At 45.4% G+C, this 71,134-nt stretch overlaps 2 protein-coding genes across 4 annotated transcripts; both read left to right on the forward strand.

Annotated features, from left to right (window-relative positions):
* Nucleotides 1–8,323: 8,323 nt before the first annotated feature.
* TMEM273 (transmembrane protein 273) lies at nt 8,324–45,458 on the forward strand. Of its 3 annotated transcripts, none has more exons than XM_039233642.1 (7): nt 8,324–8,392; nt 29,659–29,712; nt 30,527–30,667; nt 31,879–31,909; nt 35,910–35,933; nt 40,720–42,292; nt 45,447–45,458. In XM_039233642.1, the coding sequence occupies exons 1-6, from the start codon at nt 8,347–8,349 to the stop codon at nt 40,742–40,744; spliced, it is 321 nt and encodes a 106-aa protein (XP_039089573.1). In that variant the 5' UTR covers nt 8,324–8,346; the 3' UTR covers nt 40,745–42,292; nt 45,447–45,458. The 3 variants fall into 3 exon arrangements, with proteins under 3 accessions (XP_039089573.1, XP_039089571.1, XP_039089574.1); XM_039233640.1 differs by lacking the exon at nt 8,324–8,392 and adding an exon at nt 15,416–15,481; XM_039233643.1 differs by lacking the exons at nt 8,324–8,392; nt 35,910–35,933 and adding an exon at nt 15,416–15,481.
* A 16,576-nt stretch (nt 45,459–62,034) lies between these two features.
* On the forward strand, nt 62,035–65,206 carry FAM170B (family with sequence similarity 170 member B). Its single transcript, XM_039233751.1, has 2 exons — nt 62,035–62,265; nt 63,991–65,206. Exons 1-2 carry the CDS (start codon nt 62,154–62,156, stop codon nt 64,746–64,748), a joined length of 870 nt encoding a protein of 289 aa, XP_039089682.1. The 5' UTR covers nt 62,035–62,153; the 3' UTR covers nt 64,749–65,206.
* The last annotated feature ends 5,928 nt before the right edge of the window (nt 65,207–71,134 follow it).

Below are 71,134 nucleotides of genomic sequence, written 5' to 3' on the forward strand. Positions count from 1 at the left end.
ACCTCAGTCTGTGTTCTTGGTCATGGCATTTATAGTTGACTCTAATTTCTTATTAAAAAGCCTGACTCAGTGCCAAATGGTTTCTCCAAAATTTTGTCTCCTCCATCCCAAATCTTAGTGCTTTAGTTAGTAATATCCTGGTGGGAATATTACCCAAGGAGTTAGATCTTTGGGTGTGTGTTGATAACAAGAGATTTTTCACATAGGTCCCATTTTTGGAATCTTTTAAAAAAATTTTTTAAATGTTTTATTTATTTCTGAGAAAGAGAGAGAGACAGCATGAGCAGGGGAGGGTCAGAGAGAGAGGAAGACACAGAATCTGAAATAGTCTCCAGGCTCTGAGCTGGCTGTCAGCACAGAGCCTGATGCGGGGCTCGAACCCACAAACTGCGAGATCATGACATGAACTGAAGTGGGACGCTTAACCAACTGAGCCACCCAGGCGCCCCTGGAATCTTTATTTATATGGTGACATTGTTAATACAAAGAAAATGGTGTTTATGTTAAATTCTTGTGATTCCAAGACAGAATCCCATCTGTAAATTGGGTCTTTATAGATGATTCAAGACTCATATCTCAGGCAGAGAAGCCAGGAAAAAACTTAACTCCTTCTGAGAAAATGAGGCAGAGTGAGATGTTTGCTAGTGTTCTTCAGGAAGCTTCATGCATTGTCACCTGAGGTGCCCAGAAGCTAGACAATCCTTTACGAAAGGTTGAAGTCAAGAAACAGGGCATCTGGATAGTCTGCATTTTTGCCGATTTTCAGTTTGATAAATTGAAGCTTTTGCAATTTTGTAAGACATGTGGGCTGAGAATTAAGTTCTTTTCAATAGTGTGGGAAATACTGCATACACCATCGTGTCCTAATTCTCACATGGCCAAGTGTGAGAATGAGGTTGGATGCCCAGCCTGAGGAAGATGCTCCATTCCCTGAGCTCCCTTTGAGCTGGGATCTTATTAGGCCATTCCTGGGATTTTTTGGCCATGAGACCCTGAGCCAAAAAGGCTTCATGTTGTTGAACAGGGCTTTATTCCCCAAAGTCTCTTCAGTGAATGTCCAGCTCCTTAGCTCCCATGGGGCACTGGAGAGAAATCCAGAATGTAAGTTGCTTTTAGTTTTTAATTTTTGCTTCATTATTTCAAGATCAATTACTTTAATAATGAAATTTGCATTAGTATCTTAATGGACTTTATACTTTTATCATGACCTGGCCGTATTTGAGGAAATTTAGAATTACAATATTATTCTTGGGTCAGCAACGGAGCTATGTACAGCCATGCAAAAATAGGGAAAGAAATTAAGCCATATATATGTAAAGGCATAAATATAATTTTTATAACCAGGAAATATTAAAACAACAACACATATATATGTATTTATGGTAAGATGGGATCACATTTATGTATATGACTCCCTGTAGCCAACCTCCGAATGCACACATATCTTACTTTACCTTATTACTTCTGCTAACCACAGTCCAAAGTCGTGCTGTTCTTTATTTGCACAAAGTTTTGGATGCGCGGGCTGTACCACTGGTAATGTTTGCCTACAATCTTTACTGTTCTTTGGAAACAGATATATATGCAAATTTGCTTAGAAACTCAAGCCTGTTGATGAAGGTAAAGGTATACATTCACCAGTACACGCTATTCTGTCTGCTATTTCGTTATATACATGGGCCAGTTTAGGTTGGTTCTTGTCTTTATTTGTAGTTTGATTTTTAATTTTCAAAAATTGTGTGATAAGCATCCTTAATAATACATCCTTCTACATTTGCTCAATTATTTCCTTCCATATTTTTTTAAAAGTGGGATTAATGTGTCAAAACTTGTGTAAATTTTTAAAGCTATTGACACTTATGACCAGAATGACTGAGATAATTTAAATTTCTATCAAAACAATTCTGCTAGCATTAATATTTGTTTTAATTACACTTAAATTATGGAATCTTTAATAAGGAGTTATGAAGAAAGAGACCATATAACTTATGATTTAAACTTTTTGGCCTTTGTCAACCCTTTGGGAATGAAAAGAAATGCTATTATAGCTGGACCAAGATAATGCACATAAACCAGGACTTATCCAGGAAAAACTCAGCATATAATCTTTTACTAATGAATCACAATGATAACAAAAATACCCATGCACCCACTCACAGTTAAAAAGCTAGAACATGACTTCTGTATCCTACTGTGTATTCTTTCCGTACCTTCCCACTCTTCTGAATTTTGTGTTTATCATTCTAATGATTTTAAAAATATTATTTAATGAAAATATATGTATTTCCTAAACTCTTTACTGTGTAGTTTTGCTTATTTCTGTGCTTCATGAAAACGGCATCATTCCAATTGTTTCCTTTTGCAATTTGATTTTTCACACAATATTATATTTCTAAGGTTTCTCTAAGTTGTCTGTGTTGCTGTAGTTTATTCATTTTTATAGCTATATAATAGTACATATTTGCCCATTCTTTTGTTGATGTTCCTTCAAGGTCTTTTTTGCTATTACAAACCATGCCCTATAAATGTTTTGTTCTGTATATCTCTGAAGGTACAGATCTCAGAGTATCCCTGGTTATATTTCCAGGAGTAGAATTGTTCAATTCTATGATAAATAAATCTTCAACTTCCCAGAGAATAAAACATTGTGTACAAAGATATTATATCCTATTTTTTCCACAACCTCACTTTAATTTTAGCATTACCCAAGATTGCTTCCCTTGTCTTTACTAAGGTATAAGTGACAAATAAAATTTTACACATTTTGATATACATTGTGAATTCATTGTCACAATCAAGCTAATTGACACACTCATCACCTCACACAGTTACCATGTTCTTTTTTTGTGTGATGAGAGCTCTTAAGATTTACCCTCTTAGCAAGTTTTAAGCATGTAATACAGTATGGTTAATACTGCTGATCTTCAGAATTTATTCATCTTGCATATCTGAAATTTTATGCCCCTTGACCATCATCTCCCTGGGCTACCATCAATCTACTCTCTGCTTCTATGAGTTTGGCTATTTTATTTTATTTTTTATAGTTTATTGTCAAGTTGGTTTCCATATAACACCCAGTGCTCATCCCCAACAAGTGACCTCCTCCATGCCCATCATCTCCTTCCCCTCTCCTGCACCCCCATCAGCCCTCAGTTTGTTCTCAGTATTTAAGAGTCTCTTATGGTTTGCCTTCCTCCTTCTCCTTAACTATTTTTCCCTTCCCCTCCCCCATGGTCCTCTGTTAAGTTTCTCTTGTTCCACATATGAGTGCAAACATATGGTATCTGTCCTTCTCTGCCTGACTTAATTCACTCAGCATAACACCGAGTTCCATCCACGTTGCTACACATGGCCAGATTTCATTCTTTCTCATTGCCATGTAGTATTCCATTGTATAGGTAAACCACATCTTCTTGACCCATTCGTCCGTTGATGGACACTTAGGCTCTTTCCATGTTTTGGCTATTGTTGAGAGTCTGCTATGAACATTGGGGTCCATGTGCCCCTATGCATCAGCACTCCTGTATCCCTTGGGTAAATTCCTAGCAGTGCTACTCCTGGGTCATGGGGAGTTCTATTGTTAGTTTTTTGAGGAACCTCCACACTGTTTTCCAGAGGGGCTGCACCAGTTTACATTCCCACCAACAGTGTAGGAGGGTGCCCTTTTCTCCACATCCTCACCAGCATCTATATAGTGTCCTGATTTGTTCAAATTAGCCTGAGTTTGGCTATCTGAGAGTCTTCTCTTCCCTTCCTTCCTTTCTTCCTTTCTCTTCCTTCCTTTCCTCCTTTCTTCCTTTTTTTCCCCCTTCCTTCCTCCCTCCCTCCCTCCCTCTCTCTCTCTCTCTCTCTCTCTCTCTCTCTCTCTCTTTCTTTCGAGATCACCAGTGAGCACAAGCAGGCGAGGAGAGAGGGAAGGGAGAAAAAGAACCTTAAGCAGACTCCATGGAGCCCAACTTGGGGCTCAATTTCACCACCATGAGATCATGACTTGAGTCAAAGTCAAAAGTTGGATGCTTAACTGACTGAGCCACCCAGGTGCCCCACTATTTTAGATTCTACATATAGGTGAAATCATGCAGTATTTGTCTTTTCATATCTGGCTTATTTCACTTAGGATAGTGTCTTCCAGGTTCATTTATGTTGTTTCAAATGTATTACTCAGATTCTTATTTCTACCAATCTCAAAAGTGTAGAATGCTATCACACTGTGGTCTTGAGTTGCATTTTTCTGATTAATAATGAGCATGAGTATAGGACTGAACTGATACTAGAGATTAGTTTAAGAAGAATTGATATCTTTAAGATTTTTAGTTTTTCTATATGTGATGACACACTTTTTGTTTGCTTAGGTCTTCTTTAATGTGGTTAACTTTTCTCCTTGCAAGTCTTGAGTAACTTTGTTTAGATTTATAATATATATGTTATATGATATTTTTTACATGTTTATATTATATAAAAATATATTTCTATAGCATATAAGATATAAGTATTTCTATAATTATATTTATTATTCACATATAATATATAAATATAATATATAACATATAAATAATATATAACTTTATATTTAAATGTATTAATTATTTTTCATGTATAATTTATTATTTTCCATATATATTTGTGTATAGGCAAACATATTATTGGTGGTGGTGTAATTTTTTAAAAATATGTTTTCTGCTTATTCTATTTTCTTTTTTTCTACTCTGTGAGAGTTTGTCATATTATTAGCTTTTTAAAGGCAAACTTTAGGGGCGCCTGAATGGCTCAGTCGGTTAAGTGTCCGACTTCACTCAGGTCATGATCTCACGTTGGTGGGTACGGGCCCTGCGTTGGGCACTGTGCTGACAGTCAGCTCAGAGCCTGGAGCCTGTCCTCAGATTCTGTGACCCTTCTTCTCTCTCTGATCCTCCCCTGCTCATGCTCTCTCTCTCTCTGTCAAAAATAAATGAAACATTAAAAAAAAATAAAGGCAAACTTTAGGACTCACTGATCCTCCCTATTGAATATTTGCTTTCTGGTTTATTCAGATCTGCTTTCATATTTATTATTACCTTTCTCTTGCCTTTTCTTAGGCTTATTCTTTCCAAACTTCTCCACGTGCTTGCTTAGCTCATCCCTTTCTCAGCCCTCTTTTCTAAGCATTTACATCCTTTCTTTCTAATTATTACTTTAGTACAAAATCGGATATGAAACATTTTCATTATTGTTAGGCTCTAGCTATTTTTAACTTTCACTGTAATTTTTTATATGACTTCTGAGTTACCTAGAAATATGTTTTTAAGTTTCCAAACATATGGACACTGCAGGTATTTTTTGTTACAGTCATCTGATTCAATTGCACTGTGTAAAAAATGTGATCTGTATGTCAGCCATTCTTTGAATTTTTTGAGAATTACCTCATGGCCCAGATGTAGTTGTTTTCTGTTTTGTTTTGTTGGTAAATATTGCATGCATGCTTGAGAACTTGAGAAGAATAACTTTTCCAATTGTCAGGTGAAGAGTTTCGAGTCTTCCCTGTCTTTAATTTTTAAAAATCTCTTGTAATGATGGTGGATCTGATGGTTTTTCCCGTGTTGGATTCCAGGCACCTGGGCTGTGAATTGTGTGCTCTGTGGTTGAGGTGCCAGGGGAGGATAGGGGTTCCCGAGGTCTGATGGTGACCATGCTGGAGGAAGGGCAGCACCCTGAGGAATATCAGAGCTGAGGGCTCCTTCTCTAGGGATTGGCAGAGCAGATTACTTCCCCTCCCCCCATCACAGGCAAGGTCCACAACCTTTCTAGGCTGGGCTGGCTCAGCCTGGGTGGGAGCTAAGCAAGTAAACTAATCCTTTATTCAGTGAACATCATTGAGATCTTGTGCTGTGTCAGTCACTGAACTAGGTGTTCTGGCCCCTGCCTTCACAGGTTCCTGGTCCGGTGGGGGTCATCCCAACCTCTGTGACAGGAGCAGACTCAGGTTAAGAACCAGGCATTTGTTAAGAACTAGCATGGGGTGGGGCACCCACTGTGGGAGGGACCTCACACCACACTGAGACACCCCCCCATCACACCCAGGTGCACTGGCTAGGTCATCTTTACAGAGTCTAGCTTATGGGACAGTGGAGCATCTGTATTTCCCTCTTCTCCATGCAAGTATGTAGCAGATGCTGACTTTTCTGGCTCAGGAGTTTGTGGCATGGTAAAAAGCAGAAGTTACCACAGGAACTTCCTGTCTTGGGTTTATATATGAAAGACTGAGTCCTAGAAGCATTCTCAAGAAGTATTTTGGAGGTGAAGTTACATACCGATGTCTGGTTTGACCTACCCCCATGAAAAAAAATTTTGTTTAAACTGGTACCAGCACTTACAAATATGATTTCACAAAACAGAGGACCTCTTTGTGTGCCGGCAAGCCCTGGGCCTGCTTGCAGCTCCCTGATGCATTTCCTGCAAGCTCCCCAGCCCCTGCCTATGACTTACAGTGTCTGCTCTGGCATGTTCTTATTGTTTGCTTAGGAAGTGAAATATTTCTTCTTCCAACATCTCCACTAAACAGGATGAAAGCTTTAAAAGTTCACATGTTTCATGGGCTGCCTGGGTGGCTCAGTCAGTTAAGCGTGGGACTCTTGATCTCAGCTCAGGTCTTGATCTAGGGATCATGAGTTCAAGCCCCACGTTGGGCTCTGCGCTGGGCGTAAAGCCTACTTAAAAAATAATAATAAAAAGAAGTTCACATGTTTCAAGAGAAGACAGGGAGAGTATGTTTCCTGGTGTAGGTGAAGACTGCCCTGAACTCTTTGGTGTGAAATAAAGTGTGTTTGGATAGACGGATGGAACCTTAAGGCACCAAAGCGAAGCAAACTGCTTTTTCTGGTGAACAGACTACTCTGCTCATGTCCATCACTGACCTGAGACTCAGAAGGACAAAAGTGAGTTAGCTGTTTCAGGGATTTTGGCAGAGGGAGCTTGAGAATGGCCAAGAAGTTAACTGCTGTCCACTCAGTTGGATGGGACACAACAACTGTCATTAAGTGGCTTTGCATTTTGAAAAGTGAGATTTCTTGCCATTTGAACTGAAGACTTGACAGTCAAGCAGGTGTCAAGGAGAAGTATGGAAACACGTGGCCCCAAAATCTGTTGGTTGAGCTTGCGTTGGCAACCAAGGGTCCTTCCAGTGTAAGGTGCTTACCATGGGCTCTGTGAATGTGGCTGGGAAAAACATCACTTCTCAGGCCTCTAGCCTCTGATGGAAACTTAACAGTTCTTTTCAACATAAGGGTAGCCAAGAAACAGCAGTGCTATTACCACCTGCGTGAGCTTCATTGCTAGTAGGAACTGCAGATATTTTCATCCACATTTTATCTGGTGCAGATATCTCTAAATATCGTTTACCTTTGTCATGAGGTCAGGATGGTGGTAGTTACTGCACCAGCGTTAGATCTTGCTCATGGCTGTGCAGGTAATGAAGCACATACATTTCTACGTCATAAGCCTGCTTTCTAAATATTTGGATAAATGGGGTGCCTGGGTGGCTTAGTCGGTTAAGCATCCGACTTTCGCTTGGGTCATGATCTCGCAGTTCGTGGGTTCGAGCCCCACGTCGGGCTCTGTGCTGACAGCCAGCTCAGAGCCTGGAGCCTGTTTCAGATTCTGTATCTCCCTCTCTCTCTGACCCTCCCCTGCTCATGCTGTCTCTCTCTCTCTCCTAGAAATAAATAAAACATTAAAAAAATAAAAAAAAAATAAATATTTAGATAACTGTATTTCAGTATAGCTGGTTTCTTTTATGATCCTAGCTACTTTATTTTGGATATCAAAAATGTGATTTGGAGAAGAAAGTCATAGAACTCCCCAGACTCAGAGGTGTCTACGTCAACAAAACAGTGACTGGAGTGCACTGTGGGCTGGTGGGGGGCTTCCTGGCCCTGACCCAAAGCCGTGGGGGGTGCTGCAGGACCTGGATGTCCACACTGACCAACTTTGCCCACATCCCCCTCTGAGACTTATCATCCTGGGTCTTTGGCAAGAAGATGCACGCAGGTGCACTTCTGTTCCCATGCTGTGTGTGTGTGGTGGGGAGTGGGTCATGGGAGACTGTGCTGGGTGATAGCTAGCATCCCAGCATGCCTCAGTGAGCCCTCACCATGGGCTTGCCCCCTTCCACCGACCGACAGGGCAAGCTCAACAGGCATTTCCCTCAGCCCTGCCCTTCAACAGAGCTGAGAGGAACTGAGTAGCCTCCCCACCACCGTGGCAGCAGCTTCCTCCTTGTCTGTCACGTGGAACTTGGCTCCTGTCCCTCAGAGCTTTGGGTCACAGAGCCACAGTGCTTGCTCGGAGAGAAGCCAGGAGCAGAGAGCCAGGATGGGCAATGGGGCCAACATGCTGAGAGCCCTCCTCCTTCTCCTAGGTGAGTGAGGAATGCAGAAACGGGGTGGATGTGACTCTTCCATGGCTGGGGTGCCTCAGTGAGTGGGACACTGGGGGAGCATCAGCCCACTGGGGCTCAGTCCCGAGAGCACAGAGGAGTCCCTTTAAATAGACAGCTTTTCTCAGTTTGAGACATGAGACATCAAGAATGATTTTGTCTCTTTCATTCCAGCTGCAACTTATAAATGCTTCTGGGCCAGAGGACAGGAAAGGGTCACATGGTGGAAAGAGCTTTGGGTTTGGGAGCTAGACCAATCTGGCTTTAAATCATGGCTCCGTTGCTGACAAACTACAGTGAACTTAGACCCTCTCTCAGTTTCTGAACCAATAAAATGGGGGATAATACAGCATATCTTCTAAGATTGTATGAAAATGAAGCTCGATTTAATTAAGTCAAACCGAAAGAATTACATAAAATGAGAAAATGTAGGTATGTAGATGTTTCTCTAGTTAGTGGTGAATCTGTTTTGTTATGGAGTGGAGTAGGCTCTTAGTCACCCAGAGGTGTCCCAGTGTTTTAAAGTCATCTTTAACTCTGTGCATCAAAAGAAGGAAGAAGGGAGAAAGTCAGGGACTAATAGAAAAGTAGGACCAGATATAGAGGGAGAAATAGAAGACCAGAGAAGCAGACAGGGAGAAAAAAAAAAAAAACCAAGAGAGATAGAGATAGAGGCATAGAATGATGTTTAGAATGATATGTGTAGACAGAGACAGAGTTGAAACAGCCACGAAACAGCCACGTGAGTTTGCAAAATCCCCTTTGGAATTAACTATTATTTCTTAAAAAGGCAACAAAACATCCTCCCTCTACATCAAGATGCTGTTTTTCAGAACTTGCACTGGGTCAAAACTCAAAGGCAAGCAGTGTATCTTTAGATCGAATCTTCTGCCTGGGGAAGCAATAGCCCGTATCCTGGACGTGGGCAGTGTTATTCCCATGGGCAGGTGTCTGTCTGAAGCTTGCACCCAGCCCGGGAGCGAGTGAAAACGTTGGCTTTCTGGGAACTAGCCTGTCAATCAGAGGGCCTCGGCATCTATCAGTTTACACATGGAAATGGACACGTGTAACAAGCAGCAATGGCAGTGAGGGGTGGCTAAAACCAATAATCAAGAACTAAGTGTGTGTAGGGCAGAAAATGCAAAGTGTTCTCTGTAAAGTGGCAGAAGGTGGCAGATATTCTGACCTGTTTCTGCTTTTGACCTTATATAGATATACAAACCAGTGTGTCCTGGGGTAGGGTGTGGGAAGGAAGTTAAATTTAAGAAATCCAATGGAAAAAAATGTGCATATTACACAAACAGACAGCTTGGTAAAGAATTCCAAACAAACAATAAATCTTGAAAATGCTCAAGGTGGCAAATAATAAAACAAATATTTAAAATTTAACATTTTGAGTACACTCGGCATGCTGCATACTCCCTTAAACATTTTACATAAGCTCGTTTCATCCTTATGCAGTTTTATGAAATAGGTCTCACCATTTTCTGCACTTTAAGGATGAGGTTTTAATTCACTGGCCAAGGCATCACAACCCATTAGTAGTGTTTTCAGATACTATTAGTAGAGAAAGTAGCCGTTTGGAGTGTTTATCTAGTTCTACACCCACTGAATGTTAATCCTCTTCTGCTATTTACCCGCCCCAGGAGTGTGGGCAGGTTGCCGATCCTCTCTGCTCAGTTTTCTCATCTGTAAATTGGGGATAATGATTGTACCGACCTCATAGGGCTATTGAGAGAACTCAGTCTATTACTGCACTTAAAGCATGTATCTGCCATGGGGGGAACACTTGCTGTTGGATATTTGAAACACTGATTGAATTAATTGTCTCAGAAGGCAATTTGACAACATGTAGCAGAGTGTAAGCTGTTCCCAACCTTTTATCTGGAAATTCTACCTTCAGGAACGTATCCTGATGAAATAACAGGATAAAAGAAAAGCTCCCCCAAATATTTACTGGGGGTTCTCTTCAGCACCGCTGACCCCAGTGGAAACCAGAAAGAAATGATTTTCAGTCGGAATCTGGCTAAAGCAATTATGCTTGAATGTTTCCAATGATATCCAAGCTGTTTACATGAAAGACATAACTTTCTCAGACTGACATGGTCAAAGAAGTGACAAAGTGACAGTTATAGAGTTATAGTTAGGTTGTTATATTTTGCAATATGTTTGCTTGCCTCTCCAAAAATTGACTGGAAGTAAATACAGCAAATCATTAATTGTTTCCTTTTACTCATTCTAGGAAATAGGATAATGAGGCATCTTTTAGTTTTTTGGATTGAAATTTTTCATAATGATCATATATATTCTTAATACCAAATAAATACATTTCTATGCACCAAAAAAAAAAAAAAAATAGCATGATAGCCTGTTGAATGGTCCAAGAAATAGTTTCCTTTACAAGCTGGTGAAACAGATCTGGAGGATTATGGAGTGATATCTAGTAACCGAGGGCAGATGACCAGGGTGGCACCCCAGGGTGTATGGGAGAGCTGTGTGTGAGGACTTTTAGGGACATGGTAGGCGTCTCTGTCTGTTGATTCCAGTGAGGTCAAGGCTTGCATGATCCACTATTTTCCACACAGAGTAGCTGGAGAGTTTTGGGAAAAGTAACTTTAGAAGATTCTACAACTATTTTTAAAACTGAGATCCATGTAATGAACATATGGACCCAACACCTTGAATTAACACATTTAAAAACTTAGCTTGTTGTTTTAGATACATGCATTTGAAAGGAGATAGAGAAATCAACACATCCATCAAAGAAACAGAATGTCACAAATGGAGTTAATGCCCTTTAGGCTCCCCTCCTCTGCCCTGTTTTTTTCTCTTCTCCGGGAAGAAACAGCACCTCTGTGCTTCCTTCCTGTGTTGCTTTCTAGGTGTTCAACAGTGACCTGAATGTCACCACAACATACTCAACGGGTTACATGAGCTCCCCATTCTGATCACATACATTTGTTTCAGCTGCCCACTCCATTCTGATGAAACATTGTATCATAATGTAGTTATACATTCTGGTACTGACAGATTTAGGTTGTTTGTAACTTTTTGCATGGTAGCCAATGCTGCAACGGGCCTTTCCATCTTCTAGAACCCCGTTCTTTTGGGAGACAATCTGGAATAGGGGTCACTGTTAATGAGGATGCACGATTCTCCTTTTATTGGATATTGTCAGATTGTTCCCAATTAGTGAGGTCTGGATATATCTGTCCCTCTAGAGATTTAGTGATATTCAATATCGTCAGACTTCTCATTATTATTATTATTATTATTATTATTATTTTTGCCTATCAGAGTTGTAAAATATTATCTCCAAGTTTTTAGGCTACATGTTCCCGATTATTAGTGAAAATATGGAATATATGTTTACCAGACAGCCAGGTTTCTTTTTCTGGAAGTTTCTTGTTGTTTTTCTTTGGTTATTGGTCTTTTACATATTTTTTTTTATTAATTATAGGGCTCTGCCATGTGTTGCAAATATGCTGTCTCAGTATATTGCTTATCTTTTATCTTTGTGTCATCCTTTGCTCTGCAGAAGTCTCTAAATGTGATATAATCACATTTACCATTCTTTGACTTTTGGAGTGTTTGGTTTTTCTGTCTTGTCTAAGAATTTGGCTTTTTAAAAAAATTTTAAAGTGGTTGTATTTTTCACAACCCGACTTTTAATTCGTTTGGAATTTATTTTGCACATGGCCTAAAGAAAGCTTCTAATTTTACTTTTTTCTGTATAAAACATCCATTGTCTTAATATATTCATTTAACAATTTTTCCTTTCTCCCCTGCTTTTCAATGCTGCTTCTATTTTACACCCATTTGATGAATGTTTGAACTATTAATGGGATTCCTATTCTGTGCTACTTTTTGTATCGATCTCTGTATTGAGTCATGTCACACTGTTTTATTTACTGTAGCTTATGAATCTCGACAGCTTGTAGGTAAGATCCCTTCTCCTTCATCTCTTTAAAAAAATTTTTTTTAGTGTTTATTTTTTTGAGAGAGCGAGAGGGAGACAGAGCTCAAGCAGGGGAAGGGCAGAGAGTGAGGGAGACATAGAATCCGAAGCAGGTTTTAGGCTCTGAGCTGTCAGCACAGAGCCTGATGCAGGACTCGAACCCATGAACCTTGAGATCACGTCCTGAGCCAAAGCCGGTCGCTTAACCGACCGACCACCTGGCACCCCATCCTTCATCTCTTTCTTCTCCTTCTCCCTTTCCCTCTCCCTGGCTCTCTTCTGTCCCTATCCCTGTCCTTCTCCTTTGGCATTAAACTCAGCTCTTACTATGTCTTCTCTCTTACATGTAGAATGCTTTCCTGGAAAACATCATAAAAGCCCACTTCCTGAGAGCTGATTCTGAGCATGGTGCCTCACCCAGCACTTCTATGTAGATCTCATTTGTTTCTCACAAATAGCCCACAAAGCAGATGCTCTTATCAGCATGCCCATTTCACAGATGAGGAAACTGAGGCATAGAGTGATAAAGTAGCTTACCAGACATCACATAGCAGGTGAGTGGGAATGCTGAGATTCAAATATAAATATTTTGATACCACAAAGCTGTATTTTTAGCTCTAATACCAAACTGCCTCCCAGTTGAGAATAGGAAGTAGTAGTGTCATCATGGAAAACTGACGTGACTTTTAAAACTGTTCTCTCAGCCTTCTATTTCAGATTTGTAAGTTTCAAACTTAAAAGTTGTAAGAATAAATCATACAAAGAACACCTATATGATTTGCTGACTTCTTAACCAAATTACATTATTTGCTTTATCTTCTGTGCTCTCTATAGAGAGATATGTTTATATAAAACAAATTAATACATATTATATATATATATATATGTATACACACACACATAGAGAGAGAGAGGGAGGGAGATCTTTTTTTCAGAGCCATTTGAGAGTAAGTTGTATATATCATTTTTTAAACCTCTAAATACATCAGTGTATATATTTTTTTGTGTTTTATTTATTTTTGAGAGAGAGAGACAGTGTGAGCAGGGGAAGGACAGAGAGGGAGACACAGAATCCAAAGACAAGCTCCAGGCTCTGAGATAGCTGTTAGCACAGAGCCCCACTGAACCATGACCCAAACCGAAGTCAGACACCCAACTGAGTGAGCCACCCATGAGCCGGGTCAGTGTGTATTTCGTAAGAATAGAGACAATCTTTTGCATAACCACAGCATAATTATCAACATCAGTAAAGTTATCATTGACAAAATCCTTTCACATGATCTATTTCAGTTCAATATTTCAGTGCACCCACCAATGCCCTTTGCTGCTTGCACTGAGCTCAGCAAAGGAGCCAGTGGAAGGGGAAGGTGTTATATTTGGTAAGCTTATTTCTTTAGCTTTCTTTATCTGGAACTCTGTACAACCTTTGTCATTGATGACACTGATATTTTAGAAGCTTCCATCTCTTTTTTTTTTCTCCCTATAGAACATTCCTCATTTTTGAGTTTGCCTGATAGTCTAATGATTTCAGTTATTCATTCCATGCTAGAAAATGCAAAAATGCTCTTAGGTAATTCTCAGAGTTTCACATTTGGAAGCATAAGATATCTGTCCGAGAAAGCCTGGTGTAACTTTTGATATGATGATAAAAGACTTACAACTAGATTTTGGATTATGTTTGTCACAATTCTAAATAAATTATTTGCCACTTAACTACCAACCAATCAATATTGTTAAATTTTGCTAAAATATTGTTCTAAGGATAGCTATTGGAAAGATATGGTGAAATTTCTAAGACATTTTCTTAGAGGTTTGCATTTTCTTCCTTTTGAAAATGCTGCCATATAAAATATTCCTATGAACTCCAATTCCAACCCAAACGGTAGCCATCTGTCTCCGTTTTAATTCTGTTGGAAAGCACCCGCTGAAATCTATGTATTATTATAATCATGATAATAAAAGAAATACAATATCACTTTAATTATGTTCCCGTTCCTAAAACATTCTTCACTGAAAGAGCCAGAGTTATTGAAGAGAGCAGAGGCTCCCCCCCACCCCGCCCCCGCCTTAATTTATAATGAAAAGATGGCAGAGGCCTGGGTAAAGAGAATTAAATTCGTTTTTATCTTACAAGTCAAAGTCATCACTTTATTCCTTGGCTCTTAGTCCCTGAGATCTTTGTAAAAATCTTTCCTGACAGCTTTTCCCCTGTTTCAGATTCCTGCCAACACAATGGTTCAGAATCATCAGACTGGATTTCAGGAAGAAAGGATTCTTGACTGTTGGGTCTCTTTTGCTGTGTAACAATTTATAACAAATGTAACAAAAGAAAACAATACACTAGGGTCACTCAGAAGGGCAGCAGAAGGTGAAGAAAGGAGGGGTCGTGACCCCAGGAAGGCGAGGCAAAATGTCCTGATCAAACAAGAATTCTCTTCATGACTTTTGCCCAATTTCTAACCGGTTTGCTTGCTTTTTTCCTCTTCTACTGAATTTTAAGAGTTCTCCATGTGTCTGGACATGAGTCCTTAGTCAAGCATGTGACCTGCAGATATTTTCTTCCAGTCCCTACCTGGTCTCTTCATCCTCTTCCCAGTGTTCTTTACAAAGCAAAAGTACTTAATTTTAAGGAAGTCTAACTTACTGATATTTTTTCTCTTATGGATCATGCTTTTGATATCACATTTGAGAAGTTTTCACCATGCATACCCTAAGTCTCCAAGATTTTATCTTATGTTTTCTCTTAAAAGATGTCAGCCAAAAAAAAAAAAAAAAAAAAAAAAAAAGAAAAGAAAAAAGAGCCTGAGCTAAAATAAAAACAAAAGCATTGATTTGGGGCCTCAGAATTGCAATGCAGGGAACACAGGGGTTTGGGCAGCGACCCACATAGCGCTCCTTCAGGGACAGAGGTCAAGGGTGTCCAAAGACAAAGGGAATGCTTGTATATTGTTTACAAAGAAGTTCTTCCGTGTCGTCGGCAGAAGAGTAATCTTGACTGACTATACTTGGTTGCTAAAGCTATCCATGAGCAATCTCTTCCTGTATATAGCAAGTGTAGATGTTCAGCCCGAGTCCTCGCAATATTTGTAGCTTGGCCCAGTTCAAAAGTTCAGGTGAGGATGTGCATACGGTCCGTCTCCTTCATGGCCTCCTGGTTCCCTTTAAAAATACCTTGATAGGGACACCTGGGTGGCTCAGTCGGTTGGGCGTCCAACTTCAGCTCAGGTCATGATCTCACAGTTCGTGGGTTCAAGCCCCACATCGGGCTCTGTGCTGACGGCTTGGAGCATGGAGCGTGCTTTGGATTCTGTCTGTCTGTCTCTCTCTCTGCTCACCCTCTGTCTCTCAGAAATGAATAAATGTTAAAAAAAAGAAATTAGGGGTGCCTGGGTGACTCAGTCGGTTAAGCATCCAACTTTGGCTCAGGTCATGATCTCACCGTTCGTGGGTTCGAGCCCTGCATGGGGCTCTGTGCTGGCAGCTAGCTCAGAGCCTGGAGCCTGTTTTGGATTCTGTGTCTCCCTCTCTCTCTGACCCTCTTCCCCTGCTCATGCTGTCTCTCTCTCACAAAAATAAATAAAACATTAAAAAATTTTTAAAAAGAAATTAAAAAAAACCCCTTGACATGAGTCACAACATTTCTACTTCACCTTTCATAAAGTTATATAGTTTTATATTTTATATTTAAATCTATGGACCATTTGGAGCTATTTGTGAGTTTGGCTCAGGATGTTTAATTGGTGTTGTTATTGCTACCTGTAGATAACCAGTTGCTCCAGAAACATCGGTAGGAAAAACAATTCTTTCTCTATTGAACTGATTTTGCTCCCTTGTCAGAAATCAGTTGATCATACTTCTATGGACTGTTTCTGGGTCGTAGTTTCTTTTCCACTGATGTGTGTGTCTGTTCTGCTGCCAATATCACACAGCTTTGATTTCTGTAGGTATATGCGTTTCAGGATGGTAGAGTGATCCCTCCTACTTTACTCTTACTTTAAAAAAAAAAAAACATTTTTAGCAATTCTATTTCTTTTACCTTTCCATGTAAATTTTAGAATAATCTTATCTATTTCGAGAAAAGAATCTTGCCAGGAGTTTGATAGGACTTATATTAAATGTATAGATCCATTTGGGGAGATTGGACATTTTCATTATGTTGTGTTTTCTATGAACTCGGTTTGTATTTCCATTTATTAAGATTCTTTATTTCTCTCATTACTGTTGTGGAATTTTTTAAGTGTTTATTTGTTCATTTTGAGACAGAGAGAGATAGAGAGAGAAAGAGAGAGCTGGGGAGGGGCACAGAGAGAGAGAGAGAAAGAGAGAATCCCAAGCAGGGTCCATGCTGACACTGAGAAGCCTGACGGGCTCGAGCTCACTAACCATGAGATCTGAAATGGGAGCGTTGTGTTTCTCACTATTAAGTATGATGCTAGCAGTCAAGTTTTTTGGTAGATTCTTAATTAAGTTGAAGCAGTGTCCTTCTTTTCCTAGTTTTCCAAATATTTTTTCATCAGTGGCTGTAGAACTCTGTCAAATACATTTCCCACATTGCTTGATATGATCATGTGATTTTATTCTTGAGTTTGTTAATACGGTGGATTACATCAGAGGATTTTTGAATATCCAACTAGCCTTGCATCCCTGAATAGACCCCATTCAGTCATGATGTATATAATTCTTTCATTTTGCTGAATTCTACTTGATAACATTTTGGAAAGTGTTTTTGAATCTATATTCATGAGGGATACTGGTCTGCGGGTTTTTTTTTTTTTTTGGCACCATTTTTTCTCTGGTTTTAATGTCTAGGTAATGTTGTTTCATAAAATGAATGAGGAAGTGTACCCTCCTCTTCTATTTCCTGGATGAGATTTGTGTATAAATGATAAAAATTTTTCTTTAAACACTTGTTAGCATTCTCCCCGAAATGTATGGGCCTGCAGATTTCTCTTTTGGGGTTTGTCGATTATCATCAATTTCCTTAATAGTTATAGGGCTACTCGAAGTATCCGTTTCATATTGGGGGAGTTATGACAGTTTGTACTTTTTGGGGAATTAATTAGTCCATTTTATCTAGGTCACCCAGTGTTTATGTGTAGATTTGTTCATAGTATTTCCTTATTATCCCCCTGACATCTACAAGGTTTGTAGTGATATCCTTGTTTCACTTCTGATGTTGGTAATTAGTGTCATCTCTCCTTTTTTCTTTGTCAGTCTTGCTAGAGGTTTGTCAGTTTGATCTATCTTTTCAAAGAACTGGGTGAGTTGTTTTTTTGTTTCATTGATTTTATCTATTACTTTTCTGTTTTCAGTCTCATTGACTTCTGCTCTTGTCTTTATCATTTACTTCCTTCTGCTTCTTCTAGTTTTACTTGATATTCTTCTAGTTTCTTCAAGTGGGATATTAGATTATTGTTTGAAGACTTTTCCTTTATTCTTATGAAAGCATTTGTGGTATAAATTGCCCTCCCAGCCCTGCATTAGCTGTGCCGCACAAACTCTGATGTGTGTGTCTTCATTTTCATTTGGTTAATAAACATTTTGATTTCCCTTGAGACTTCCTCTTTGACCCAGGAATTACTTAGAAGTATTGTTAGTGTCCAAGCATTTGAAAAATTTCCTGTTATCTTTCTACTGTCAGTTTCTAGTTGAGTCCATTCTGATCACACTTTGTCTGATTTAAATTATTCTAATTTTGTTGAGGTTTGATGCAGAATATAGTCTAGATATCTTGGTATATCTTACATCAGGGCTTGAAGAGAAAACATATTCTGCTGATGTAGGGTCCTGTTGCTTGATAGTGTCGTTGAATTCTTTTCATATCATCATTGATTTTTGTCTACTTGTTCTATTACTTGTTGAGAGAGGGTCGCCAAAGCCTGCCTTTCTTTCTTTCTTTCTTTCTTTCTTTCTTTCTTTCTTTCTTTCTTTCTTTCTTTCTTTCTTTCTAATGTTTATTTTTGAGAGAGAGACAGACAGACAGAGACAGAGACAGAGACAGAGTGTGAACTGGGGAGGGGCAGAGAGAGAGGGAGACACAGATTCTGAAGCAGGATCCAGGTTCTGGACTGTTAGCATAGAGCCGGATGCAGGGCTGGAACTCACAAACTGCGAGATCATGACCTGAGCCGAAGTTGGACACCCAACCGACTAAGCCACCAGGCACTCCGATCAAAGCCTTTAACTCTAATTGTGCATCTGTCTATTTTTCCTTTCAGTGTTATAAGTTTTTGCTTCACATATTCTGTAGCTCTGTTGTTTGATTATAGATATTTAGGATTACTATGTCTACTGGTGGATCAACTCTTTTCTCATTATGTAGTGTAATAAAATGTCATGTAATATCTCTGGCCCTAATACTTTCCTTGGTTCTGAAATGTATCTGATATTAATAGAACTGACACCTCTTTTCTTTTTGTTAATGCCTGCATGGCGTTTCTTCTTCCATCCTTTTACTTTCAGCCTGTCTACATCATTTTTGGGGTGAGTTTCTTGTAGACAGCATATGGCTCAATCATTTTTTATTTAGACTTTATAAATATGTTTTTAATTGGTATACATTTGCAATTTACATTATGTTATGTCAGAGCTTTCAGGCTGTCACTTTATATTTTGATTTCTCCTTGTTCTCTGTGTTTCATTTCTCTTCTCCCTACCTTCCTGTGTGTTACTGGGACATCTTTTAGAATTCTATTTGATTTGACTATAGTGGTTTTGAACATATTGCTTTTCATAGCCTTTTGAGTGGTTGCTGTAGGTATTACATTATGTATACAAGACATTTCACCATCTACTGTTGTCAACATTTTCACAGTTCAAGTGAAAAGAGGAAATTGTGTCTCTGTCCCTTTCCTCTCTTCAATGTTTCCTCTACAGAGACGGAGAACTACAATAGACGTGTTATTCTGTAGCCTGAACTGTCACGCATAATCTAGAAATCTTAGAGGAGAGTGAAAGTCTATTTTATTGACTCATATTTTTATGAGCTGTGACAGCCACACTGTGACCTCAGGCCACATGCGGTGTCCAGTAGGGCTCCCGAAGTCCTCAGCCAGTTTGCCTTATTCTCTACACCTTTTAGGATCTTCTTCTGTTTGTTTGTTTTCATATAACCTCTATGCTTTAAGCTATACTTAGTGAGAGGAAATGGGAAAAGTAAGCCTTTTCTAGCTTTCCGGAGATGGCGGCCTGAAATGAGTTTTTAAGAGCCTGGCAGATGGGTGATTTGGAGAAGCTCTTTGGGGAAGGGTCTGGGCTACTTGACATCTCCCAAACACGCGGCACTGACCTGAGGGATCCTGAGGGGAGAATGTGCCCCACAGGGTAAGGGCGGTTGGGGTGACCTCAGCAAAGTGCCTTCCGGGAACTCCCCATGGTCCTTGCACCCTGTAGGGGGTTGGCCTGGCTGGCACACAGATCAGCAGACTTTTTCACGCACTTCCAAATTAAACCACTTGTGCTTCCTCTTTAAAGTCACCGTAAGCATCTCTGTCACATCCAGACCCTCATTTATCCTCCAGAATTGCTTGAATTGCTCCTTTTATTAAATTTGATTCCATTAAATAAGGGGCTAATGGTTCTCAGTAAGATGAACTGGCTTGCTCTCTCCTGCTCGTCTGAACAAAACGGATGAGTGGCTGGGGAATTTCTGCCTGGAATCTGGCTGGACACCCTCAGAAACCGAGGCAAACCTTTGGGCCATGTTGTCAAGGAGCTGCTGTCTAGGGGAAGAGGTGCAAGGTGTGGAGCTGGGCTCCTGGGCCACCCTGCCGTCCTGGGACACATGGACACAGGGGCTTTCTCTTTCATTAAGCAAATATTGATTTGTACCAGGCTCTGCTGCTATACAACGTCAGGCCCCTATCTGAAGGAACTGACAGTCTGTAGTAAGGACTGTTCTAATGTGGTGTATTGAGTGCTGAGATGAAGGAAACATGGAGGAAAACAGAGGAGCCTCTGATCCATACTAGGGTGTTGGGAGGGCTTCCTGGAGGAGGAGTCTTACTGAGTGAGAGTTAATCATGTATGTGCCTTTCTGGCTTAAAATCCTTTAACAGCCTCCAGCTGCCACCAGGACAGACCCAAGCGTTTAGTATGTCCCTCCTCAGCCCCATAGCGCACCCCACCTGGTGGGATGTCTGTCAATGTCATGACCCATCTTGAAGCCTCGTCACGAGTCATCTGCTCTGGGTGGGATTCTTGCCGCTGCTCCCCAGAGTCCTGGAGATGCTCTCTCACAGAGCTCCTCACAATCTTAGTGGCATATCTGTCTTCATATGTGCCTGTTGGGGATCTCATTCCTCCCTGTACTGTCACTTCTTTCGGGGCAAGGATCCCGTGTCTCTCCTGGCCACCTCCCAGCGCATGCCCAGTAGCTGCACTTGTTGGTGAGTTTATTCGTGCATGAAGCGGACCTCCAGCTTCCAGGAGCCAGTCTGCAGGACCTGGCAGCAGGAATGGGGTGCAGGAACACATCTGGTTGGGACAGGAAGGATGGAGCGCTAAGAAGAGAGGGCAGCCCCTGCTGGGGCAGGAGCGGGAGGGTGGCCTGGCCTTGGGGGGGAATTCGGGGTGAGGCTGAGCAGTGAGCAAAGGCTAGTGGGGGAGGGCTTGGTGAGCCAGGGGGAGGAAGGCGAGCCTTATCCCACAGGGCCTGTGCTGCAGCCTTGGAGGAAGAGCCCGCCGGCTGCAGTGTGGCGAGTGGACCAGCTGTGGGCAGCCCTCCTGGGAGACAGAAGACAGGCTGGATTGTCTGGGGCCACACCCACAGGGTCGGCTTGGAGGCCACATTACACACCTCATACCCACTTCCCCACCGGAGGCGGCATGTGGCCTGAGGTTTGGTGTCTGTTGTAGCCTGTGGCTGGCCCTTGAGGAGCCCCACAGAACACAGTGGGTGGGGGCTGACCCGGGGAAGGCCTCAGGGGACACTCAGAGAATAGAGAACCTCCCATGCTGCACATGAGTCCCACTCATTGGGCCACACATGACACCTTGAGAAACTGTCCAGTCTGTGTGCTGGTGTGAGTCCCTGTCCTGGAACCAGGCTGACCCAGACTCACACCCGAGAACTCTCCTATTCAGGCATGTGACCCTGAGATGGGCCTTCATCTGCTGGGGCTTTCTGGAGAAATGAGGGCCATGGACCCCAGAAGAGAGGCCCCCGTCCCTACTCTGGCTGTAAAGGGCCCCCGTATCACACACATATCCAGATACAAAGACTTTTTTTTTTTCCTTTTCGGTCTTATAAAGTGTTTTCAAAGTTTGAGAACTGGGTCAGCACGCACTCATATGGGAAGGGGACGTGTGTGTGCACCAGGCAGCCCAAAGTGAGGGTGGTGTGTCCAGAGAGGAAACCTAGCCTTGTGGGGGACTGGAAACTAGAAGGCAAGGGAGGGGCTGCTTCCATTTCAGAGACCAACAGGCATTGCTTGGCAGATACCCAGAAAATCTCACTTCCTTCCTCTGCTTGGCAAGCTGGTTTGGGAGGCACGCCTCAGCGCTGGCCAGAAGTGCAGGGAGGAAATCAAGGTGTTGGGGAGGAGGCCGCTGGGAAGGCTGACTGGGCCAGGCCCTGTCCTGAGTCCCGCAGGGTCCTGGCATTCCAGGAAGCCCAGGCCAGGCCCCACGTCTTCCTGTTCTGCCCAGAAGACCTGACAGCCTTCAGGCCCTCAGCAGAAAAGAGCTTTCCCCTCGGACAGCTAACCCACAGGGAGTGGACAGCAGGACCCTGAAGGGCAAGTGGGTTGGGCCACGTATGTCTTGATCTCGAACCTTGGAATATTTAGACATGTGGCATGCCCTTGGCCCTGCAAAATTTAAGGCGCTTCCTTAAAAGATAAATGCCCGACACAGACCCTGCCACACAGTAGGGCTCAGAGAACCTCTCTCCTGGTGGATGGAGACAGGTGGTGTGGTATTGCCAAGCCCCTGGGGCTCTCAGGTGGGCTGGGTGTTGCTGCAGTGTCCAGTGTCATGGCCCTTTCCCCGTGGGCCAGGCCAGCTGTCGTCTCACAGCCCCGCCCCCTGGGCACATGCTTCCCTCCACGGGTCCCTGAAGACTGCGGAGCGGAGCTTCTCAGAGGCTGAAGAGCCAGTATGAATATTGCATGAATAATAATAACCCCACCACTTAGCGGTTATGCAGCGTTTTCCCCTTCCACAATACTTTACCATCATTAATTAGTTATTCTGCACTGTTTCCAGCCTTCCCCGTGCTCTCTGCAAAGGCACTCTTGCAAACAGTCCTTCTCTGGTCTGAAGCCCCAGGTTGAGTCGGGGAGCTGTCCCCCCTCTCCCCCCCGCCCGCCCCTGGAATCACACAGTCTTCTGGACGCCTCTGCTCGGCTCTGCTGCTTCTGATAAGGTTGATGGGGAGGACAGTCTCCTTTCTGACCCGAGTTTCTGCCCAGAGCTGCTTCCTGGTACTCTCTGTCCATGCACCCCCATCTCCCACAGCCTCTAGGAAAGCCGAGAACCCCGTCTCAAGCGGGTAGCTGGGGGCCTGTACAGGAGGGCTTGTTCCTGCACCTCGGTCTGTGCCCACACGCCTTCAGGGGGTCCTTGCAACACCCTGTGTGTGGTTCGGCAGGCTTCTTGTGGTCAGTCGTTGCAGAGCGGCCACCGAGCCGGGCGTCATGTCACGTCTGGCCCAAGGTCACTGGCTGAGCAGTGGCAGAATGGAGACTCTGATGTCTTGGTTCCAAGTGTCATTCCTTTCCATCCACCGTGCGTTCAGTCATATGAAGCTGTCATGCCCCCACAGAGACACTGAGAGGTGGACCAGCCCCCTCAAGCAGTGTGTGTAGGGTTAGCCAGGCGTTCCCACAGTGGGCCCTCTGGCTGCCCCTCCCGGACACCACCACCCACCCCACCGGGGCGGCCTCCCCCTGGCTTCCAGCACCTTGGGCTTTCTCAGAATTTCAGCAGCAGCCCTGCTAGGTGTGACAGCATTCGATGTCACCACCTGCTGGCCAGCGTGGACTTGGGACACTCTGGGAGGCTCTGCTCCTTTGGGAGTGCTTTTCATTCCTGGAGTGCCCTTGCCCTTGGTTCTGCTTTGGGCCGAAGCCGGCTCCCGGCCTCCAGTCACTCCATTAGCCTGGAAAGGTATTGATCAGTTTGGCTTTTCTAGCTGAGTGTTTTAATCCCCGTGTGTGAATCTTTAAGAATTAATTAGCAAAGATTGCTCAGGAAAAACAAAGTGGGCACAAGTTTTGATACTGTCTGGTCACCCACCAGCATTATTTTCCTCTTAATTAGGATGCTATTTCTGGAAGCTGGAGGCATTTTCCCTTGTGTTCTAGAGCCTGGGGTCAGCCCCTCCTTCTTCCTGTTGGTCCTGACTCTAGTTCCTGCTCATGGTGGCCTTGTCCTGTCACTTCTTCATCCTCTGGATGAGGGTAGACCCTGAGAGCCTCGGTTTACCCGTGTGCCCTTGCCGCTCTGACTTGCTGAGCTGCCTTCCCCATTCCCAAACCTTGGCTCTCCCTCCAGTCTCTTGGCCTTTGCTGGTGCCTTTTCTTATGCCTGGACCCCTTCCCTGTGTGGCTCCACTACACAGCCGTTCCCACCCCCACCCCCTGTCTTCACTAGGTCCTACTTGTCTTTTTGTTCTTAATTTAAAGAATGCTTAACCCCCCTGGGCTGGGGTGGGCCCACCCCCCTTGGTCTGGCTGGATGGCTGCAGCTGCATGTTTCCATGTGTTATGGGCATCCCGTGCGAGGAATTCCTGGCTCAGTGTGCATCTTTGGGCACCAGGGCGCACAGCTGCAGTCGTGGTGCTGAGCTGGGTTTGCTGAGCTGGTGGTCTGACCCCTGTGCCCTCTGGCCGTGGTCGGAGGCCCCCTTGGAGCTGTCTTTGCCCTTTCGCTTTCTATCTCTGGAACCTGCAGTCTCTGGCAGGTGCGGGCTCTGCCCCTGGTCTGGGAGCTTACATGGGAAGGGAGCGCCTCCGCCCTAGGAGAGGAGCGGCCGAATTCTGGAACTCGTAGCTGCAGTCAGTTCAGCAAGATCAGAAAAAGGTATCAAGGAAGAGCAGCTCCAGGTGGTTCCCGGGCTTGTGAACTGGGAGCCTAAGGTTTCTGTGAATCATAGCTGTGTCAGGGGAAGGCTCTAGACCCCAGCACACACCGAGCAGCCGCCTGTAGCTGGAGCGATCCATACCCAGGCCAACCCAGGGCTCCTCCGGTGTCTGTTTCGGAGAGCACAGAAGCCTCCGTCCCACATTCGGACCTTGTGTGCTTAAATCATAGCATCAAACAGCCCCCTGGAGGAGGGAAAAGGCCAGGACCATTGGCCTGGTCTTTCGGAAAAGCGCACCCATCCACAAGCACCAAACCAGCTCAATGAGAGAAGCACACCTCGTGTTCTGCTGGAGCCCCCAAGGTCAGCTTGCATTTCAGGGCGGCTCAGGACAAATGGGCAGGAAGAAAGAAGCTGTCTCATTGAGTCTTTTCTACACATTCGGGTCTTACGTTCCCATTTTCAGGTGAGAAAAGGGAGGCCCAGGATCAAACTGTGTGAAAAATATCTGGACTGTTCGCTTTCCATCTGCGCTTCCAATTCCCGTTCTGATCCTTTCTCCCAGCGGGAACCTGGCTGCACTTTACTTGACCTGGGACCTCAGGCAGGAAAGACAGAGGCATCCGCAGCAAAGGCAGCCACATGTGTTCCACGTGTGTTCCACGTGTGAGCTGTACGTTTCCTGTGTGTTGCATGAGTGTTTCTGGTCTCAGAGTTACAGGATCAAAGGTCACTTGTCTCTCCTTGGCTGAACTTTACTTCCCTCCAAGCCCTCATTATTACTCAGTACTAGATACTCAGTCTTACCACTTGAAGCCACTTCTGGTTTCATGGTCAGTAGTTTTGGGGTCGTTTCCCAGTCAGCTCAGGGTTCTCTCCTTCCATCTTCTCTCTGCATCTCACAGGAAGAGAATCTGAATTCCAAGGAATCTCAGATATCATCCTAGTCCTGGAGGAAAACTACTTATCCTGAAGGGGGTCCTTTGTGCCATAGAACAACTTGCTGGGTAGTGTGAGTGGAGTAGGAACAGAGGTGTGACAAGATGGCAGAGGTGATCCTGAACAAATGGAAGGGGGACTTCCTGAAGAGGTGGCTTTATGCTAAGTCTTTATTTTTTCAGTGTTTACTTATTTGAGAGAGAGAGAGAGGGAGAGAGAATCCCAAGCAGGCTCCACACTGTCAGTGTAAAGCCTGACGCGGGGCTTGAACCCACAAACTGTGAGATCATGACATGAGCCAAAGTTGGACGTTCAACAGACTGAATCACCCAGGTGGCCCTGTGGTAAGCCTTGAAGGATAAGTAAGAGGTTTCCATGGGAACAATGAAGGCATCACATCAAAGAAAGCAGCATGTGCCAAGGCACAGAGGTGCAGTGGTAGCTCTGCTTGCTGATCCTGGCTGGGTTTCTTAGAGGCTGTGCTGTGAGCAGCTTGTTCACAGCCAGCCTCCTCTGCTCCCTTCTTGCCAACCTGATTTCTAATGATGCTCTGTGAAGGACCTGCCACCCCTGTCATCAGGACTCTGCTCATGGCAGGTGACAGTTACTTAGCTTGGATTAGATTAAGGTAAAGAAAGTGTTTCCTTACTAAGGTGACTGAAAAGTCAAGAGGAGGTGTTTCAGGTATGGTTGGATTCAGGTGCTCAAAGGCTGTCTTTAAGACTTGGTCTCAGCTTGACCCTCTTCTGTGGGGGCTTCAATCCCAACAGATTCTCTCCAACCCCAGTGGGCATCCCTCACAGCCCCACAGTTACCAATTCCAGAAGGTACTCCTGTTTCTCCGTATTTCCCTCCATGTCCTCCATATTTCCCTTATTGGCTGAATTGGATCACCTGCCCCACCTCTCAGCCAATCAATCACTGCTGACAGAAAGACGGAATATGCTAATTAATCAGGGGAAGGGACCCAGGGAGCCTCAAGGCCTCAGGACCATTTCCTTCTCCTTTGAAAACCACTTGCAGAAGCAGGCTGTGCTCTGCATGACCGAGGTGGGAGGAGGTGCAGAGAAGAGGGCTGGAGGCGGGCTATTTTGGCGGGGACGAATATCCTCTGGATGTGCAGGCCTGGGAAGCGGGGACCTGGGCAAGTATAGCCTCAGGTGTGTGGCTTGGCGAGAGCGCCTGCGCACACAGGGAGGCTGTGAGGGTGCAGACTCATCCGGAGGCAGCCCCCTGCTCCCTGTGCTGGGTGGCAGCAAGGGCCGGGCTCTGGACCTCTGTCCCTGCTCCCTGCCCCTGGTTCAGTGTGGGCAGTCCCGGGAGTGAGGGCAGTCAGTTCAGATGTGGCCAGTACTGCGCCCAATACCGCCCAGCGAACTGCGTGGCCCCAGGGAGCCTGGCCTTGGGACGGACAGCCCCTGCTCCGCCCCCTTGGACTCTCCCCTGGTCTGGAGCTAAGCATTCCTCTGGATGCTAAGCTTCCTCCTCCCGCTTGCAAGAGAACCCAGAGAATTCCGGCAGAGAATGTGCCCTGCAGCTTCCTCCTAGGGCTCTCACAGGTCTCAATGCAGGGGCGCATTGTGGCTTCGCTCGGCCCATCCATCCTCCAGCTACTTTGCAGAACCAAGGGAAATTAGCACTGGGGGCTCGCAGGGGGTCTATGGCCCAGGAGGGACTCATCTAGCTCAAGACGCTGGCAGGAGGCGGGGGTCGGGTTAGCTGGGCTAGCGTGCGTATGACAGATCCTCACCCAGGGGCTTGTTAGAGCGCAGGGCAGAGTCGCGGAGCGCAGGGGGAAGGCTGCGTGGAGGGAGTTCCCTCCCCGAGGAGGGGAAAGGCTGCCCCCGAGCGGCCGTCTGGCTGGCTAGCAGGAACGACTGGAACCGAATGCGTCCACCGCCCGGGTTCCTGTGCCTGCAGCTGGAAAAGCAGTGGCCCCACGGAAGGCATTCACTCAGTCCCTGACCTCGGACATGGCAGGAGAGTCTGAAGCCCAGAGAGCCAGGGCAGGACCTGGCCTTTTGTGACCCTAAATGTTCTTTCTCCTCTTTCCTTCTCAGCCCTGCTGCCAGGGGTCTGAGCTCCTGAGGCACAGGCTCCGTGTGTCCTTGTGCGACCATGCCTCTTTGTATTTCTTTCTCCCTGGTTCCCTTTTTCCATCTCACTCTGTGTTCTTTCTCCCTTCTCTATTCAAGTTTCATTTCGGGCTCATATAACGTTTTTATGCTGCATGGTCTACATGGAGAGGGACTGTCACCAGGGGGGGGACCCAGGAAAGGCGTTCGTGTGTGAAAGGGGTAGGGGAGAGACTACCCCTTTGTGGGCTTGGCCCCACCTGCTGATGCCCTGCCTTACCCTGCCCCGTGCCCAGTAATGGCGGAGAGGGGCCAGACCGATGTCAGGAAAGGAGCCGGGGTGAGCACGCAGCATATGCAGCCCTGAGGTTTGGACATCAATCTGGAAGTCAGCTCCTAGCCCAGCCCCTCATAACAGCCCATCTGTTAGGTGCAACACATAAGACTGAGACCCATTGCTGGACTAGTTTTCAACCTAGCCGGAGCAGCAGGATTAATGTAAGAAACGTAAAGAAACAGAGACCAAGGTCATACTGTATGTGGGGGTGTCTGTGATGTGTGTGTGCATGGATGGGCCTCAGGTAGGGGTGTGCGTTTCAGAAGAAAGACAGAAGTCATTGAATTTCCAAGAGGATCTGTGATTAGAGCAAGGCTGTGTACTTTTGCTTCATAACCTCCCAGCTTTATCCATCTACCAAGTGAGGCCACCAGAAAATTCCTAACCTCCATTACGGTGATCCTTTCCCCTCCAAACACATGCAGAGCAAGATGTCCACCCAACACATCACCCCAGGAAGCACTGAACATCGTCGGCAGATGTGGCCCTTCTGGGGAATGTCTTTACTGAGCTAGTGCCTCGGCCATCATTCAGCCTCCCAGAGGCGGGGTGTGGGAGGTGGACTTGTCTTGGAGCTAAGCTGGGGAAGACCTGGCCCCTCCCAGTGAGGGTCGTGGCACTTCCGGCTTCTGCCTGGACGCTTGTACCTAGAACCAGGCTTGGGTCTCATCACCAACCCCCACCCCAGCCCAAGCCCCTCCAGCCTTTGGCCTTAATGGTTGTGGGGTCCTTCTTTTAGTTCCCCGGGATTCGAACTTGCAGGGTGGCCGGGGCTCTCCAGTACAAGTGGCGTGGCTCAGACCCTGGCCCTGCCACGTTCCACTTCTCTTGGCCTTGAGGCCCATTATCAAGTCTTCAATGCCTCTGGCTCCTCATTCATCAAAGGGAGATGATAACAGAGCCTATCTCACACAGTTGTTGCTGCAAGTGTTAAATGTATTAATGCAAGTGCCGCACCCAGTATCGCCTCAAAGTAAGTGGCCAATTAATGTGTGCCTTCCCTTGCAAGATCTACCGCTCTGCTTTAGTTCTCCTGGGCCTGGGAGCCACGTCTCCTGATGGAAGGTGTCAGGCCCTGGCCTGAAGAGGGAGGCACCCCTGCTCTATCACCATTATTCACCCATTTGAGGAACGTCTGTTAACACCTCCTCCGTCCCAGACGCTGTGTCAAATACTGAGGGTAGAGCCCTCCACAGGGCATGGAGAGCACAATGGGGAGACTGGCCAGAAGATACAGTCAATGGATTAATAGCTGTGAGGCTCTTAGGATGCAGGGTGCCTGGCACACAGCAGTTCTCTGTAACATTGTTAGCTAAGTGGTGTGGTCGGGTATGATGGCTTCACGGAGAGAGGGTGGAAAGGTAGGAGGGGGGGTGGGGAGCATGCAGTGGGGCAGTTGAGCCCAGCGTGGGGCTCGGGAGGAAGTAACACAGAATCAAGGTGAGGGGAGGGAGGAGAGGCGAGAAGAGAAGATGTGGCCAGGCAGAGGTGATGGCCCAGGGGCAGCAGAGCCCCGGGCCAGGGTGGTGGACTGGATGGCAGTGCAGTCTGGCTGGGGTGAGCCAGTTTGTGGGAATGACAGAAGCTAAAGCAGCAGGCAAGGGTCAGAGTTTGGGTCTTGGAGACCATGTTAGAGAGCTGCGGAACCCCGAGGGCACTCGAGGGAACCCCACTCCCTGTGTGCGTTCGGAGGATGGCTCTAACATCCCTGCCAGGCTCCAGGACACCCTGTGGCAGCCAGCAGCCCTCCTCTGTGTTCCGAGGCTGGAGGCCAAGCAGGAGGGGCACCCATACAGGGCCTTCCCAGGTGTGGGGGAGGCTATGGCGGGGGACAGGGCCTTGGCCCTCTGTCCCTGGCCTGATTGCAGCCACCAGTTTTGTTCTAACCAGAGTCTGGGTTTTCTTTCTTTACAGATTTTGGAGGAGCTCAAGTGTTAGCAACAGGGAAGTCTGCTGGGGCCGAAATTGGTAGGTGGCTGCCCCACTTCCTCCGTATGCAGGGCTGAGGGGGCAGGAGGGGGGTGCTCGAGGTGGGGGCCTGCAGGGGTGTATGTGGCTGGTTTTCTGCCAGTCATCCCAGAACAGGGGCAGCGCTCACCTTCAGACCTGCCTGAGGAGCTAACAGCTTTACCCCCAGGGCATGGACCTGCTGGAAAGCCTGTCCTCAAAGGGACATGAGTCACCAGAACTGTCTTTGTCTGCTCTCTGTAAGTTGGGCAGCTCCAGTGCCCACAGGGCCCTGCATTCTGCCATACTTCCATGCCCCACCTCTATCTGCATGGCTGGTCCCAACTCCTCTCCACCTCAGGGGCTCGCCTCAGCAGGCATTGTATAGTCTGCAGACCACCCCTCCTCTGGAAAGGCTCCTGGCTCTCACGCCAGCCCAGCCCTTGACCGCAGACCCCTCAAGATGGAGTCAGATCTTTTCTCTTCCTTTGCCTTCCTGCTCACCACAGAGCAGGCAATTAACACGTATGCAAGAAATGAATTAATGAAAAGGTGAGTCAGGAAGGAAAGTGGGAGGCCAGAGAAGTGAGCCGTCAGCCTCAGGGGAATGATTCCCACAGCTGAAGAGAACAGGATGGACTTCTAGGAGGAGGGGTAGGGTGTGGGCGAGGAGCAGGGAGCAAATGTGCCCCTGAGCTTCAGCGGATTGGAAAGTGGAATTGTAGGGTCCCCCACATGACTTTGGACTTCACCTGGAATGTGACAGGAGCTGTATAAGACTTTTGCAGGCTGGTGACTGGTTGATGCCATTGTTCAATTCCTCCCTGCCCTGCAGATATCAAGTACGCCATCATTGGGACGGCTGTGGGCCTTGCCATATCGGCCTGCTTCCTGGCCCTGAAGATCTGCATGATCAAGAAGCACTTGTTTGATAATGACTCCTCGGACCTGAGAAGCTCAAACCTGGGCTTTAATGGTAAGGGGGCAGTGACCTTCACCCGGGCCAGCCCAGGATGGTCAGGGCAGCCTGAGGCACCGGGGAGCTCGGAAGCTTGGTTGGAGATAGACTGAAAAACTGGGTAGAAAAGAAACGCAGTGAGCTCTCTGCGTCTCTGTCCATCTCTCTCCCATCCTTCTCTCTCTCTCTGCACTTTTCCATTCCTAAGAAACAGATTTCTTGGAGAAAGGTAGGGAAGGGAGCGGAGTTGGCTTCAGATAGAAACGTCTGTTCTCATATCCAAAAATGTGAGCAGATAAAATCGACCGCAAGAGGGGATGAGGCTGGGTGGTGCCGTGAGCTCAGAAGATATGGGCCGAGTTGCTTTTTTGTCATAAACTGGTCTTGCTCAGAGCTGTGCTGGGTCCTCTTGATCCAAACAGAGCTGGGCTCACAGGGACTCTGGCATGGTTCTCGGTGTCCCATAGCATCTGCGGGGACGTGAAACCCACAGACACTGAGCAGGCAGTTTGTGAGTTTTAACCGCAAAATACAACACTGATTCGCATCCCTCTTCTCCCAAGTCGGGACTTGCAAAAATCCCGGTCTGCCTCATGAGATGATGATGTAGTTTTCCAGGAGGTTTTCCTGAAGATGAGGAGAAAGGAGCCTCACTGTGTCTCTGCAAAGTGTAATTACTATCTGTGAAGATATGCAGAAGGGGAAGTCTGGGCCAGGGAGAGGAGACACGGCCTTTGGGGGCTTTCTGAGATGCCAGCATGCCCAACTGCACGCGGGGTTTACTTGGTCATAGGAGTTTGCTTACTATTGCTTTTGTATTCTTAGGAATAGGTGGGGAGAGGAAATAGCCTCTTCTTCACAGAATGGGGGCCCTGCTGGATCCCTTTAGGGCAAGAGAGTCTAGAAGTTGCAAGTGAAGGGGATCATGGGGGTAGAAAGAGGGTAGGATGGGGGGAGGGGGGCTCTAGGGAAGGCTCAGTTCTACTTATGTGCCCGGCTAAGGTGGCTCTAGATGGCACCTGGATAGACAAACTGCAACAGAGCCAAAGGGGAAGGATGAGGAGCACTCAGCCCAAGACCACCCCCCTACCCAGTGCCCCCAAACCAGGGAGCCTTTCAGAGCTGCCTGCGTCAGGTTGGCTCTGACTCGCTCCCACTTGCCTGGCGCTGACTGAGCTGCACCACAGATCCCAGTGTCTCCTTCCTCATACTTTGCTTTCTCTGTTTAGATACCATCACAGTGAAGAAGAGAGTCCCAAGGTAAGGTCGCTACTGTGGTAAGTGAGGGTATCATTTTCCCTTCTGTTTTATCCATTGTGCTTCCTTACCTGTCAACTTAGTCCTTCTTTCTGCTCCAAAATGCTTCCTAGGAGACCAGAATGCACCCCATGCCTCCTCTTCCTTTCTTTGGTTCAGTGGATAAGAGTCATGAGTAGGAAGGGGCACAGGGTAGCCAAAGGAGGCTTGGGCTGGCCTCTGCATGCCCTCAGTGCATCACCCCAACACTCAGAGAGAGGTCCCTAGCCCTTGCCCCAACCCACTGGGGAAGCCTATATGACCTACTCCAGGTTAACTGACTTCCCCTCTAGCAATGAGCCACACTGCTTTTCTGCATAAAGACTATGTTTTCCGAGGACAATCCTGCCTCAGGACCTTTGCATATGTTGTTTTCTGTCATGTGGAATACTTTTCTCCCAGATAGCTGTAAGCTTTGCTTTATACTTCTTTCATATCTCTGCTTCAGTGCCATCATTTCATTTTAGATGGCCTGTTTGAAATAGAGCCCCCTTCCCCTGATCATTATTTTCCCCTTCCCTAGCTTTATTTTTCTTCATATTATTTTCCATTCATTGACATCATGTGATATATTGCTTTTGACGGTTTTCCCCCTTGAAATATAAGGTCCTTAGGGTGGGGTCTTTTTTTTTTTTTTTTTTTTCCATCTCTACAGCCCCAGCACTTAGCACAGTGCCTGTAACAGAGTGGGCACTTATATATGTGTTGAATGAATGAGTGAATGGGCATTAGGCTCTGGGCTAGGTGCTGAAGATTAGAAGACAGGCTCCCTTTCAGTCTGCAGGGGACACAGGCCCATCATGGGTGCTCGTTGCAGTGTTGGGGTCAGGGCAGTGCTGTGACACAGCCAGGCCTGTGCCTGGTGATGCACAGGGGTGCCTGGCCCAGCTGGGAAGCAAGATATCTAGGGATGCGAGCAGGAGTGTGGTTGCATATGGAAGGATGAGAAGTTCACCGGGGGGAGAAGGAGAAGTGCACGCAGGCAGAAGGCACCCTGACGTGTGTCCGCATGCGCATCCAGGGAACCAGCATGCCATGTGGCAGGAGCGAATGCTTCACATGAAGCTCTGCAGAGAAGAAGCTGAAGAGATCGGTAGTCTCTACTCAGGGTCTTGTATGCTAAGTGAAGGGGTCTGACCCCATCCTGAAACTTCTCGTCAATCACTGATGGATTCTAAGCAGGAGGGGGATGGAATATCTTTTATGCTGTAGCAGCATGGAGTGGGGGCCGCACCGCATACAGGGAGAGCTGCAGGGAAGCCCCCAGAGGGCTCAGACCTGCCGCAAGCCCTGCTGGAGCAAGGATCGGGTGATACTGAGGAGGAGGACCCAGGGCCTAGGGGCTGAGCCAGGATGCAGCCACCAAGAGGAAGGAACCCAGATGGTGCAGAGTTTGTGGGGGTCAGAAGGTCCCAGCCTGGTGCTGCCCTTGGAAAGTGGGTGATAGAACACATTTGGGCTGTGGGCTGTCAGGCTGAGATGGCGACTCCTTTTTTAGACACGGTGAATCTGAGGCTTCTGGAGACTTCCAAGTAGAGGAGGTGCTCAGTGAAGGCTGGCATGCAGACAGAGGTCTGGGCTGAGTGGGGTGGTGGGTTTTAGAGGGGACCCAGAGCATAGGCTCACCTCTACTTCCTCCCTGGGACCTCGGACTCAGTAGGCGCTGTGTCATGAGTATGGAAGGAATTTGCGTGTGAAGGAGACAGACGCCAGGCACACTGTCATCAGAGCCACGCCTGGGTGGGGGGTGGTGAGCTGCAAATGGATTTTCTCAAGAAGGTCACTTTCCGGAGGATCTCCTCCCCAGGTGTTCTGGTTTCTGGACCCTACGGCGTGTTTCATCACCCCTTCCTCCAAGCATTGTCCCCTCCTCCTCTGACTCTCACTGTCTTTCTCTCTGTCCCATCACCTCCGCCTCCATTTGGCCATCCTGCAAGGGGCTCCCCTGGGAGAGTGGAGTGTGAGTAGGGTGACCATTACCTTCTCATCCGAATCAGGACTTTGTGAAGATGGAGAAGACACCCTGCTAATAACTGTCGGGACAATGAGCGTGAACCTGCACAGTTCTGAGAAAACCGGACCTTGTGTTTAGTGGGGTTCACCCTGGGGCCAGTGGGGCCATGGAGCAGTGGTCTCCAAGCCCCAGGGGGACCACACAGTTCTCCTCTTGCTGGCAACATCACCTCCCCTGCATCTGGGGGTCTCACGCAGAAGAGGGGCAGGGGACCATCCCAGAGAGCTTTGGAAAATGTGTGGAAGTACTGGGGGGCGTTTATGGGCTGCGAGACCATTGCCATGTGTCTCATCTCACACACACGTGTTCATACACACCCAGACCCACACTGGCTAAAGGTGTCACATTCCTCTTTATAAAAGAACACATGTTAGACAGCTCCCAAGCGCCCCCAAATCCCTGAGACGGCTCGTGCAGGAAAGGTGGAATTCCAAGTTGGCTGGCTCTCGCTGCCCTGTCCTTCCCCACCCTAGGGGGCCTTGTCGCAGGGGCAGCTCTGTCTTCGTTCAGCCCTCAGGGGATCGGCACAGTGCTGGGCTCTGCTGAGGGTGCAGCTGTGACCCTTGTCAGGAAGACGTCCTTGTCCTGGCTCAGCCACAGGCAGCAGTCACACTGCTCCCGGCGGGGTGCTGACTCAGGCTCTCCCGCTGAAGAGTCAAGGCAGACTGACCTTCATCAGGGCCTCAAACAGGGATCTGGGAAGATGGGGGCATGGGAGGCCATGGACTGAGTGTGGGATGAGAAAGATTAGCTCCTGATGGTAGGGGGAGAGGGGACCCGGAAATGAATAGATGAACCCCAGGCGTAGAACCTGCATTGCCTTTGGGGTTCCAGCTGGTCTCTGTGATGGGGAGCACAAGGTGGGAGTCAGTTTGGGGTAGATAGGCTATGTCTGTGATGGTGAAGAGTCTTTCCCCAGCATGGCCTCTGGGGACCTCTGCTGGGTGGCTGACGCACCCTGGACACGTGGGTACAGACTGCTGTGGCCAGCTCTCGCCCCATGTCGTGACGGAGTGGTCATAGTGATCTTCCCCCCACCCATGGGGTCGGGCGTGCCGCCTTGAGTATCCAGACCACCCACATGCATGGAGGGGCACTTTGAGTTAGGGTACTGTGCCTTCGAAACTCCTGTGCCTCCTAGAAGTCTCTGCAGACCCTGTTTCAGGGATGTCTTAATCATGGAATTCACAAAAATGGAAGATTTCACAAATCCTAATTACAATCCTGGTGCACGCACACATGTGTGCGTGTGTACTGCGGGGTGAGGGGGTGGAGAAGCTCTGATGACTCGTAGCGAGTGACTGACACACACACGTGTGTGTGTGTGTGTGTGTGTGTACGCACATGTGAAGATGCTGCTGTGTGCAGTCAAACAAACCACGTTAAAAGCATTGTTGTTGAAGCAATAGTCACCGTGGCTTTATGTCCCCACGTATGATCCTGTCAGAAGAACATCACGGTTTTGTGTGTGTGTTTGGAAGTTCTGAATTATTTTGAAGCATCACAACTATAGGAGGCAACTTCCATAATCCTGACTAGGTGGCTGGAATAGTCATTCAAAAATAAACATGGAACAAGTGAAGTCCAGGAAAGGGAACTTGAAGGAAGTAGGGGAAAGCGGGTGGGTGGACGAAGGAAGGAAGACATGAAGGGCAGGGGAGAGGTGGGTGGCTGGGTGGGAGATATATGCCCGCACCATGTGCAGGGAAGTGTTCTTGGCATGTAGCAGCAGACCAGAGCTCCTCTGCAAACAGGGCTTTTTGAAGAGAAGGGAGGCACAACTTAAGTTTCCAAAACTGACACTAGATGGAGTCAGGCTGAGTCAGGAAGAAGTGAGACCGGAAAGAAAAATCTAAGGGCAGGCAAGCCATTCTCCTGGAGCAAAACTTTGCATGTGCTTTTTGTCACGTAAGAATGAGTTAATGAACATCCGATTCTCCTGTTTTGCAGGTCACACGTCAATTTCTCCAAAAGGTGAGTTGTAAGAGTGATCGCTCGCTCTGAAAGAGAGAGAGACAGTGGCTCTCCGGAGGCAGCCCCGGTGCAGGGCTGGAGGGGATTGCTAGTCACAACTGCTTGTGCCGGGATGGGTGGGAAACCAGGAATCAGCGGGGGCTGGTTTCTTTTTCCCCCTAAAATAGTCCATATAGTGGTACTTCAGCAAGATTTAAAATGACGCTGTGGGACATTTGCCTGGGCAGAGCTGAGAAAACAGGATTTTAGAAGCAGGATAGTTAACTTTCTCTTCTTTATCAGATTTTTCCCTTGAAAAGCCAATCAAGCCATTAACTAACGACCTTAGTCCACACGATGAAAAGAAAAAAATCCAAAGCTTTTGTGTCATCAAGCTATCTGTTTGGCTGAAGCATCTGTTTCCCCCATTGCTTTTGGGTTTCAGCGTGGATGAGGCTTGAGTTTGTGGGATTGGTCGCCGTTCGTATTACCTGGACCCACCTGCCCCCACCTCATGTACCATCCATGTGCTCTCACCTTCCTTCCTTTGGAAAACTCTTCAAATCCACCAAGAAGTTGAAAGAACAGTGTAATAAAAACATGCACATCCTTCACCTAGATTCACCAGTCGACATTTCCCCCATTTGTTTGACTCTGTATACATACATTTTTTTTGATCCACTTAAAAATTAGTAGCAATATCACTCCTAAATTAGTAGACATATTTCACCCCTAAATACATAACCAGGCGTCTCCTGCATAATCACAATATGATGACCACATCTGAGAATGACGGAGAAAATTCAATAATCTCACCTATTCATACTGCCCTGTTCAAATCTGTCTATTTCAGAATATGTTTTATAGCTCAAGCCTTCCAAACCAGGATACATGGTATTGATTTTGTCTCTGTATAGACTCTTCTCATGTTGGACAGCTCTGCCTTGTCCATATGGAAGTACTTTTGTATAATGTCTTATCTTCTGGATTTGTCTGACTGTTTCTTCCCGAGTAGATGCAGATTGAGAATTTTGTCAAGAACACCACGGAGGTGATATTGTGCCATCTTTTATTGTATTGCATCATGACACCAGGCTCTCTCACTGTTGGTAATGCTATGTTTGATCGCTTGGTTAAGGAAGCGATTGCTAGATCTCTGTGTCAGGGGGACCAATTTTCCTCTTTGTAAGTAGTTGATAATCTGAAGGGGGTACTCTGAGGCCATGTGAACATCCTGACCTCCAATGATTCTTTGCCCAATGATTTTACGTTTGTTCACAATCCATGTTTGAATCAGTTATTACCCTGGAGTTAAAGAATATGGAATTTCTAATGCTAGCATCCTTTCTGCATTTAATAGCTGGTATTCTTCTAGAAAAAAAGAATTTTTCCTTCCCCCCTTTCTCTTTCTCTCACTTGTTGAGTATCATTACTGTGGATTTCAATATATTATAATTCATTGCCATCGTGGATCTTTGTGATGCTCAAATTGTCCCAAATTTGTCCAGTACCAGTCACTTCTTAGTGGCTTTTGAGCATTGCCTAGGCTGACACATCACAACATCACAGGCTCACCGTGTCCTGTCCCTGCTCAGACCTGGAATCACCCATGTACCCCTGAGAGCCCCTGTTTTTCTTTTTTCTTTTTTGATGTGGAATAGCTTTTAGAAGCCATGATCTAGATGCGGTGTGTGCTCAGGGCTCTGGAAACATCATTCCTTCCAGGCCCTCTTCACAGACAGAATCAGGAAATGTATATTTGAACCACAAACTTGTACCAGAAGACTCTTCTTAAGCTTTCCTCGCTCCTTATTTCTGTTTTGCCTCCTACAAAGTGACAACTCTGTTCCATATAAATGTTTTTACCCTTTATCTGCCCTCTAATATTACACAAAATACTTCCAGAATCATAACAGTATACAACTACAAACTGGCAGTAACTTGAAGATTTCTTTGCAATTCTTTTTGTTTAGATTCAGCCCTCTGTATACACAGAGTATTGTTTTCCTTTTTTAAAATTTTTATTTAAAAGTTTTAAAAATATTTATTCATTTTTGAGAGACAGACACACACACACAGAGCATGAGCAGGGGAGGGGCAGAGAGAGAGAGGGAGACACAGAATCTGAGGCAAGCTCCAGGCTCTGAGCTGGCAGCACAGAGCCTGACGCGGGGCTCAAACTAATGGATGGTGAGATCATGACCTGAACCGAAGTCAGACGCTTAACCAACTGAGCCACCCAGGCATCCCTAAACAAGGGCATTTAGAACATCATAAAGGTGGCAAATAAAACAAGGGAAAGTATATTTTCAGTAAGGATGCTGAATAGATTGCCACTTGGGAAAAAGATAAAATTGGATCCATATGTCATACTATGCACCACAATAAATGTCAAATGGATCAGAGATCTAAATAAAACACAAAACCTTATAACAGCTAGAAAAAATATGTGTGTACATATGTAAATATGTTTTAATTTTATAGAAATTGTATATATATAATTTTAATTAAATATAGTTTTGTAAAAGGAATACAGGAAGACAAAGCAGCAACTATTGAGAATCTAAAAAAAGGATGATAAATATCCTTGCTTATCTGGACTATTTCTGGACTTGGTGTTATTTTCCGTGATATCTGTGATTATTCGTGTGCTCATACCACACTCCTACTTGTGCAGGCTTCATGATTTGCTCCACCACCCGGTGGGCTCCCATTGCACTTCTGATTCAGGGGCACGTTCTTGCTATTCTTTGCTAGCCATTCTTGCATATTTGTTTATCCCTATGAACTTCAGAACCATCTCCAGGGTCTATCCACAGAACAGGCACCTCGGTATTTTTGTTGAGGTTGCATTAGTTACATGTATTAAACTGAAGACGATCGACTTCTTTACGACGTTAAGCTGCCTTTCATGGAAAGGGGACTTTATTTGCAAGCCCGTGTTTGTGTGTCTTGAGAGAGCTTTTGGCTTTTACCTTATGGGTTTTCCACATTTCTTGTTAAGTTTATTCCTAAATAGTCTCCTACTTAGTCATTGATTGCTTATGGATTTTTTTTGGCGTGTTAATGTTATAGCGGCAGCCTTATTGAAAGCTTTTACTGTGTGTGTGTGTGTTTCTTCTTGATCTCCTTGAGTTTTCATAATGTTATAGTATTTTCTGTAATATTTAATATTCATAATATTATGTCATCTCCAAATTGTAGATCTCCTTTCCCAGTTCCAATGCCTCAGATTGTGTTCTCCTCTCTGACTGCATTGGCTAAAACCACCTATGTTTAGTAATAGCGGAGACAGGGCGCGTACAGTCTCCAAATGTCTCTTTCTCGTTTTCTTGGTACCCAGCCCGGGTCTGCAACCTCATTCGCCTGCTAGTCCAGTCTCTGCCCAGTTTTTATCTTTTCTTGTGGGTTGTGCCTGGCTCTCGAGGGGCTAGTGACACGGCTGTATGCAGAGGAATGGCTGCTCTGTGGGAGAATAACTTCCTCCATGGAGTACCTCACAGGTGTCACTTTCCCAGCTGAGGGTGACCCGGAGCAGGAGGAGGCTGCGTCCCTGGTTTTCCCGTCTCCTGTAGACATCAGTATCTCAAGGGCGAATGCTGCATTTATCCAACTGCCTTGGATCCTCTTCCTAACAACACCAGAAAGGGCCCTTTGAACTCAGGACTTGTTCATGGGTTGATGAACAGAAATGGATGAACCTTCTGTGAGCCTGTGGGCCTCTAGACCATCCAATTTAAACTCTGTTTCTTTGAACTCACCATATTATAAAGGAAAAACATGAAAATCTGACAGCCTTTAGACTCTCCTGGAATCCTGTCAGATTTCTCTGTCACCATCCTTGCTTGGTCCCAATTTGTATGTCTTCCACGTTGCCTGCCATCAAGTTCTGTAACCCTGACCTCAGCCTGTGTCCTTGGTCCTCCACACATGGGGTGGGTAGGTACTGTCTTTTTTATGGCCTTTGACTTGGTTTATCCCATCGATGCTTCACTCTGCTCTATCTTTCTGCTACTGCTGTCCCTTCTTCCGTGTTAGAGAGCAAGATATTGAGAATGAGTATGGACAATCAAATGACATAAACAAGCATGCAGCATTCCATGTAAACATAAATGTAATTCTGTTGTCATTACAACTGCTATGTGACACTACAGTGAAGTGTTGGTGTGAATTCAATCTCAGTGCATGGAGGTGCCGGTGACGCCTTGAGCTGAAAGTTGCCACAGCAGGGTCTGTGCCCCACTTGCAGCCTGAGCTCTATGATACTGGGGTCTGCTTTGGTGACCTCACCTTTTCTTCTGTGTTCCTAATTTTATATACATATGGATATGTAGGTAGAGCAGATATGCTATGTGTGGACAAGTCTCACTATAATGGTGCGTGTTCAGACTTAAAGGTATCAGTTTCTAGTTACATTTGCAAAGGTCTGTCTACCTTGTTCCTTATAGCATCTTCCCAGATCCATGCACACGAAGTGGCATTTTCTTGCAGATATGCCTCTTAGCCTTAGGGAATGACTTCTTCCCTTTTTGCCACCAAAATGCATGATGTTTTGTGGCTTGAGGTTTGGCAAGAGAAGACAGCCTTTCAGTTGAGCTGTATCTGAAAAACTCTCCCTTTATCTAGAAGCCACTGGTCTTCAGGTACTTTTCTATGTTGCATGAGGAAATGTCCCGTTTTGGTAAGATACGCTGATGAATTCTTTCATACCTACTTAACTGTGTGTGCTACCTAAGCACATGCCATGATTAGTTAGAGCATAATCGCTTTGTCAATAAGTCTTCCAGATGTTTCTCTTCTTTTCCAGAGATGCACAAGTGATTGAGCTCTAAATGAGTGGCCTCTTCAGGAGAGGTTGGGAGGTCTGGACAGCTTCCCAGTTTCAATCTCAGAGATGTCTTGGATTTGAGCTTCCACAGCTAGTGATGGACCTTCATATGGAACTCAATATCAAGGGCAAGTAACAGATCTACAGTGTTTCTGTCCTGAAGGAAAATGTCAATTCTCTTACACAAGAAGCTGACTGCATAAAGTGAGGCATGAGCACTTTATCCAGCAGTAAGAAAGACGGAAGCCGATAAATCTATACTGTCTACTCTGGTTCAACATGGTGGAGCTGTTCATGCTTCTATGATAACGTTGTGTCCACATTGATGGAATCTGCCCATCACAAATGGCTTACAGAAATGGGGACCAAAGTCAAGACACAGCCTCCTTAGCACTGCCATCTACCAACAGGGAAGCATCATTTTCTAGAACTGTTGGCCTCAGCTTCTCAGTTGCCATGAGTCCCCTGCAAAAATTCAGGGGTCTTGAAACGTGAAGACCGTGGGGCCATCCACAGCCTTATAAATGAAAGACTGATCTTCCACAGAAAGACATGAAAGACTGATGAAGAAGAAGGGGTCTCAATGACCATGGGATGTCCTGCAGCTCTTTGAATGATGGAACCAACAAACGATTAAACGAAAAAACCGATGGTGTGCCTTTTAGGGAGCTACACAAGTGTAAGGGATTATTATTATGCTTATAGCATTATTTTGTGGTTATTACTACAAACGTGAATGGCTTTTGCATGGAGGACATGAACCTAAGGTTCTGTGACACAGGCCCTGTTTGCATTTCTCTCCCCCTAATTTTAGCATTGTGTTTCTGGGGCTGCACTATGGAATACTCTTTGTCTTCCCAATTCAACAGAAATCTGAGTAGGTGTGTCGACTGGTTCTCCTTGGATTGGATTACTTTCCTTGTGTGCGATGAAAGATGAGCAATATTTCAAAACCAAGCGCTGTGTTATAATAACTTGCCTGGATTCCCAGGGCGTCTTTTATCTGACTTGATAACAACGCAGTTCATTAGCAGCCTTTGTTAACTGATAACCTAAAGCGGTAACATGATACTCATAAGCAATTTTCTGTGTGTAAGATAGAATAAACCATCTTGTAAGGTATCTGTTAATTGATTTGCGTCTTTTAACAGCATTTTAATTAAGACTTCTGGTTGGTGAATGGCAGAGACACTTATAAACTTAAGGTGAATGCTTCAGAATTCCCAGTAATCATTTTATTTTCTATAGATGCAACCAAACTGTAGGATCCTCTTCTCCATCCCACATCATGATGAATTTCCCCAGTGCCAATCCTGGACTCTGGTTTCACTTTAGCCCCACACAGGGTCTCCTGGGTGAAGAACACAGAGAAATATGCTGAAGTCCAGTGCTGCTTCCTTGGGTTTTAAAGCTGACATGCCCTGGGAGGCAGCATGGGACTCTTTGCAATGGGTCCCTTCGGCGTAAACCCCAAATTCAAGCTCACTGACTTCCTTCTGTGGCACTCCTACTGGAAGCTCTATGAATCCGTTCTTGAAAATCCCTCTCCATGGTACCAGTTCCTGGTGATAGAGGAGCTCCGAAGGGCAGGAGCTCATGAAAGTATTTGGAAGCGGGGCGCCTGGGTGGCTTAGTCGGTTAAGCTTCCGACTTTCACTTAGGTCATGATCTCGCGGTTTGTGGGTTCGAGCCCCGCGTCGGGCTCTGTGCTGACTGCCAGCTCAGAGCCTGGAACCTGTTTCAGAGTCTGTATCTCCCTCTCTCTCTGATCCTCCCCTGTTCACGCTGTCTCTCTCTATCCTAGAAATAAAAAAAAAAAAAAAAAAAAAAGAAAGTGTTTGGAAGCAACCACAAGAAGTCACTTGTGTGTGTAGGTACAATGTCATGAGCGAAGACCATTCTGACTGCCTCACCCAGTGATTTGGAAGTGTGGTAGCAGAGGTTAGAGGTTGAGGGAAACCTCTGTCTTCCCAGCCCAGTAGGCCCCAGGGCCCCCAGAACGCATGCAGTCCCTGGACAGCCCACCTTGGCAGGCAGAACACCTGCTCAAAGAGACAGGGGCCAATGACACTCAAACATAAGGAGGAAGAGCCATCCTTACGTGCATGGGCAGAGCAGGCCACGGATGGCACCAGCCAGCCAGGACCTACGGGAATAGCTGTTTTACTGCATCCAGGACCCAGTGCCCAGAGGGGAAGAAGGTGAGTTGGGAGAGGGTTATCTGGCAAGGTAAACAAATTTAAAATCTGCATCTATCTTCATAAATTAAAAATATGATTTCGTTGAATCTATAAATTAAAATCAATACATAAAGCAAATGTATATGCATATATATATTCTTCTATGTGTATTTTCAGGTGTATATATCATAGAATGTTAAGAAATATGTAGGGGTTTGACTAGGTTAATGAATGACACGCCTTTACTCCTTTTCATTATCTAAATTTGGAATAGCTGAGAGTAGGCAAATGAGTAGATGGAGATTACAATATGAGAGTTATTGTGATGTTCAAATGAGTCATGACATGCCAATATCATGGGGGGCCACAAGAGTCCGGCTTGGTGCTTTGTCCCAATCCAAGTAAGAGGTGAGTGTGGCTTGGCTGGGGTGCTGGAGGCAAGCATGCAGAGGGTAGCTATACAGGGATGGGGTTTAGAGGCAGAGGTGTTAAGACTTACAGGTGGGTGGGGACGCCTGGGTGGCTCAGTCGGTTGAGCGTCCGACTTCGGCTCAGGTCATGATCTCGCGGTTTGTGGGTTCGAGCCCCGCATCGGGCTCTGTGCTGACAGCTAGCTCAGAGCCTGGAGCCTGTTTCAGATTCTGTGCCTCCCTCTCTCTCTGATTCTCCCCTGCTCATGCTGTCTCTATCTCTCTCTCAAAAATAAATTAAAAAAAAAAAAGAGTCTGTTTCTTGGTTTGTCTCTTAAAAAAAAAAAAAAGACTTACAGGTGGGTGGAGTTGATCGAGAGGGACAACATGATTCAGAATTGCTTGTAGGGTTTGGTGCCACTGACTAGGATGTGGAGGACCTGGGGGAGCACCAGGCTTGGGGGAGCTCTGAGCTGGCCTTGGGTCTCTTGTAGCAATGACTAGGGCACCAAAGGATGAGCTGCATCTGGGGAGAGTGAACCCCATGTTCCCGCAAGTGTTCAAGCTTGAGAACTGGGGTTAAAAACACACGCGTTGGAGTTTACTCCAGAATGTGCTCTGGGATTCATTAGAGACAGCCGGGGAGGGTCAGCCTGCAGGAGTCATAAGACTCCTTCCCTGTGAGTATGCATGGGGTTTGCTCAGACAGAGGGAGGCTGAGCTGAGCAGAGCCTAAAGATGCAAGCAGAGGGGTGGGGCCTGTGACGTCAAGTCTAAAAGGGGCCAGGTCTAGGCTGTGCTCAGGGCCCATCCTACTGACTGATTCTTTTCCCTCGGAGTCATTTGTCATCATCTCGGGCTTGTCAGATAAATTAATCATCCTTCAAAGAATATTATTTTCCACGTGTACGTTATCATTGGATGACAAATGAGTGGCACGTCTCTGCACAGAGTGCAGGGAAGTTGCTCAGGCCTCAAACATCCCAGACTCACATGTCAGCATATTTGGGATCTGAGTGTTCATGGTTGTGGAATTTCCACTGACATGATTTTCTCATCATTTGTGATCTCTCTGCATGGTATAGGGATGTATTCGAGTATATAGTCTCTGTAGCCAAATGCTGTTTTGTGGGCTGGACAAGTTGTTTAATTTTGCTATGTCTCAGTTTCTGCATCTGTAAAAATGGGCTAATAGTTGTATTTACCCATAATATGCTTGTCAGCACTAAATGAGGTAACACAGGAAAGCTCTTAGAACACTGACACGTAATAGGCACTCAGCAGACGTCATCTATTATTTACAATTAGTTTTGGTCAACTTTTACTCCACTCCAAAATTCAGGGAAGGTGAGACTAAGGATGTTTTCATTAAAAAAAATTTTATGCATATTTATTTTTTGAGAGAGAGACAGAGCATGAGCAGGGGAAGGGCAGAGAGAGAGAGAGAGAGAGAGAATCTGAAGCAGGCTCCAGGCTCTGAGCTGTCAGCACAGAGCCCGATGTGGGGTTTGAACTCAGGAACTGCGAGATCATGACATGAGCTGAAGTTGGATGCTTACCCAACTGAGCTACCCAGGTGCCCAGGAAGTTTTACATTTTTAGACATTAATTTCTTTACATATATTTTTGAATAAAGTTTTATTTTAAAATAGTTTCAGATTTTCCTTAAAGTTGTGAGGGTATTTCAGAGAGTTCCCATATGCCCCATACGCAGCTTCCTGTTATTAACACCTTACGTTAGTATGCTTTGTTACAATTAACGAGCCTATTTGAGAGCATTATTACCTAAAGCCTATATTTTATTTATATTTTCTTAGTTTTTACCTAATATCCCTTTTCTGTACTAGGACCTTATCCAGGATGCCACGTTACATTTAGTCATCATGTCTCCTTAACCTGGGCTTGGTGGTGAGTTTCTCAGACTTTCCTTGACAGTTTTGGGGAGCCCTGGTCAGGCATTTTATTGACTGTTCTTCAAATGATAGTTTGTCCGATGTTTCTTTTCATGGAGATAGATTTCTCTTAAGCTAGTCTTAACATAAAGTTGATTATAATCATACAATAAGCCAGGTATTCGCTAATGTTTACCATTGTTCATATAAATAAAATTAGCCAGATTGCTGACAAATCTCACTTAAGTGAACTGGTAGACTCAGTAAAAAGGAACATGGTCCTTTTCTTTCTTTTTTTTTTAATTACACTTAAAACATTTTTTTTTTTTTTTTTTTTTTTTTTTTTTTTTTTTTTTTTTTTTTTTTTTTTTTTTTTTTTTTTTTTTTTTTATTTTTTTTTTTTTTACAAATAGTTTATTGTCAAATTAGTTTCTACATAACACTCAGTGCTCATCCCCAAAGTGCCCTCCTTCATGCCCATCCCCCCCCCCCCCCCACATCCATCAGTCCTCAGTTTTTGTCAGCATTCAAGAGTCTCTCATGGTTTGCCTCTCTCCCTTTCCCCCACCATTTCCGCCCTTCTTCTCCCCCTTGGTCCTCCGTCAAGTTCCTCCTAATCCTCCTATACGTGCAAACATATGGTATTTGTCCTTCTCTGCCTGACTTATTTCGCTCAGCATAACACCCTCAAGGTCCATCCATGTTGCTACACATGGCCAGATTTCATTGTTTCTCATTGCCATGTAGTATTCCATGGTATAGATAAACCACATCTTCTTGATCCATTCGTCTGTTGATGGACACTTAGGCTCTTTCCATGTTTTAGCTATTGTGGAGAGTGCTGCTATAAAACATTTTTTTTAATGTTTATTTTTGAGAGAGCGAGACGGAGTGCAAGCAGGGGAGGGGCAGAGAGAGAGGGAGACACAGAATCCAAAGCGCTGAGCTGTCAGCACAGAGCCCAACGCGGGGCTGGAAGTCACCAACCACGGGATCGTGCCCTGAGCTGGAATCGGTTACTTAACCGACTAAGCCACCCAGGGACCCCAGAACACTTTTCTTTTTTTTTTTTTTTTAAATTTTTTAATGTTTTATTTATTTCTAGGAGAGAGAGAGAGAGAGACAGCAGGGGAGGGTCAGAGAGAGAGAGGGAGTCACAGACTCTGAAACAGGCTCCAGGCTCCGAGCTGGCAGTCAGCACAGAGCCCGACGCGGGGCCCGAACCCGCCAACCGCGAGATCATGACCCAAGCGAAAGTCGGACGCTTAACCGACTAAGCCACCCAGGCGCCCCCACTTTTCTTTTTTAAACAAAGCAAAACAGGTGTCTCTAGTTAGTGTAGGGCCGCTCAGATTCGCCTCTCACAACCACCGCACATGTTAGATCAGCAGCAGAGATCAAGAGAGGACTTGGCCCCCTGTTTGGGGCAAGTGCAGATTTGACCCCACTGTCCTTTCTTACCCAAGGAAAGGTGAGCCCTCCTTGGCTCATTCTGTGGACAGTCAGGAGCCCGTGGAAGGGTGGACTGAGATCTTTAGGGAAGTAGCTCGGAGCTGCCCATTATTTTTCCTAGTGAAAACAAAGACCCATAAAAAAGCCTTACAACGTGGTTCTGATTTTTTGTCCTTTCCTGAGTTTACATCAGAAGGTGGTCCTTATGTGCTGGCAACAGGTTGTGAGTGACCAAAAAGGAAGTAAAACAGTGTCCAAGAGTTGCCCCTGATGTGTTCTGATGGGGCATTTACAGCTCGCAGCAAGGGCTCAGCCTTCTGGCTCCAGGACCCTCACTCTAAGGGGAGACCTCATGTGGCCTCAGCCACGTCATCCAGAAGGTGCTACCTGCTACTGTAGAGGACCCTCCGCCCCCTCCGTCAGCTTTCTGGAGGGAGTTAGGTTGAGTTTATGACTCCTACACCTCTATCAGGCCCCTACCTGGGTTCAAATTACCCAGGATTGAGACCAAGCACTTTACATTTACTGACCCCAATGAAATCTGAAAAAAAAAAAAAAAAAAAAAAATTAAATGCTAGCACAAAACTATTACTTAGCGTGAAAATCTTTAAATACTTCAAAAAATAACTCTAGGGATTCAGTAGTGTACCTAACCCTTCTGCCAGTAACTGATAAACTCAGTACAGAATACCATTAAGACAACCATTTGTCTTAATGAGCCGCTGGACGCAAGCATAAGCCGCTGGAAGCAGGCATAAGCCAGAGGGAAGCTCACGTTTATTTGGCTCCACCCCTGAGGACATGTCCAGTTCACAGTACACACAGGGTAAACAGAAAGTGGCTATCTTATGGGCACTGGAAGACAGAGAGCGGGGCTTACGGCAGCCATAGTGGCTAGAAGTTTTGGGGAATAATCCTAGAAAGAATACAGCCTTAGACGAGGACACCCCAGATCTGCTTTAGAATTCCCCTTAAATCCTTGACTAACTTCTAAATTTTTTTAAATGTTTATTTTTTAAAGAGAGAGAAAAAGAGAGAAAGACAAAATGTGAGCAGGGGAGGGGCAGAGAGAGAGGGAGACACAGAATCCAGAGCAGGTTCCGGGCTCCAGGCTCCAGGCTGTCAGCACAGAGCCCAGTGCAGGGCCTGAACCCACGAGCTGTGAGATCATGACCTAGCTGAAGTCAGATGCTTAACCGACTGAGCCACCCAGGTACCCCTCCTTGGCTAACTTCTAACCTGGGCATGCACAGAGTGAGATTCAAAGGTGATTGGTGGGAATCAACAGCAGGAAGGCTAAAAAGAGCTGAGCAAAGATTTCAGGAGGTGCCCTACGGTTGAGAGAGAGTTCTAACTTCAAATCTTACCAAATCAGAGGGTCATGGTGTGATGGTTCATTTTACATGCCAACTTGACTGGGCCATGGTGTCTGGGCATATGGGCAAACGTTATTCTGGATATTCCTGTGAGGATGCTTTTGGATGAGAACAAAATTTAAATAGACAGACTTTGGAGAAGCAGTCTGCCTACCATAATGTGGGTGGGCTTTATCTGATCAGTTGAAAGCCTAAATGGAATAAAAGACTATTCTCCCTTGAGCAAGAGGGCATTGTGCCAGCCAATAGCCTTCAGATATGAACTATAACATTGGCTCTTTCCTCCCACCCTGCAGCTTAGGGTTTACCAGCCTCCATAATTGCACGAGCCAATTACAAAACATAGTATATGCGTAGTCTTGGCTCCAAGAGTAGAATTTAGTGGGGCACCTGGGTGGCTTAGTGCTGACAGCTCAGAGCCTGGAGCCTGCTTTGGATTCTGTGTCTCCCTCTCTCTGCCCCTCCCCTATTCATGCTGTCTTTCTCTCTCTCAAAAATAAACAATGAAAAAAAATTAAAAAAGAGTAGAATTTAATGATTCATCTGTTACATATGACACCCAGTGCTCATCCCAAAAAGTGTCCCCCTTAATGCCCATCACCCATTTAACCCATCTCCCTGCCTCCTTTCCAGCAACCCTCGGTTTGTTCTATATTTAAGAGTCTCTTATGATTTACCTCCCTTCTTGTTTTTTTTTATTTTTCCTTCCCTTCCCCTATTTTCATCTTTTGAATTTCTCAAATTCCACATCTGAGTGAAATCATATGATACCTGTATTTCTCTGCCTGACTTATTTCACTTAGAGTAATACCCTCCAGTCCCATCCACATTGTTGCAGATGGCAAGATTTCATTCTTTTTGATCGCTGAGTAGTAGTCCATTGCATATATACACCACATGTTCTTTATCCATTCATCAGTCAGTGGACATATGGGCTTTTCTCCATAATTTGGCTATTGTTGATAGTGCTGCTATAAACAGTGGGGTGCATGTGCCCCTTCGAATCAGCGTTTTAGTATCTTTTGGATAATTCCTAGTAGTGCAATTGCTGGGCGGTAGGGTAGTTCTATTTTTAGTTTTTTGAGGAACCTCCATACTGTGTTCCAGAGTGGTAGAAATTTTTTTCTTAAAACCACAGTGTGCCTGTGGCATGGCCATTGTGAACATGGTGTGAGTAATAGTAATTACTATCATGGTTTTATCCCTGGGTGATTGACCTTGATGTTGGAATGGAAGCTTCTTCTTTGGCCATTTTGTCCAAGTTTTGGCTGTGATGCCACGTTGCCCTTGGAGGGAGTAAGAAAGGTAACAACCACTTTTGCCAACCTTAGGGGGTGGCCTCAGGTGGTATTGACCCAGAGAGTCCCCAGGTAGGGAGGGGGAAAGAATGAACTATAGGGCTGCTATAGCAGCAAGGACAATAACCTGGTAGAAACAAGATTAGCGGGTCAGGACATGCCAGGGACGAGGTGAGGTGGAGGGCAGGGGTGGGAATGCTGCGGGGACAGGTGTGGACAGGGACGTGAGGGGACTCGTGGGTATCTGGAGAGGCAGAGTAAGTGGCAGTGCTCTTTCTCTTCTCTAACTAGCTTCTCTTCTCTCGGCTAGCTTAGAGATGGCTGAACTCCCGTTAGTCATATGAGCCGGTCTGGGACAGTCTTAAATCAGTATGGGAACCTCAATGAGTGACGGCAGGCACAGAATCTGGACACTCTCAGCTCTTCTTGTGGCCATGGATCTGGCCTGACCCTGAAAGAAGGACTAAAGTCGTAGAGGACAACATGAAGGATTTGGTACACCTGAATTGTGGGGGTGCCTCCCTGGTAAGAAGTCCAGGTTGAGGGGGCTGACTCCACCTCCCCAGAGTGGGGGTGGGTGGAAGAGCAGGAGAGCAGGAAGGGGATCCGCTCTAGAAGGGAGAGAAGATTTTCCGTAAGTGAAACTTTTTAGAGAGGAAACAATGTCTAAAAAGAAATCTTCAGAAGTTTTACCGTGGGAAAACTCCGCTGTCCCTGTGAGCAAAGATGGTGGGGTGAAAGAGACAAAGCACACTTACCTTGAGCACTGAGAAATGTGTCGAATTGTTGAATCATTGTATTTTACACCAAAACCTGAAATAACCCTATATAATAATTACACTTGAATTAAAAAAAAGAAGAAAAAATAAAAAAGAGAAGATGGACGGAGGCTACCTAGGATGGGCATGATGTGGCCTCAGGTGGTCTAAAATCGCCCCCCTCAGTGGCTTTCAACATGAGGATGGTGATGACTCGTCTGGATTTGGGAAGTGACAGTAAAGAAGGGGTGGTGGTGGTACAGATAGGACACCAGGGCTGTGCCAGAGGCAGCTCATACCTGGCACCTGTGGGGGGAGGGGTCAGTCAGTCACCCTCTCAGACATCATGGGGGGCTTGCAGGGGACCCCTCCACCGCCTCCCAGTTCTCAGTGGGGAGCCTGAGTCTATGCTCTAAAAGCAATAAGGGCAAACAACAAAAGGTCGTACTTCAGCCAAGGTCATGGCCAAGAGAGAAAACTTAAGTGTAGCATAACTTCTAAACCTCAGCTGTTGTTCATGAAATCAGCGAGGCACTTGGTCTCCCAAAGGGAAATGTCTCTTTAAATTAATGATAATTTATAACATGTGCTTAGCGTTTGCCTGGCACAATTTTAAATAAGCGCTGTAGAGCCGCCTTAGCCTTTTCAGGGTGGAAATAATGCCAAGTCCAGGACTCATACTAGCTTTGTAAGGGGCTCAGGTGATCGGGAGGGGTGGATAGCGGTGGGGCTGGAGGAGCTATGGGCTGGAGCTGGTGCCCAGAGGGGCAGGGAGGGCTGTGGGGAGGGCACTGGGAGGGCTCCAGGGGGCATTGGTCACAGCCTGGCTTGCCATGATGGGGAAAGCCTGTGCTCTGTAGATGTCCCCTCTGCCCCAGATCAGATGTCTGCTCTGCAGCTCAGCAGCTATTTGACCTCGGGCAAGTTAGACTGGAAAAGTGTGAGTGGGGTGAGTGGTCTCCCCCAGGACCACTAGAAGGATTAAATGATGAAATGAAATGCCCTGCTCTATGCCTGGTGCACCTGTTGGTAATAGATGCTGACTCTTTACTGTTCTACAACCTTAGGGTCCAGAAGATGGAAATCTCGGTGGACCTTCTCCCCCATGGGGCAACCGTAACCACTAACTTAGGTCTCAGAGTGCCCGAGGCCCATCACACCCAACTTCCCCTAGCTGTGTTTGTGTTCCAGGCCATCCTCCCTTGGGCAGCCCCAGCAGCTAGAGGCTGCCCAGCCCTGTCCCCAGGCTGGCCCAGGGAGTCTTCCGCCCTGCCCTCCTCTCTGCAGCCAAGCCAGCTTGCCCAGCTGGCTTTGATCAGCCTCTCGCTGAGCCACAATTCTCTGTCTTCATTTGTCCCTGTTTATGTTTCCTTGCAAACAAATGTCATGTCTTTCCCACGGGGCTTCTCTCTAGCCAGTTCATTTTAACCCTGTGCAGACAAGGGTGGGTTTCTGCCCTTCATCCCAGTCCTGTTCGCTGCACCCAGTGAGGCAAGTGCTACTCTGACCCAGAGGCTGATGCTGTCCCCAGGCCCCAGGACTTGCCCACTGGCCCTAGGGAGTGGAGTATCCTAGGGATGGATGGGTAGGTGGCATGGGGCTTTGCAAAATCTTGCTTGTGGGCCTGCATTTTATTTCTTATTTCATTAATATTTAAATAAATATAGAAATAATTGCTTGTTTTCTGAAATGTTCATTGCACAAAAATTAGAAAATAGTGAACGAAAGGATGGGGGAACTGCTTTTCCAAAGATGTATGTTGCATAGATTGTGGTGTGAGTCATTCCAGACTTTACATGTGTGTCAGCACGTATATGTACATGTACTGTGTTCTATATAACCAGTATCATATGATACCTGTTTTTTTTTACTTACTACATTGTGAACACATTAGTTTGCTTTCTTCTTGAACTGCCTTGTATTTCTTTGTTTAGTTGTCCCATAATTTATTTAATCCAAGGGTTTCCAAACCTTATTAGGCATCCAAATCAGTCACAGGGAGGCCTTATTTAAACACAGATTTTTGGGGCGCCTGGGTGGCTCCGTTCGTTGAGCATCTGACTCTTGATTTTGGTTCAGGTCATGATCCCAGGGTGTGGGCTAGAGTCCCGCATTGGACTCTGCACTGAGCATGGAGCCTGCTTAAGATTTCCTCTCTTTCTCTATCTCCACGCACCCCCCTCAAAAAATAAAATATAAAACACAGATTTCTGGCCCACACTGGAGTGGAGCCCAAGGATTTGTAGTTCTAACAAGTTCCGAGGTGAGGCTGATGCAACCCAATCAGTTTAGCCCCCACTCCTTGCTTGGGACACAGGTCCCGTCTGGGTTCATGAGTGTAAATGACACTGCACTTGAAAACGGGCTAGCAAAATCTTGGGCGCATCTCTCCTGAAGGCTAAATCTCTAGAAGCAGGGTTGGCTAAGATAGACAGTATCACAGGCTTAAAGTTATTGCTACATATTGCCAGAAAATATGTTTCACTTATTTTTCCACCAGAGTATTCCAGTTCTGGACTTTGCATTTATTTTTCGTCTTCCCCTCATTGTGCTCCTCCCCCTCTTCCTCCCTTGCCCTCCTCCTCCCCCCTCCTTCTCGTCCTCCTCCTCTCCCTGCTCCCTTTCTAAATAAAATGTGCCTACCAGATGTGGCTAATCTAGTCAAGAAAGCTAGGTTCCTATCCTACAGACTGTGTGAATCCAGAAAACCTCCCTTACTCCTCTGAGGCTTGGTTTCTTCATCTATTTGAGGGGAAAAATACTCTTTCCCCCCATTCCTGGGTTGCAGTGAGAACCATAAAATGATGAATGGGAGCGCCCTTTCTAAATCATGACCCACATGTAGGTGGGAGGGTCCAGAGCACTTCCCTGAAGGGGATTAAGATACAAACTATATATATGAGTCTATTTCTGCTTTTCATTAGTTTGTTTTGGTTTGTTTAGATCCCACATAAAGTAAAATCACATGGTGTTTGCCTTTCTGTGACTTTTTTCACTTAGAATTATGCCCGGTCGGTATATCCATGCTGTCCATCTTGAATGGCAAGATCTCTTGTATGGCTGAGTAGTATTCCACTGCATATATATCCATCAATGGACGCTTAGATTGCCTTCATGTCTTAGCTATTGTAAATAATGTTGTAATAAACCAGCGAGCAAACTGGTGGTTACCAGAGAGGAGGGAGTCAGGAGATGGGCAAAATGGGTGAAGGGGATTAAGAGGTACAAACTTGCAGTCATAAAACAAATAATTTATGTGGATGAAAAATATAACATAGGGAATATAGTGAGTAATATTGTAATAACTTTATATGGTGACAGATGGGAACTATACCTATTGTGGTGAGCATTGTATATAATGTATATAATTATTGAATCACTATGTTGCACATCTGAAACTTAATATATTTTATGTCAACCATACATCAATAAATAATTATTTCATTAGTTTTTAAAAGATACAGTCTGTTTTATGGAAGCTTCTCGAAAGTTAGAGTTACTGGGAGAAAGTTGCCCAATGGGCTTGTCTTCACAGCCAGAACTTCCATGAGTTGCCTGTAGGAGCTCCCAATGGTATGATGGTAAATGTTCAACAACTCACTCGTGGACAGGGTGGTGGGGTAGGAAAGGTCTTGACTTTAGCCTTTGCCAAATACCATGGTGTAAATACTCCCTCCAAACCCTCTTACAAGCTGCCAGTGTGTCATAAGATGTAATAAGATAGGAATTGGTGGGTTTTGAGGATTTATGAGTTTTGTGTTTAATAGAATTTACTTATTTGTATGTTTCTATGAGTTTAATTTTGATAAGGACCATGTTGAACAGCTGGCTTACAAAAAGTTCTTAAAAGATTTAACAATTAGCTCTCACTGGCCAGTACAAGGTGGTCTTGGCACCCATTTGATGCCTGTCTTAGCTACGAACTCATTAAAAATGCAAGTCACTTTTTCACCTTTATGGAGGAATAATGCATGGTTATGCTGACTTCATCTTTTATGCTCGACTGAGGGCTTCACACTGGCAATCTAAATTACTTTTGGGTCCAAATGTTTGGCATTTATATATGAAAACAGTTCAGTATTGGGTTTTGCAAGGATTGAAATTTGGGGTCCCACTAAGACACCTATCTGTCTTCATGCAGCACAGCTGAGCCCCTGCCCCCTGCACATGTGTTGTGCAGAGAAAAGACCAGTAATTTGGGGGGAAGCATGCTTCGTTTCCAGAACCTCATCAGTGAGGTCTTGAGAGATCAATTTTCAATTGCTGCTATTCTTGGCTTTTAATTATCTTAGTTGAGCTTTATTGTGATCAATTTAATTTGTTGTGGATAGAGTGTTGAGTCCTACAGTATGCCTGTAATGCTCCTTATTGCATTACTGATGTTTGTGGCATGCAATTTTCTAATAAGTGACCTGGAATTTGTGTATACTTCGTGGTTCAAATATGAGCCTCCGCATCTTTTTCGTTAAGGCAAGTAAACAATATATATATATTTTTGGCCTGTAAAGTGATATTTCAAAATATCACTGCCACTGCCTGTGAATTTGTGCTATGTAAATAGCCTCCTAGGTGTTGTCTCCAGTGAAATGATAAATTTGCTGGGTTATCTTCAAGTTTTGGGGAATCATTTTAAAAAAGTCAAAATTAAAATAATATGCCTATACTTATTGTGTTCTCCTATAAATAATAAATAATTCATATGCGCTTGCCTCTGATCTTTATCATAGTTGAGGAATTTCTGGTGGCCACGGTGGACTCAGGATGGCTTCCAAGGAGAGGGGTCTTCCCTTGTGAAGTGAACCAAGTGAGGCTGATCTCCTTCTCACCAGCACTGGGAAAGGCTTCTCTCTCCTCTCCAGGAGCAGGTGCTCACAGTGCCCATGATGGTGGCTGGTTCAGGTGACAGGCAGGCAGGCAGGCAGGCACATGTCTCACGTCTCCAGCCACCTTCTGTCCATTCCCCGTGCGCTGTGGGCGTGCTAGAGCCCAGTTCTGCCTCACTGAAGCCGGTTCCCCTGCTGTGAGCTCCTCCCATTTCACCAACTTGAGCGTGATGGTCACACGGAGCAAGGGAGGGTGGGCATTAGAAGCAGATCTCCCTACGTGAGCAAAGCCAGATGGGGTCCTGGGAGTGCAAAGTGCGGTTCACTATTTTGGAAGTCCAAAACCGTAATGCCCACATTAATACAACGAAGGGAAACCATCTCACATAATCATGTCCATTGATGCAGAAAAAGCATTAGACAAAAATCAACATCCTTTCATGATGAAAGCAGTCTGCAAACTAGGGAAACTTTCTCAACATGAAAAAGGCCATTTATAAAAGCCCACAGCTAACAACATTCTCAATGTGAAAGGCTGACAGCCTTTCTTTCCCTGAAGATACAGAACAAGACAAGGATGCTGGCTTTCAGCACTTTGATTCAGCAGAGACGGAAATTCTTGCCAGGCCAATTTGGAAAGAGGAAGAAACAAAGGGGATCCAGATTGTAAGGGGGAGAAGTAAAACTGTATTTGCAGATGACATGATCTTTTATATAGAAAAATCTAAAGACTTGCAGAAAAAATGGTTAGAATTAATAAGAGTCAGCAAAGTTGAATTAAAAAAGTTGCATTTATGTACAATAGGAATGATCTGTTATAGATACTAAGGAAACAGTTCCATTTTACATAGCGTCGAAAAGAATACAATATTAAGGAATAAATCTAACCAAGAGAGGGCAAGAAGAGTGAAACTGAGAGCCCCCTGCCCCCATGTGAAGGGGAGCCAGAGCCAGGCTCACTGCCCAGCAGGGGTGTGGCTGGTGGGTGTCAGTGAATGTACTGCCTACACTTGGGCCCCTATGTCTTAATGTCAGGTTCTTTTCCGGGGAAATTTCTTGTAGGACTTTCACACGGCCTAACTCAGCCTTCCCAGAAGTCATTGCTGGAGGGCCTGGGATCAGCTCCCGGGCTGTGGGTGGTATGTTGGGAAAGGACAGTGGTTGGTGTGTCCTGGGACACCTTTACCATCCATTAAGCAACTGTATCATGTCACAGAAGAGATAATTTCTCCGAAGGACTGGAGGGGAAGAAGCCAGTCTTAAGATGAGGGCCTGCAATGGCTCTTATAATTTTGCGTTTGGCCAGAAATCAGCCCAGTTATCTGCAAGGATACATGCAACTTTCTAGTGGGGATTCCAAATGCCTTGAATGTGAGCTGAAGGCCGCATGGGAGTAAGCCTGGCATGCCTGGAAATCGTGGTAACTTGCCGTTGGCCTCTGGGGTCCTGGGATCTCACCTTTTAAGTTGGAGCCATGCTTCTAGAAGGTTCATTCAGTATGGGTTAGCAATTGGTGGCCTGAGGGCTGTGTCCGGCGTGGCCTATGGCCAGCATACTTTGGACAAGGAGAGAGGGAAGACCCAGCCCTTTCCCCAGAGCTCCCAGCGTGGCTGTCTAAGAACACGCACTTGGAATGGCCAGCTGCCAGGATCCTGGAACTTCCTGGGTCAACCCGTACATGGCCTCCAGCTGGGTTGTCCTTCCTACCGGCTGAAATCGCCCTTCCCAGGGAGCATATGTTGGAAGAAGACACTTCTGCATCCAGGAATCTCGTTGAACATTCGAGATCCCCGGAACCGGAGCTAGGCAGGGCTCGCCCCAGTGCCCAGCCCAAAGGGTGTCCCCCTCCCTGCTCTCTGATGACAGAGAAGGCCTAGGCTATTTGTGTGGGCGCCCTGAGGTTAAGGTCAAAACCCTGAGACAGCTCCAAACAAACCACGGAGAAGCAGTAGCCTGTTATTAAGGCTGAAGGGAAAAAAAGCAAAGCTCCCTTCCCCCACTTGCTTGGGGAGCCCAGGGAAGAGTTCTTCATATTACATTTCTCTGTGGCTGAGTTTTTCCTTATGTGGTCCACTGACTCACTTCTTTTTAAATAGTTACAAGAAGCAACAGAAAATGGACTGAAAAGAGAGTACTTCCTTACTCTAATCCTCACACTCTCTGATGCCTTCTGGCACTTTCTCTGCAGCGTTGGCACAAGGCTGAGGTCATCAGTAATTCCTGGGGACTGATCTTCACTGGGAGAACCTCCCCACTCTGGAGCCCACGCTGCATCTGGCCGGCAGAGGCCCAGGCCGCTCACCACTTTTCTCCCTCCCTCGGGTGTTAAGTCTGGTAAAAGGAGTTCTTTGCGGGGCGGTGGTAAGGTGGCTAGTACTGCCTCAAGGTCCTTTATTTTCTAGTATGAAGAAGAGTATTGCTCACTTAAGACATTTTAATTATTTATTTAGGGGCTCCTGGGTGGTTCAGTCGTTTGAGCGTCTGACTTCGGCTCAAGGTCATGATCTCATGATTTATGGGTTTGAGCTCTGTGTTGCGCTCTGTGCTGACAGCTTGGAGTCTGGAGCCTGCTCTGGATTCTGTGTCTCCCTTTCTGCTCCTCCCCTTGCTCATTCTCTCTCTCTCTCTCTCAAAGATAAACAGACATTAAAAAACAAAGTTTATTTATTTATTTGGAGAGAGAGAGAGAGACAGCATGTGTGTGTGTGTGTGTGCACACAACTGGGGGAGGGACAGAGAGCAAGGGAGAGGGAGAAAATCCCAAGCAGGCGCCACACCATCAGTGCAGAGCTGGATGTAGGACTTGAACTCATGAACTGTGAGATCACGACCTGAGCTGAAATCAAGTCAGACGCTTAACTGTCTGAGCCACCCAGGTGCTCCAAGACACTTTATATAGCAGCTTGGCCACAGAAATGTCAGGACTGATGCACTTCCGTAGGCAACATTAGACTTCTTGGCTGAGCAGACGGGCAGTTTCTGGATGCTCATGGGCTCTGGGGTGAATGACCTAACTCTCCTGGTAGCATAGATTGTGGCACAAGCCAACCTCTAGAGTTTGGAGTGAAGGGAAGTGAGAATTGGCATCTCCACTTCCCACCGTGCCTCTGGCTGGTTTGTTTCCTGTTAGCCTCTTCCCGACTGAGAAACACGGAGGCTGGGAAGGCTAGTTTTGGAAGAGGAGTTAAGACTGGAAACCACTCCAGGCCTTCTTGATGAGGGTTAGGGTTTACATGCAATGTGTGAGCCGAGATGAGCTGGCCGGGAGTCAGAGCTCCAAGAAAATGCTGTGTTGGTCTTTTTGGAGTTCTGCACACCAATCCTGTCGGCTACAGCAGTGGAGCACGGAAGTTCTTGGCAAGGCTGGAGAACCAGCTGGAAGACTTCAGCGCCTGGGACACAGTGGGCTGGGCGGGCCTCGGCCTTAACCATTCTTCCCTCCTTTCCCCAGGGGAGGGCAGGAACCCTGTATGGGTGGCCTTACTTAGCTAAGTATCTGCAGGGAGCAGGGGAGGGGCTGGGAAAGAGCGCCTTCCTGTGGACAGAAGCAACCCAGAGGCCACATGAAGGTGAAGAATATGTGCACGTCTTTGGTCGGGCTTTGCTCTAAGCCACTTGCTGGGAAGAGGCCCACAGGAAGGAGCGTGGGGGCAGCATGGCAAAGCCGCCCTGCCTCTGCGCTTGGGATGTAAGCCTCCCCCTTCATCCCTCCTACTTGTGCCTCACCTCACCCCTCTGAACTTCAACCTCCCCCTATAAAATAGGGTCAATAATGCCTACCTGGCAGGATTGTTGAACATGTATAGATTCTGGGGGAATAGAGGAGCTGGCTCACGTGACTTTGGAAAATGGCGTTTTGACCAGAAAACGTAAGGCTAAACACAAATGCAAGCGTACATAAACACTGTAATGTAGTTAGTAAGGTAGTTTCCCAGAGGGGTACAGATGAACAATTCTGAAACTGTCGTACATGAATACTGCGAGCGAACAAACACAGGAAGGGATGATGGGTAGAAGGAGTCAAACTCCCACGTTGTTCTTGCAACACCAGGACTGTGCACTGGGGTGTAGAGGTTGGCCAATGAGCTGTGCAACTAGAACATATTTAAACATGACAGGTAAAATCAAAGACTGTTGAATTGTGATAGCTGCATAACAAATTGCCCCCAAACCTAAAAGATCCATCTTTTACTATGCTCATGGTTTCTGAGGATCAGGAATTCAGGCAGAGCAGATAGCTGAATTTGGAGGGGATGGCTAGTCTCTGCTCTGACACGTTTGGGGCCCCAGATGGAAGATTCAAAGGCTAGAAGGTGGAATCATGCACTTATGTGTGGGCTGGTTGGCTGGGGACCTTTGCCAGGGCTGCTGGTTCGAACACCTCCATGTGGCCTTTCTGTGTGGCCTGGGCTTCCTCACGATATGGTGGCTGAGTCCAAAGGAAAGTAGAAAGAGAGACAGAGACAGAGAGCCAGGATGAAGTCCTACTGTCTTTTATGACCCAGCCTTGAAAGTCTGGAAGCATTGCTTCACCACTTTCTATTGGAAAGATCACCCTGCTTCCTGAAGAAGGGCCACGTATCTCCAATGGAGGAGGGTCAACTTCACGTTGTAACAAGAGCTCGTGAGAAGAGATACACCGGTGTGGCCATCTCTGGAAAATATCATCTCCTACAGCTCCATCTAATCTTTCTCCCTCTTCCTGAGATCACCACCATTTCCAGGGGGTATGATTACCTTCAGATGACCTCTAAGCCTTTTCATGCATAGACAAAGACTTGGTTTGGGGCTTTTGTGGGAGGGAGTCGAAAGTTTAATTTTCACTTAAGGGAAATTCCTTTGCATTTTGCTTTTTGTTCTTAACATGAATTCATTTATTAGTACATGTAGACCTATTTTTTTGTGTGTGGGGGGTGTTCCACAATTTGGTTATATAGCAATTTATGTAACTACTTCTTTCTTTTGATGGATCTTTAAAATGTTTCCACTTTTCCCCCCTATTATAAATAATACTGCAGGGTGCCTGGGTGGCTCAGCTGGTTGAGCGTCTGACTCTCGATTGAGGCTCAGGTCATGATCCCAGGGATATGGGATCAAGCCCCGCTTTGGACTCTGAGCTGAGCATGAAGCCTGTCTCTCCCTCTTTCTCTCTGTTCCTCTCTCCTCTGCTCCTCTCCCCCACTCACACACACTCTCTCTCTCAAAAAAAAAATAATAAAAAATAAAAATAATAATACTGCAACCAATATTTCTCTATGTATTATTTTATGCACATAGTACAAAATGTGAATGTGTCCTGGGAAAGAGATGGATGAGTAAAGGGCTGAGTGAAAGAACAAATCACTTTTAATTGTAATGGGTATTATCAAGTTTCCTTCGAGAAAGGCTCTCTGACCAATAAAAATATAAAAGTATTCACTTTCTTGTGCCCTCACTAGCACTGAGTACTGTCAGTCCTTTTCATTCTTGCTCGTCTTATGGGCAAAAGCAATATACCGCACATCATGTGTTTTTAATTTGTAGTTTCCTCATTACAGTTAGGTTGAATTGGGCTGAACATCTCATATGTTTATCAGCCATCTGTAGTCCTTCTCCTGGGAATTGCCTGTTCATTTCCTTTACTGAACTGCTCACTGCAGTTTCACTAAAAAGCAGAGAAATGCAAATTGAAACAGCCATTGTTTTTTAAGTGATGAAGTTAAAAAAAAAAAGGTGACAAGGATTCTCAACGCTTGTGATGATTGACATCATAGAAGTTCAAAAAAACTACTCTATGTCTAATTAAGGTGTTAACTTATATTTTCTTTCTACACATTTTTAATTAAAACACAACTTAGCACCATATGAAAATATTCAGAGTTGTTTTATATGAGATGAGACCAATGTTGATTTAAAAACTTTAGTGAGTAAAAATTTTCGGCATCATTTATTGACTGAGTCTTCTTTTCCTTGAAGACTTTTGTTACTTACTTTCTCTGTTAAAGATTCAAATATACAATGGGATTGTTTAATGGACTACTTTTATCTTCTGTTGATCTATTTATTTTTTGTGTGCTGGCATTCCCCCCCCCCCCTTTCTTTATAAGGCAAGTCTCTGGATTTATTTGGTAAGAGAGAGCACAATTACAGTATTTCCTCTCTCTACCAGGGAACGTTGTCTCTTGGTAGGGGCAAGTGTGACTTTTCATCACTCCATAAAGCTCTGTGGTGTTTTCCTTCATGCAGTGGCCTTTCTTTTAGGAGTGGAGTATATTTTCTGAGGTGCTGGCTGTATGGACAGTGTTGGGGTTACTTTTGGAATATTGGGATTATTTTCAATCCACTATCTTTTTGAGATGTTTAGATTTGGTGATGCAGAGGAGTAGAGTTAGTGACACTGAGCAGAGGTAGGAGGGGAATGGAGAGAGGTGTTTTGGAGGAAGTGTGTACAAGCACTGGGACCTCCAGGAGCAGAGAGAGGTGGCAGATAGGAAGGCATGCCAGAATGACTCAGGGCTCAAACCCAAGAACTGTGAAGTCATGACTTGAGCTAAAGTCAGATGATTAACTGACTGAGCTACCCAGATGCCCCAGTAGGCCTGATTTGATGTTGGGTGATGACAGTGTGTATGCAAACATGTGTGTATTTAAAGGAACATGGTGTGAATTTGTGCATATGCATGTGTGAACACAAGTGTGTCGTTAGGTGAATGTGTGTGTGAATTTGAGTGTATGAGTGTGTTAGTTTATATGTGTATGAGTGTGTATGTGTCTATGTCTGTGTGTTTAAATGTGTGTTTATGTACATTTTAGTGTATGTGTGTGAGTGATTATTATGTGCGTGTCCATGTGAGGATATGTGTGTTTACATATGTATAAGCCTCTTTGTGGGTATGTTTAAGTGTTTGTGTCTCTATGTGTGTGTAAGTGTTTATATGTGTGTGCGTTTGTGTTTTATGTTTATGTCCCTCACACACACACACACACAAAAGACAAGGAGGGGCCCCACCAGGAAATGAGATCCTGGTGAGAAGCCTGTCCTACCCTCTAGACTGGGTCTCAGTCCTTGCCATGGGTCATAGAACATTGTCATTGATGAGGTCACAGACTAAACCCAGGATCCTAGTAACCACAGGGAGCCCAGCAGCCCCTGGGGCTGGGGCCAGTGGAGGGCTTCAGCACAGCCTAAACCAACCCTCACCAAACAGCTGGAGCACTGAGTCCCCTGGGCTCTGGTGTCCAACCATGGAACGCCACTTCACAGACCATAGGGGAGAACAATCACCAACAGATGGGACCACCATGAGCCTGGCCAGCCCAGAGCCCACGGAGGAGAGCGTGGCAGTGTGCTGGTCAGGTGGGTCAAAAGAGAGAGGGTTGGTTCCTTGGGAGCGAGGCTCTGGAGGGTGAGGGAGGGGCGCTGGGTCACCTCCAGTGCTGTTGCCAAAGTGTTGGATTGGCCATGAAAATGGATGGTGGCTATGCCTGAGGCTGTTGTGAGTACATGAGGTGATTTCAGGAGGTACGAGGGTGAAAATGGAAAATGCTAGTCATTATGTACTTTAATGTACATTGGAGAAGCAAAATTGGCATGTCAGCCCTGTGGTTTCAGAATAATATACAAAAACCCCTTATAATAAATTGATTAAAATTAATCCAGGACATCAATTTGAAGATGACTGTGAAGTGACCACGGGCAGCACATAAGGGTAACACCAACTCAATAGTCAGTGAAACTCTGTGCCTCAGTTTCCTAATCTGTCAAATAGGAATCATAACAATGTAATTTCTTGGGGCTTTTTCAGTATTAAGGGAGTTAATACATGGCGGGCACTTATACGGTGATGAGGTACAGTGAATGTTTAAGGAGAGGGCAAGATGCTCCTCAGGTAGGACCAATATACGTCACAAATGCTGAAGGAAAAGGGGGTGCTGGATGACCTGGTTAAAGTACTTCCATGTGTGGCTTTTCAAATTGAGCTTTTTCAAAAATTTATTTTGAGAGTGAGCGAGCATGGGAGGAGGGGCAGAGAGAGAGGAAGACAGAGAATCTCAAGCAGGCTCTGCACTGTCAGTGAGGAGCCTGATGTGGGGCTCAAACTTGTGAACCGTGAGATCATCACAGGAGCCCAAACCAAGAGTGGGCGCTCAACCGACTGAGCCACTCAGGTGATCCCTCCCCACACACATGTGTGGCTTTTTAAATTGGCTTTAATCAGCTGTTAATTTACACATGAAAATGTCATCATTGTGCATAATTTGAAGAATTCTGGATAAGCGTACATGTGCGTAACCACCATCGTGATCATGACCTGGAACATTTTCATCATCCCCAAAGGTTTCCTTGTGACCCTCTGCAGTGAGTTACCCTGCTGCCCCCAGCTCCGGGTAACCCCTGATCTGCCCACTCTTTCTATAGTTTTACCTTTTCTAGAATGTCATCTAAGTGGAATCCTATAGCATAGGGCCTTTTTACCCCAGCTGCTTTCATTTAGCATAATGCATTAGAGATTCACCCATGTTTTAAAGGCATTTTTAAAAAATTCTTATTTATTTTGAGAGAGACAGAAATAGTGCAATAAGGGAAGGACAGAGAGAGAAGGTGAGAGGGAATCCCAAGCAGGCTCCACACTGTCAGTGCAGAGCCCGAGGAAGGGCTGAATTCACGAAACCATGAGATCATGACCTGAGCCAAAACAAAGAGTCAGCGCTCAACCCTGAGCCAGCCACCCAGGTGCCTGGAGATTTGTCCATGTTTTACACATATCGGTAGATCATTCCTTTTTTTTTTAAATCAATGAATAGGCTTGCGTTGTATGGTACATCCATCCATACATCCATCCATCCATACCATAATCTGTCTATTCACCAGTTGATGGTCTTTTTGGGTTTAGTCAAGTTTTTGGTGATCACATCCATACATTATTTGCTCCTCATCCCCATTTTATGAGGAATCACAACACAGGAGCTGATGGTACTTGCCCAAGGACCCCCGAGCCTGCACCCTCCCAGAGCCCTGAAAGGTGAGTTGTGGCACTGATCCCTGCGGGGACGCTGATGAAAATGTCCTTCCATTTCCCAGGGGCCATGAAAAGAGAGGAGACACCTCCTCGGCCGGGGCCGGCCCCCCTCCACGGGGAGGACGTCTACTTGGCCTGCAGGGCCCGGGCAATGCTGGGCTGGAGCAGCTCTCCATCCTCCCCGTCCTCCTCCTCAGAGTATCAGTCTTACTCCCAGTACCAGTCTTGCTACTCCTGCATGTACGACGATGAAGACACCGCCCAGCAGAGCATGTGTGCCTTCTACACCCACGTGCAGACGGTGCAGGGCGTGGCCGTGGCCTGGGAGACTGAGACAGGCTTTGAGCCGGTCAGCAGGAAGCCCCGCATTCACGAGGCCGCGTTCATCAAGAGGCAGAGGCGGAAAGGCACCTCCTTTGAGATGGCTTCCAGCACCGACCTGCGCTGGGAACTGGAAGCCAGCAAGAGCAACTGCTGCCCAGAGCAGGATGACACGGAGCTGCTGGGGCCTCTGGAGCTGTGCCTGCCAGAGCTGCGGGACACCCCCGACTGGCTGGTCACCACGGACTATGGGCTGCGCTGCGTGGCCTGCTGTCGGGTCTTCCCCACGCTGGAGGCTCTGCTCAAGCACGCCCAGTATGGCATACAAGAGGGCTTCAGCTGCCAGATCTTCTTTGAGGAGATGCTGGAGAGAAGAAGGCGGGCCCGGGGCCGAGTCCAGGATCAAGAGTTGGAGGAATTAGAGAGCCCTTCAGAAGGCAGCGGACCTCGCCGGCCCCAGGCCAGGGCGTTTCCCTCACAGCGGCAGCAGAGGCAGTGAGCTGGAGGTGATGTGCCCAGCCCTGCTCTCACCTCTGGCGCCGCAGTTGATCCTCCCCCAGCCAGCAGGGCCAGAGCTACCTGGGCAGGGAGAGAGGAGGAGAGCCGGGGGGAAGAAAGCAAGCAGGAGCCAGAGCTGGCAGGGTCGTGAAAAGGGGAAGAACTCTTCCAAAGGGCACAGCATTTCAACCAGAGTCCGTTTCAAACCTGAATCCAAAGAGGAGGGCTTCAAGTGTTTCTGATGATGGGCACAAGATCTGAAGCCTGCAAGCGTGTGGACACAGGGAGTTTTATTTTTGCTGGTGGATCAAGCAGGTCGTGACCCACAGGAGAGCCAACTGCAAAGGAAGCTTCCAGCCTATGTTTTTCATTGTTAGGAACCTGTTATATGCCCGAATTCTATGTCTTATTTTGGTGGGATTAAACTTGAGTCACTCAAAACTTAAGGCAACATCTAAAGGCGTGAGCCATGCTATGAGGTTGGAGCTGTTGGAAATTGCCATCTCTGTAGGTCACACACCAGCACAGACACCTGGAGAAGGCAGGTTCCCAGAGGTAGAGATGGGGTCTGCGTAAGTCCCGCTACCTATGAGTTCATAGGTCAACTGTAGGTTTTAACATGTTGTTACAATATTCATCTACACCCTCCTATCTGTCCCCAGTTCAGGGGGCTGTGTTCATTTGAGAAAATCCATGGATGGCTCCCTGTGTGTAATGCATGCAGATGAAACATATAGCCCAACCTTCCAGGGAGAGGACCTTCCACTGTCCAGTGGACAATTCCAGTGTCCAATTCTCCAGTGAGACAAGGGAATGAATCACATAAGGGAGGTTTGGGGAGCCCAGTGCAGGGGCCCCAAACTCATGCTGGTTGATGAGGAAGCAAAACCTTCCAAAAGAGGCGATGTTCACAAAGGCTTAGAAGACAGGTAGAATTAGTAAGACGGTGGCTTCTTACTTGGCGCTGTTGACATTTTAGACTGAATAATTAATTGTCTTCATGTCGGTGAGGGCTATCCTCTCTACTCTGGGATGTCTGGCAGCATCCCTGATCTCTACCCACTAGATGCCAGTAGCATCTCCTTCCCTACAACTGTGACAATTGAAAGTGTCCTAGACTCTAACAAATATTCCTTAGAAGCAAAAATCACTGCTTGGTTGACAGTCACTGAGCTAGACAAGACTGAGGATCTTAAGAGGAAGAATGGCACAATATGTATGGGCAACTGCCAGCCACTTGGCCTGGATGGAGTGCTGGAGGCATTTCTCTTCTCATATAGTCCATAAAAATTTAGCACCTGCTATGTGCCAGACACTGTACTGGGCATGGGGAACAAACAGTGAATAGGCATGGATGATTCCCTGTGTGGCTTACAGAAAGCTGGCAAAATTAGACTATATATACATATATGTACACATACATATTTAGAAATAATTATAATAATATATATTATTTATAATATATTTATTTATATATTATTAATAATATAATTTATAATAATAAATATACATATTTAGAAATAATTATAGAAGCACTCAATTCATGACCTTCAAGGCCCGGGCTTTGCTAACTTCTCCATCACCATTTCTTAGAATCTGCTGCTTCACTTGCTATGCTCCAGTTACACTAGCCTTCCTTCTTTCCTTAAATGCTCCAAGCTTTCATACCTCAGGGCCTTTGCACTTGCTCTCTCCTCTAGGTGGAGTGGAAACGCTTCTCTGTCATTCTTCTGGCTGACCACCGACCCTTTGTTCATCTATGAGGCTTCAGCCTTGTCACTTTTTCATAGGGGACTTCTCCAATCATACCACCTGGTGCATGCCTCATTCTAAGTGCAGATGATTTAAAAAAAAAAAAAAAAAAAAGGAAGTGTCATGATCAGACTTGTGAAATATGGATTGGTGGAGTAGCAAAAGAAGAAAGGATCAAGTAATCAGATCATTTAAGAGGCAGTTGTAGAAACCCGGCTATAAGGGAAGATGTGGTTTGGACAAGGCTAGTCACAACCCATGAGGGAGTGAATGGATGCATTCAAGATGTATGTGGGGAATAGATCCAAAGAACTTGGGGATGTGTGGATGTGGGGGTGGGGAAAACGGGCTTTTCACCAGGTGGCTGGTGAATATTGGTGCCATTTCCAGGTAGTGGAATACCAAAGGAGAAGATTTGCTGGGATACCAATGAGTCCAGTTTTGAATAAGCCCACCTTGTGATAGAAACATTCAGAAGGGAGTTTGAAGGATCTGGAGCTTACGTGGGATGGAGATAAGTTTGCAGTCATCTACACGTGTGTGGTTAGCTGCGGCCATGGCAGTTTATGTGGGCCTTAAGTGAGATGCATTCTCTCCGCTAGCCTCAGTACAATGGGAAGCCAAGTGATCATAGAGTTGATGTCAGCCATGGGGATGGTGTCTTCTCACCACTTTGAAGATGTGGCAGATTCATGGACTTTCTAAATTCACTGTGAAACAGGCTGGAGAATCTTCAGAAAGGAAAAGGGGATGAGACAATGGCCCAATTTTGTGAAGCTCTTCTTGGAAGAGCCTTTGGTATTTGAGGGAGGCTCAGTAGGCAGATAGAATCAAAGGACAATCCAAAGGAAGGGGAGGCAGCTGAACCAGAAATAGGAGAGTGCTAGTGAGGAGAACATTTCTATTTAGAAATCAGTGTGCAAGGGAAATAAAATGAGGCATGGCATGTAAGCTCTGGAATTTCAACCTTTAAAAGACGTGTATAGCCCTGATATTCTAAGGGCCAAGAATTGCTCTAAATGCCCTGTGAATATTAAATCATGAAATGCCATCCACTGTGGTGGGTTCTATGATTAGTCTGATGGGTGAGTAGGCTAAGACCTTACCAAGGTTGTACAGCTGGTATGTGGCAGAGTCAGGCTGTATAAACCCAGGCAGCGTGGTTTCAGAGCCTGTGTTCTAACCATCACACAGAGAAGAAAATTTTAATGTAAAGCCAGATGCAAGGTATTTAGAAAAGCAAACATGTCAGCTCCACAGGTTGTATTTTCTTTAGATTAAGTAGCAGCAGCTGGAGATCCCGGGAAAATGATGGGCGTTCAGAATAAATGAAAGATGACAGGAACCTTGGGTAAGCAAACTTTTAATGTAGAGGATAACTTAAGCTGACATGGACGGGGGAAGGAAGGGATAAAACTGTTCTTAAGTAGTGACTTGTTCTTAAAATACAGCTTAAACTCAGCTGGGTTAAGTACTCATTTGTGGTTTAAACTCATCACTTAGCAGAAGCCTGGGGCTGCCACCAAATAAGGTAAGTATCAGAGTGAGTAAGGAGAGCCCCTCCAGGGGACTTGAACCACTTAGATCTTGAACCATTTTAGACCTTTTGTCTAAACCCAACCTTTTCCCGGACTCAATAGAAACCTGATAACAGTGCCTGACAAGAATGGCACTAAAAAAAAGTAAATATACCAATGTCATTTACAAACACAAAATAATAGCTAATTATATTTTTTCAGCTAAGGTGCCAAGATAATTCAACGCAGGAATGAATAACCTTGTCAGCAAATAGTGCTGGGACAACTGGGTATTTATATGCAAAAGAGTGAAGTTGTATCCCTACCTCACACCATATGTAAACATTAAAATGAAAAAGACCTAATGTAGTTAAAACTATAAAACTCTTAAAGGAAGACAGAGATGTAAATCTCCATGATGTTGGATCAGGCAATGGTCCCTTAGATATGACACTGAAAGCACAAGCAAACAGAAAGATATAAGTTGGATTTTATCACAATTAAAGACTTTCGTGTTCAAAGGACATTATCAAGAAAATGAGAATCCACAGAATGGGAGAGAATACTTGCACATCCCATATGAACTCTTACAATAAAATACAAGCATTCCAGTTAAAAGATGAGCAAAAGGCTTAAAAGATATTTCCTCAAAAAAGATATACAAATGACCAATAAGCACAGAAAAAGATACTCAACATCATTGGTCTGTAGGAATGTAAAATGGTGCAGCTACTTTAGAAAACCTTCTGGCAGTTCCTCCAAAGGTCAAAAATGGAGTTACCATATGATCCAGCAATTCTGATAATTAAAAACATAGGTCCACATGAAAGTTTGTACTTCAATACTCATAGCAACATTATTTCTAATACAAAAAAGTAACAACAGCCTACATGACCCCAAAATGATGCAAGAAGAAACAAAATGTGACATATCCTTACAATGGCATATTAAACACCCATAAAAAGGAACGAAATACCAATCCATGCTACAACATGGATGAACCTTGAAAACAGTACGTGAAGAAAAAAATAGTCAGACACAAGGCTTTATAATGCATGATTCTATATGAAATATCCAAACAGGCAAATTATTGCAGAGATAGAAAACAGATTAGTGGTTGCCAGGGATTTGGGAGAGGAAGAGGAATGGGAAAGGCTTGCTAATGGATATGAAGTTTCTTCTTTGGCTGACAGAAACATTCTGGAATTAGATAGCAGTGATGGTTACTCAACTTTGTGAGTGACTATAAACCATGGAGTCATATGCTTTAAAATGCTGAGCTTTATGGTATGTGAAGTGTATCTCCATCTAAAACGACATGTAATACAAGTATTCCTATATTATTTTTAAAAACTAAGAATAGAAGTTTCTTCAAATAATATAAAGTATCTCAAACCAAGTAGCAAAATAATCTGCAGGTCTTTCCACTGATACCAGATAAGATATGTCTATTACAGCTTTTATTTAATATTGTTGTGGAAGTTACAATAAATTCAATAAAGCATGAAACAGAAGTGCTATAAATAATAGAAAAATCTCTCCATTTTCAAAATGACAATGTACTTATCTTGAAAGCTCAAATGAATTCAAAATTATTGAAAGGAGAGGTAAAGGATTGAGATATAAGATGGATGTCAAAAGCTTTCCTATGAATTAGATGTGACTCATTAGGAAATAACACAGACAATACTCCATTCACTAGATAAATGGACATTCGTGGAAATATTGTTATGTGGGGTGAAATGTCAAAGTGATTATCTCTGACAATTGTTGATAAATTTTGTTTTCTCTGTAATGTGCGCTATTTTAAAAATTTTCTCAATGAGGAAGTATGGCTTTTATAATAAAAAGACAATGAAACATTTAATCACACATTACCTCAGGTTGGAAGTGACATTTGGGGCTGTCCCTGTCCAGATTTGTGGTCTTCATGCTTGGAGAACCCCAGCTTCTAACATTTCCCTTCTTGGTCCTTGTGAATCAAATTAGCTTTGATTTTAAGAGTACTTCGTAATAGGGGCGCCTGGGTGGCTTAGTTGGTTAAGCATCCGACTTTCGCTTAGGTCATGATCTCTGTGCTGACTGCCAGCTCAGAGCCTGGAGCCTGTATCAGTCTGTGACTCCCTCTCTCTCTGACCCTCCCCTGCTCACGCTGTCCCTCTCTCTCCTAGAAATAAATAAAACATTAAAAAAAAAAAAAAAAAGAGTACTTTGTAATGGAGGATATCCAGCCAACTCAAGAGAGTCATGACAAAGCTCTTTTTGTGGTGTGCCCTCATTTCACATGAAAGTTGATGAAAGCTGCAAGTAAGAGGGAGATCTTGAGACAGAACTGAGGTGGGAGCGTGGTTGAGGGACAGAGTAAAGATAGGGAAGCCGAGGAAGAAAACAAGATGGTGCAAACACAGCCCTGCTGGGAGACCCAGAGTCAGTGCAAGAGTATGAAGGAAAGAGGAAGCTGGGGAAGGGAGATGGAAGGGTTGAAAGAGAGGAATGGCAGGTATTAAGGAATACATTGACTGGGGAGTGTGACATCACAAAGGAGGTCCAGGTAGGAGGCTGGTGGGGAAAGATGCGGGTCCCATCCAAGATGGCAGAACCCTGACTCCTAAGACTCAGCAGTCTCTGAGGCGCTCAGTGATGGATGCTAGTATGGGCTAAATTGTGTACCTCCCAAATTCATATGTTGAAGTCCTAACCCCTAGTACCGGAGGATGTGACTTTACTTGGATATAAGGTCTTTCAGGAGGTAATTAAGGTCTTTAAGGAGGTAATTAAGGTAAACTGAAGTCACTAGGGTAGGTTCTAAACCAATATGACTGGTGCCTTTATAAAAAGGTAAGATTAAATATGGAAGGAAGATCATGTGAAGAAGACATAGGGAGAAGATGGCCATCTAAAAGCCAAGGACAGAGCCTCAGAAGAATTGGTCTTTTTGGCCTCCAGAATTGTGAGAAAAACATCAGTTGTTTAAGCTCCCACGCCTGCCTCCCATCTGCACTATCATGTTAGGTAGCCCTAGGAGATAATATAGACGCTGAAGAAGAGGAGATAGAGGCAGGAAGGCAGCAGCCAGCAAGGTCCATGTTTCCAGTGGGGAGCCTTCCAGGTCCCAGGA

The sequence above is a fragment of the Hyaena hyaena genome, unplaced genomic scaffold, assembly GCF_003009895.1.
Source record: "Hyaena hyaena isolate Hyena2069 unplaced genomic scaffold, ASM300989v1 scaffold_78, whole genome shotgun sequence".
Lineage (NCBI taxonomy): Eukaryota > Metazoa > Chordata > Mammalia > Carnivora > Hyaenidae > Hyaena > Hyaena hyaena.

Bases quoted from the DNA above. Each gene is read 5' to 3' on its own strand.
- TMEM273 (XM_039233640.1), top strand. From the start codon at position 15,427: ATGTTCAGCCCGAGTCCTCGCAATATTTGTAGCTTGGCCCAGTTCAAA. The intron at 29,713-30,526 runs GTAGGTGGCTGC...CCTGCCCTGCAG, and splicing joins GTCTGCTGGGGCCGAAATTG to ATATCAAGTACGCCATCATT. The intron at 31,910-35,909 runs GTAAGGTCGCTA...CCTGTTTTGCAG, and splicing joins GTGAAGAAGAGAGTCCCAAG to GTCACACGTCAATTTCTCCA.
- FAM170B (XM_039233751.1), top strand. From the start codon at position 62,154: ATGGAACGCCACTTCACAGACCATAGGGGAGAACAATCACCAACAGAT. The intron at 62,266-63,990 runs GTGGGTCAAAAG...TCCATTTCCCAG, and splicing joins CGTGGCAGTGTGCTGGTCAG to GGGCCATGAAAAGAGAGGAG.